We start from the raw sequence: 72089 nt of genomic DNA, 5'->3' as shown, positions 1-72089 counted from the left end.
TTGAGATTCTTGTTCTAGCTTGAGATTTCAAATCTCCTCAGCTTGTATTCTATTCTTTTCCATCAGATCTATAATTATTGCATCAAATTCATTGGAGTTTCCATTGGCAAATAGCTTGGTGGTGTTGGTCTCTTTGTATTGTGTGTTACTCTTTGCAATAACTATCTCTTTCATTCCCTTTAAGGACTTTCTTAGCTCTTCTCGAGCATCATCAAGTTGATGTAGAATGAGTTTTATTTCAATTCCTTGATTCTCAATAATCTTTCCTAGTTTGTAGACTTCCATTTCAAGATCTTTTATCTAAGATACAAAGCTTTTCCTTTTGAGAACATAGCTCTGATATCAATTGTTGGAATTACAAATGGAAAGGTAAACTTCTAAGGGGGGCCAGGTGTGGGAGTGAATTATAAGTTCAAACTTTAACATTTAAAACTTCACCATTCATTAGATGCATTTAATATATAAACTAAAATAACATGTAAGTAAATGCATCTAAAAACATGTAACCAAACATATACACTTGACACCAAATATGATCAGAAACCCTCTAAATGAGAAGGTAAAATTGGGGTGGGGATTACACCCACAAATCTTTACTCCTATAGAAATAAAGTGTAGCCAATTAAGGTTACAATAGTTTGACCATGAAACATGATCTACCCTATGAAAAGCTGATCCTGTTAAATGTTTATAGAGATTGTTAAGTCCTACCTTTTTAGAGGATTTTAACACCCTATTAGAAGTGTGCCTAGTCAAAGGACTTTAGGTCATTCACTTCAAATTCCTCCATGTTAAACGATTTTACTATAGCCTATTAGGAGTACTCCTGGTAGGAAATTTAACTAAAATCACCTGTTAAAATGTCTCGGCATAGATCTTATGAATGGCACTAAATTGCCTAATTAAAGATCAAATTTGCACGCTATCCTTCTTGAACCTTTACGAACTGATATATCAATGTTGTATCCTCTATCCTCTATTCTACACTTAACTAATTTTGCAATTCTTTCTCACTTGCTAAGTCACCTTGAATACTTTCTAAAAAATTTGACCATTCACCCATTTTTTATCTTGTTTCTCTCCTTTCTCATTACAAAAAGTTTAGGGCTTTGTCTTCGCTATAAAGATATTGGTGGCTTACGATTAGGTATGAATCTATGGCTAAGATTCATCCATATTTCCACTCAAACCTTCCTATTTTCTGATTGGTTGCATGCAATTGCATAGGGAATCTGCATGTAGATTAATCCTTATCTTTAAAAGATCAAGGTCTATCTTTAAGTTAGTTTGAAAATGGTTTACATAGTTATTTGTGCCATTATAAACAAATATGTCTAATCTATGTTACTCAGAATATGATATTACTAATGCTTGACATATACTAGATTTCTGCTTCTAACTCGGCATCTAAACTCATTAGCATCTACTGTCTTACTCAGCACTTGAATCACTCAACGTGGTCTGCTATTTACGTGTTGTACTCATCATGTATTACTAGTTTGGCATGAACTAAGTAAATGACTTAAGTGTGTTGACACTCACTTGTCAAAACCAATCTGAGATCAATAGTATATATACCAATCATGTTATTTAGGAATCAAGTCTAAAAAAGATAGCGATAGAAAAACTACTAACAACAAAAAGTGAAGAGGCACCATAGAGTTTTAGGCTCTAGTCTACATCGTATTGAAGAACACATTGAATAACCTAGGTATGGTAGAATACTTCTTATAGTTTTGTTCCTATGATTTAAGTCTAATCATCCTCATATGTAGAAATAAATTTGTAACATGCATCTGTTGTAATGTCCCTTATAGAATAACTAATTTTTTTCCCTTAATCTAAAAGATGTAAAAGGATCCAAGGTTGCAAGAAAAAAATAATTTCTAAAGGTTATATAAAATTATATATCCAAAATTTTCTATTTCACCCTTAATTTTTTTCAAAATTGAACTCCTTTACACTATAATTTATTAATGAGCACTTTATACATTGATAGAGGAAGGTCATAGATAATATTTTCCACATTTAAGTTTGCACCCTTGGTTTTATTCAAATTTGAACTCCTTTGCACTAGAATTTATTAATGAACACCTTTTATGTTGATAGATGAAGGTAATAAATAATATTATCCACACCCAAGTCTGATATGATTTAAGGTAATCTATTTTGAGAACTAGTTTGATATTGAGAGTTTATAAGGATATGAAGTTGTTCTTTTGGATATATTTTGATGTGTATAAGATAATACTTATCCAATTATTGTTTTCTAGTTAAACCTCTATATTCTGTGGTGGCCTACAGATGATTTTTTTGATATAATATCATAGTACTAGTGCATGCTTATTTTGGTCATAGATGGGTCATGTAAACTCTTCACTGAATGTGTCCTAGGTTATGAGGCCTTTCCTATTTGAATTTTCCAAATATGTAATTGATAATTCTTCTCCATCTACCAATGCACACACACACACACACACACACACACACACACACACACACACACACACACACACACACACACACACAATTTCTTATTATTTTCTCCTCAATATGTTGTAATAGATTCTTGCTTGATAATATCAGTGATCTAGAAAATGCGCAAGTAGTTGCATTTCATAAGATCACTGCCTTGTACATGTTATATTAACAGAAGTGCCAAAGGAACAAACATTGTAAACCTCTTTCAACAAAACATTGGTGGGTTCATATGAAACATTGGATTTAGCTTTATTGTTTTATCTTTAAGGGTCCAATCCAATGACATTGGAATACCTTCATTAGTGTACTTTATCTCATTCCAACGTCAAATGCTATTACCAATTGTATCTTAGCAAAAATTTCCAAAATTTTGCACATTATATCTCGCACCATTACTATACTATTGGAAACCCAAAAATGTTCTCCAAGACTCATCTCACTCGTAATCTAACACCAGTAACCTTCAGTACTTCTCAGCTTTCTAGTCCTAGTTACAAAATTCAGCATTCTTGTCATTGTATCTTCCTTACAAAATTTTGCAAAATCCATCTATTAAATGAGATCTTCATTCAATTTTCTAGGTGGCACTTCATCGTTTGTCTTATGATTCTTCTCGGCTTTGTCCTATTTAACATTCTATGTTTTCCTCTAGTACAATTCTTAAATCTTGATGTCAAACAAAAATTTCACAACTTCCTTCTAAAAATTCATGAATACAAACTAGTAATGATTGCTTTTTTATTACCAAACATACTGCATTAGTGCATTTACTCTCTTACACAAATTGAAACATAAAGCCTTTTTTTTATTGTAAAAAATCAACTGACTGTTAGAAGTAACTTTGTGCAATTATCATTGTGCCTTATAAAATATATTCAAACATTTAATCATTGTATTTGTTAGCGATAAAAATATGTTTCCCTCCACTCAATATGTCTTAGTCCTACAAATAAAAAACTATTTTTGATTTCATATCTATCACTATAGCAATGGTGACACTTCCATTGCTCATCAGTGATCACTATACCTCCGTTGCACAAAATGTGATCCAAAATCTATCTCAACTTATCATTATAACTCACAATGATGTGTTATTTATAATACATCCATCCATGACTATAAACTATAGTGATCATGAAGCTTCATCAGTTATCACTGGAACATATCTATTTACTCTTTGATCACAAATAATTACTACATATCATAGCGACAACTTCTAGCTCAACGATAATCAACAAAGTTGAAATCTTGTCATTTAGATGAGAAATAATCACTATATCTCATGGAAATCTCCTTACTTTATCATTGTTCCCTATATATTTTTTTCATTGCATATAATCATTACAACGATGAGTGATAGAGATGTTGTATTGCTATAAGTCATGCTGATGTGTATTTTTGGTGATTGAAAAGGAGGAGATATCACTATAGAATTTAGTAATCTCTTCTATCACTATATAGAGAAGGTCTAATCTTGACATGGTGATGAGTGATGAGGAAAGTATATTTCTATGAGATATAGTGATCCCTTTTATTGCTATGTGAGGGAATTGCAACAATAATATAGTGATGAGTGATAAAGGAGGCTTATCGCTATAACATATAGCTATCATCAGTGAATGAAAAAAAAATATAATCATTACATTGATGAACAATAGAGATGTTGTATCACTATAAGTCATGGCGATGAGTATTTTTTGTGATGGAAAAGGGGGATATATCACTATAGAATATAGCAAATTCTTCTATCTCTATATAGAGAAAGCCTAATCTTGACATAGTGATGAGTGATGAGGAGTATATTGCTATGACATATAGTGATCCCTTTTATGACTATGTAGAAAAACTACAAAACCAATATAGCAACAAGTGATAAATGAGGCTTATTTCTATATAACATATAGTGATCATTGACAAATAGGAAATAAATATAATCATTATAGCAATGAGTGATAGAGATTTTGTATTGCTATAAGTCATGGCGATGAGTATTTTTAGTGACTAAAAAGGAAGAGATATCACTATAGAATATAGTGAAGTCTTCTATCACTATACAGAGAAGGCCTAATTTTGACATAGCGATGAGAGATGAAGAAAGTGTATTGTTATGACATATAGAAATCCGTTTGATCATTAAAAATCCCTTGACATCACTTTTTCCAACTTAGACATGTCCATTTTATAATTGTTTAATGCTATTTAAAACTAAAGGTTGCGATGTGACAATTTTCTTCTATATCTACTTTGCAGTGATTTATCTTTTTTTTTTTAACTTTTGGCTGCAACCATGCAAAAAGGGCTATCTTCAATATTTTGTAGCTTCACTACCCTTTTTTTCTAACTTCTAGGCTAACCTTATGATGTCACAATTCATACCAATCACCACTTTGCAACTTTATTTCTTTGTTGACCATGCTGATCCACGAGACTGCAATCTCTCCATTCAAGATTTAATCTCTTCATCACAACCTTTTTCTTTCTACAATTTACTGACCACAGTGAAGTATTCATGACAACATCATTAACCATTTTTGCAAATCTCTCTTAGGAATTAAATGCATCCTAGCACTTGCGAAGGTGTGAAACCGCTCATCGCAACATCATTGTCTACATTCTTTACTATCACTTTCACCTACAAAGTAGTGAAACCTTTTAAACTGACCTTTTCACAACTTCTCTGTGGTTAAGGACTTAACATCTTCATATTTTGTGATATTACAATGACTCATACGCTAACCTTCTCCCCTCTTCAAAACAACTAGATATATAATATTTTATGTGATGATGCGATAGCTATTTTTTTAAACTGTTAGATGTTCTTCATGACTTCAAAACTCTAAATTTTAACTCATAGCTTATCCATGCAAAGCTATGACTATAAGCTTTCACCACTTTGCTACCTTGACCTTAAGTCAAACTTAATCTCTTGGGAAGCTGTGATGGCTTAAACATTAGTTGTCTTGACTCTTTGTCACTCCTTCACAACTTAAAATATCTTAATATATCATAAAGGAGGAGATATCTCTATAATTCATGGTGATGAGTGTTTTCATTGATAAAAAAGGAGGAGATATTGCTATTGATCAGTTATAGTGATGAGTGTTTTCAGTGATAAAAAAGGAGGAGATATCGCTATTGATCAGTTATAGCGATGAGTATTTTTAGTGATCAAAAAGGAGATTTCACTATAGAATATAGCAAACTCTTCTATCAAAAAGGAGGAGATATCGCCATAAGTTATGGTGATGAGTTTTTTCAATGATAAAAAAGGAGATTTCACTATAGAATAAAGCGAACTCTTCTATTCAAAAGGAGGGGATATCAATATAAGTCATGGCAATGAGTGTTTTCTATGATCAAATAGGAGAAGATATCACTATAGAATATAGCAAACTCTTCTATAAAAAATGATAAGATATTACTATAAGTCATGCTGATGAGTGTTTTCAATGATAAAAAAAGAGGAGATATTGCTATAGAATATAGTGAACTCTTCTATAAAAAAAAGGAGGAGTTATCACTATAAGTCATGGTGATGATTTTTTTCGATGATAGAAAAGGAGGAGATATTGCTATAGAATATAGTGAACTCTTCTATTAAAAAGGAGGAGATATCACTATAAGTCATGGTGATGAGTTTTTTTAGTGAGTGATAAAGGAGACTTATTTCTATAACCTATAGTGATCATTAGAAAATGGAAAACAAATATAATCATTACAAAAATGAATAATAGAGAGATTATATCACTATAAGTCATGAAGGTGAGTGTTTTTGGAGATAAAAAGGGAGGATATATTTCTATAGAATATATCAAACTCTTCTATAGAAAATGAGGAGATATTGCTACAAGTCATGGAAATGAGTGTTTTTAGTTATTGAAGAGGAGGAGATATCACTATAAGTCATGGCAATGAGTGTTTTCAATGATAGGAAAGGATGGGATATCACTATAGAATATAGAACTCTTCTATCAAAAAGTAGGAGATATCGCTATAATTCATGGCGATGAGTGTTTTTAGTGAGAGATAAAGGAGAAATATCACTATAACCTATAGTGATCATCATCAAATGGAAAACAAATATAATCATTACAATGATGAGTGATAGATCATGCCAATAGTGGCATGTTGTGATGGTTAAGTTGTTGAGTTGTTATCCTTGCCATCAAGGTTCAAATCTAATGGGGATGAGGTCCCCCATTTGTGGCCTCATTGGTTCATAGCTCCAGGTCAAAGCATTTACCCCTCTTTAAAAAAAAAAGATAGAGATGTTGTGTCACGATATGTCATGGCGATGAGTATTTTTGGTGATAAAAAAGGAGGAGATATAACTATAGAATATAGTGAACTCTTCTATCAAAAGGTAGAGATATTTCTATAAGTCATGGTGATGATTGTTTTCAATGATTGAAAAGGAGGCAACATATCACTATAACATATAGTGATCATCGACAATTTGGTTGAAATTTTTACCAAAGCAAATATTGATCAAATTCTTGATGACAAACATAGCCATAAAATAGTTTATCAAAACTTTGACCAACATAAGTGGAAAATTTGACCAATTTTCATAAAAAAAGAGTCAAAATGTATGAGTGATCATAGATGACACAACTAGTACCATAGTTTTCCAAATTCCTTTAGAAGTACTGACAAAATTTAATTCAAAGTACAAATTAGCTGGAGGTATTCACTTGACCTACTTCTCACACTCTTCTTTATAAATTGTACCAACTAATAACCTATAAAAATAAATTACAATTTTTTTCCAATTTTTAAGAACTAAATTATGCAAACAACATATACTATTGGTTGTTCTTTGAGACACAAAGTACCAAAAATGACTTATTTCTAAATATCCTTCTCTTGTTTTATCATTTTTCTCCACCAATGCCTTAGAAATTCCAAAATCTATAATCTAGTTTGACAAAAGCAATAAGAAACAATTTTTCCTTTATTTATTGGTTTTACATTTGATAGGCAGAAATGAAATATCTATCTTTAAAAAACTACAAATAATAGGCTATTTCTTGGAAAATTTTCACATTTTCTTGAGTTTCAAAGGTTGTAGGAGTTCCATGATTTTTTGTTGGGATATTTATGTTAGGTGTTCCAAAAGACCAAATGATGATGTATGCTAGTACATAGACTAAGTCTATGAGAGATGAATGATCATCCACATGTGTGACATCATAGATAAGAGGAATGAATATGACATTTAAATGAGGGGATGTTAGAATTATACAAATTCCTTTTTTGATGAATAGTCCTTTTCTATTAATAAATAGTATAATAAGATTACAATTCACAAAAAAGGGCCAAGGGATACAAGATCACCCAACGAATAAGTTTACATAGCCGCAGCCATAATCAACCACTACTCATAAAAGAAAACATATTATAAAGCAACCTCATGCAGCCAAAGCAATACCTGCCAAGGGTGGTGGTTCATCACGATCATGAAAGCCCCAATCATCTTTGGGATTGGGTGGTAGGCTAAGAACAGTCCAACCATCATCATTAGTAGTAGCAAGAGGATCAGTGGTAGCCTATGCATATTTTATCTCTGGCCATGGAGGAAAAATCCCCAGATCCAGGTGAGGCCATTTCCTAGAAAGTGCCCATCAAACGCCAAGAGGAGCCAGGGACTAGCCAAAGCCACCACGGAGCAGGGAAGTTGAGCGGTGCCTCCATCCACCATTACCACTGCTAGGAGAGTGGGGTGTGTCCAGCAACCTAAGGAATGTTGCCACTGACGGAAGCCACAAGGCATCAAAGTACCTATCGAGGCATCTGGAGGAACTCTGGAAATAGTGTAGGGGGCATTTTCCTAGTGATTCAATAGCTTCTATAGGTGAGCCACCTCTAGCGAAACTTTTTTTTCTTGCACCTAAATCTACATAATTACATTATTACAAATGCATGCCTTAGTATACATGGCAATATTTACATCTAGAAAACTATGTGTGAATAGAACAACATTCCTATCTTTCCATAGAGTAAAAAAAAATTCCATCCTGAAGGTATGCCAAATTTGGGTGAATTTAAGAGGGATTTTGGGGGAATCCCCCAGAATAACCATGTGCCAAGAAAAGGGTTCAGGCCTAAATGACTTGAAAAAATCATGAATCTAGTGCCAAAAATTTTGGGCATGCCTATAAAACTAGAAGATATGCATGAAAGACTCTGGTTACCCACAAAAAGGGCATCTAGGATCAAGAACCCCAATATGCTTGAGTCGAGCCCCTAAGGGAAGACCTTGGAAGGTAAGACACCAAGCAAAATGGACAATCTTGGGATCTATAATAGCACTCCAAATGGTATCAAAGCATTTTCCCCATTGAGAAAGAGAGAAGATTGTAAATGTCATCTCTGATTAAATGTATCCACCATCAAAAGATGGGGAAAATGCCATCTATATCCCAAACTTGGCTTATAATTGGAAAAAGGAGTGGCAGGAAACTACTTCCAATCATGCCACCAAGGTTGAACAGACTGAATATCCACTTTATGAATTAAGTGAATTGGAATTGAAGAGAGCAATAGGTCAAAAGTCTTTCGATCTGAACATATAAGGCAGTACTAGACTTGCATGTCTTCCCAACATTTGAAACTCATGGTAACCCTTGAGAAGAGATCCTTGGTAGTTTTGATGCCTCATTTGAAAAAATGCAGAGCACTAGTACCTTGAGTCTTGGCAAGGGGAGTACCTTGAATGGAAAATAGGGGAGACCACCAAATGTTCTATTGATTCAAGGAGAGGCCATTGCAAAACTCATCACTAGTCCATCAAAAGAAATTTGTTCAAACACAAACATAAATTATGGACTATGACATCCACTAGTATTAATCAATAAATTATAGAGGATAATGAGTGAGTTAGTAAGCCAGAGTTGGTGGTCTTTCAAATGTCCATGTCTTGGTTTCAGCATGGTTATAATCAATTATCATCCCAATTTCTTCATACATGGGTAGAAACTATAGCATCTCATAGCTACCTATGCAACCCTCTATCTCTCTAGACATTCAGTGTTGGTCCTAAAGCTCACAAATTAATTGCTTCATTTTTTAATTAAATTAATTTCACAAGGAATCATAATTTAAATCAATTTCAAAAGGAATCATAATTTGAATCATATTGATCATTCAAGCTGCCATCTTGTCTACTTCTGCATCCTGATACAATGTCGTAGGCAATTGCTCGAGAAGAGATGCAAATTGGGAAAAAGATAGAATGAAACTTAGAGATTCCTGGATGGGCTTTGGAAGCCCAACCAAGGGAGGAAAAGCAGAGAGATATACACAAAATCTCTAAATGTAATATTAATGATAAGAACTATTATTCATATGATACAAAAGTTCTAAATCATGTCCCTATCATTATTATGATACTCCCCCATAGAAATATCATCAACATTCATGCTAGGATTGATGTCTCATACGCTTCAATATATTGTAACACAATTTCAGTTGGTATAGGGGCACTTTTTTTTGAAGGACATTTCTTGACTCATCTTCCAATGTATCCACACAAAAAACCTACCACATGATAATAAAAACTATTTCCTTCTACACCACAACCCTAACATCTCCAATAGAATGTACTAAAAGAAAGACCCAACAACCATTTCACATGAAAATGAAACAATCCAAAAAAAAAAAAACATTAAAATTGAAGTGAAAATTTTCACTCTCTTTTGTTTCTTTTTATTTTACCATGCACCATTTAAGTAATAATGTGTTATTACCAGTTTGTTGGAAAATAAAATTTGGTGATGCAAAGTATCATACATCTTTGAATGAAGACACTTGCGAAATAAAAATCCACGTATCCCTTAGAATAAATATACTAATGGGAATCTTTATGTTTTTCTAATTCTACTCACCTCCATCGCAAGTGATGGTAGAGTCTTTTTCATTCATAGTTATAATACAAAGTACTGCTTAAAATTTGTGATTCAGACTAGATTGAATTTGAATTAGTTAAATATTTTTTCTATTTTGCAAAATAAATTTGTAGAAGGCTTTCATTTTGTTTGATTATTTTTTGAAGAAAGAGTACAAAGAATGTTTGACAAGTTTAATATTTGTTTTTCTATGAGAATTATTTATTATAATCTTTACATTATAAACACTAGAAAGTTTTAGGAATATTGAAGGGTCAATGTGGAAGATCTAGAAATGAGTCATTATTTACACCACTTGAGTGCAAAAACTTTAAAATTATCTAGTTAAGACATGGGTTAATTCCATGGTAAACAATACATTTTGTGAAGAAATACTATTTAATTAAATGATGATTATGTTAAAACGAGACTCATATTGAAATTTTTTTAGAAATAATTTTGGTTTTGGTAATTTGTAAAAATTGTTTAAAGTATTTTTTAATATGTGGAAAAACTAGTCATACAATTCAATAGTAAAAGTGATAGTTATGTTTTATTTATGATTTCCAATCATTATTTATCTATGAATTTAGGCATGAACATTAGGTGTAAGTGTGCATCTATGTGTCTAGGTAAATAGTTGTATCTTGTGGATTCATTGAATATCTCGAGATGATAAGTGTTTATGATTATTGAGATCATAAAGTATCAATGCATTTTTTAGATCACTAGTATTTTTATAATGTAACAATTATAATTTTGGAATGGGTTGGTACTCCATGTAGGTGTTGCTAAATAGATTGTAATGAGTTAGTGCTCAATTAATCAATAAATATGACTATTTTTCGAGTGGATTTTATCATTTTCACAAAACCTTATAGATTTTAAGGGTTTCCCACTCAACAAAAAAATATGTTATGGTCCTGCATCCTTTAATGTATTTTTACATTATTTACATGCTTTGAAACCTTAGAATATCTTTTTGTTTCAATTTCACAAAATTAAAGTCAACAAGATCCAATTTTCAAATATTTCAAACCATCAACATTATCTTTGAAATTTAAATCTATGATTTTTTTTTACTATCTGAATTGAATCACAATTTTGAAATTCAAAAAAGGGAAAATTATTTGACATTGTCATCTTAATTATTTTCCAATAACATGTATTCTAAATATAAGTTTCAAAATTTATCAAGGTTGTAAAGGACTTGTCCAATTTGGTTCACCTTGATGTCCAAGAGTGAATCCTCTTCTAGGAGTCGTTACATAGTTGATTAAATATATTACAAGAAAACTTAAAATGCTAGTGTAAGAATGGGTTGTTCATCACAATCTACTCCCTTGCACATTCTATCAATGTTCCACATTGAAGATAATTGATATCATCACCTCACAGGACTAGGTACATACAACACACATCCTAGCCACCTTATGATTGTCAGAAAACTCAAAATCAAAGTTCACAAAATTTAATTCAAAATCCCAATAGTTGAAAAAACTAACTTAAAAATAAATGTGAATAAAAACCATCATAGATAAACAAAATAAAACAAAAATGTAGCTAGATGGTCTAAAGAAAATATAATAGTTTCAAGATAATCCTTCATCCCACTAAAGGTCATCAAAGTTGAAAATAAAATAATTGGTTAAAAGCCAAGATACATTAACATAGTACCTAATACAAGCCACATGAAGGAAGCAGAAGCTACATGACACCTTGCATCCAATGAAGACACTTTATATGAAGTGAAAAACTACCTAGCCCAAAAAATAGATGGACCAATGTAAATATATATAGTTTCTAGTTCTATCATTCTCTATTACATGTAATTACCAAGTCCATGACATTCATAGTTAAGCCATCTACACCATTTTAAATAATTTTCTTAAATGTGAAGTATGCTAGTTTTAGGTAGCTTGGATAGCTATTCGTCCATATGTGATTAAATGGTAAATAATTGTTAGAGTTACGAAGAAAAAAAATTTAATTAATTGAAGATGCGGGACACCATTCTGAATATTTACCAGAATGCTATCACCAACTGGAAGATGATTCTTAGAGAGAGGTTGAAGAATACCCTGATGAACCATGGAGAAGATGTCACAAGTTACCTTACTAGGCTTAGACTTGTCAAGGACAAGTTAGTAGCTATTGGAGATAGCCCGAGTGATGATGAACTAGTGAGAATAGCCCTAAATGGGTTTTATAAATAGTGGAGTATCTTTGTTCAAGTTTTTAGTGGATGAGATACCTTACTGAGTAGGTATCAACTATGCACTAATTTCACTCAGGAGGATTTTAGACTAAGTCTTGTCAACAGGGTGAGCAAGAGTCAAAAAAGTGATGTGGAATAGGAGAATGTTACCCTAGCAATGAAAGGGATAGAAAAGAAGGGATCTAGCAAAGGATCAAATTTTCAAAACAAGAAGAAGAAAGACCTTTCTAGGGTCAAGTTCTTTGGATGTCAAGAGTATGGTCACTATGTCAATGATTTCCTAGAAAGGAAGAAGGGAAAGAAGCAGGTGGAAACTTATACAAGTGTAGAAGAACTTTCCAGTAAACTAGAAGATGAGTTTGCATTTATAGATTGTATGGTGAGCTCAACGTTACAGACTATCTAGAATATAGATAGTGGGGCATCATTTCATATGACATGAGTTACAGAGTACTTCTCTAGTTATAAGGAGTAGAACACTAATATCCAAATTTCTATGCAAAACTTGTCCAAACTCAACCTAGTCGTGAAAGGGACTGTTCAGTTTCAGAGGGAGAATGGAAAGAGAATTCTAGTTCATGATGTGTTACATTTGCCAAGATTAGGTATGAAGTTGATTTATGTATTTCTTCTTTAGGATAGGGGGTATAATATACTCTTTAGAGGGACACATGTGTTGATTAAGCACAAGGATTGGAAATCACCCATAACTTTTGGAGTTAGAAGTGGTCAACTTTATATGTTGTAGTTTGATACTCCTAATGCACTCATGAGAACTAGTAATCCTAGACATCTTAGAGAGCTATGGCATAGGAGGATAGGCCCTATTCATCATGAAGCACTCCAATTGCTTCATGAGATGGTGATAGGTATTCTAAAGGTAAGCATAGAGCATGATGATGTATGTAAAGGATGCATGTTGGGGAAGTTTGTGAAAGCATCTTTTCCAAGAAGTGACACCAGATCTAAAGGTGTTCTTGATCTAGTGCATTTAGATGTATGTGGACCAATGTCAACAAAGTCTATTAGAGGATATGAGCGTACTATGTTACTTTTATGGATGATTTCACTAGGAAGACCTAGATATAATTATTGAAGACCAAGGATGAGGTTTCCAGTCAGTTCCTAGAGTTCAAGGCTCTTGTAGAGAACTTGAAAGGAAGGAAGATAAAGGTTGTTCACTTAGAAAATGGAGGTGAGTACAAAATAAATTACTTCTAGGAGTTCTATATGAGAGAAGGAATCAAGAGAGTGGAATATCCCTTACAATCCATAGTAAAATGGAGTTGATGAGAGGAAGAATCATTCTATATTGAAGGTGGCAAGATCTGTGCTACATGAATAGGATATGCCTCGCTACTTATGGGCAGAGGCATGTACTACAAAAGTCTTCTTTTAGAATAGGGTTGCACACAAGGTGCTAGGGAAAATGACACCAAAGAAAGCTTTCACTAGTAAGAAGCCTAATGTTAGCCATTTTAGAGTATTTGGGAGTTTGGCATATAATCATATTCTAGGTGATACACATACCAAGTTAGATCTGACTATAGAGAGGGGGTACTTTTTTGGGTATAGTGAAACCTCAAAGTCATATAGGATTTTTATCCCCAGGATTAGAAGAATTATTGTCATACATGATGTTAAGTTCATGGAGGACAAGGCATTTAGAAGGTCTAGAGATTTGCCAGTAGATGATTAGAGTGAGCAAATAGTAGAAGTTCCAAGCTTAGTCAAGGGTAACAAAGCACAAGTATACTTATCAGTATGAGTGTAAGCTTAGGTTGTGAGGACTCACAGAGAATGGAGCAACATATGCAATAGGAAATACATCTAGAAGACTTGGATTTTGATATTTCATCCTCCATAGTTCATAGAAGGAACTAAAAGGTTCAAGAGATACTAAGCGATATTGAGGAGTTTGTGGAAGCTCCTAGGAAGAGTACTAGACAATAGAGACAACTAGCAAAGTTCAATGACTATATGGCATTAGTTAGTCAATTGGTAGATAATGAACCTTCTAGCTACAAGAGTTTGTATGACATCAGGTATGCCAGGATGCTATGGGTGACGAATATAACTCAATAATGTGTAATGATGTATGGGAGGTAATGCCTAGATCAATAGGTAGGGAAATTGTTGGATCACACTAGATCTATAAGGTAAAGCATGGTGCATATGGTAGCATCGAGAAAGACAAGGAAAAGTTCAAGGCCAAGGGGTTCTCTTAGAAGGAGGGAATAAACTATGGGGAGACATTTTTCTAGTGACCAGGTATAGTTCTACATGAGCTATGATCTCATTTCTAGCATAGATGAGATGGTAGATCCATCAAATGGATTTCAAGAAAACATTCCTTAATGGGGTAAGTGCAACAAGTTGGGTCTCACTTTTGTGCAAAAAGTGGAAGTGTTTTTCCTATTTTTGAAATTTCTCGTCAATTGATGTCAAAATTTGAGGCATTTAGATATTGAATATGAAAAAAAATTCAGTAGTAAAATTTTAGTGTTTAGAATCTACTTTTTGAATATGTAATTTTTTTGTATACCCAATTGAAAGATTTTGTTTTTTGTATGGATCTTTAAAAACTACTTTTTCAAAATGACTATTTCAGGACCATACCACACTCATGTACAAACATGATAATTTGACAAAAATAAATGAATTTTCATAAATACTTTTAAAGGGAGTTACCTAATACAACTAAGATTGATGAAAACATTTTTCCTTAATTTTTTATTGAATAATTCTTTTACTATTAATTATTAATTGGCTATAAATGTAAATTTTAAAACTCCTCATGTATGGACACCATAATTCGATTAAAATTTCATTTTAAAAAAAAAATTTAACCTCAAAAGAATTGTATGTAGATTGATGGAATATAAATTAATTTAAGAAAAATTATAAAATAAAAAAGTTATTAAAGTTTTGTTGAACTTCACTATTTTACATTTAGGTGTCGCCTCTCATTAAAAAAATAATACAAAAATAGTAAATAAAATCATAGCACTATAGAATTTATATTTATGAAATTAGGACAGTGAGATCTCTAATGGGTTTTTGTTTCATAAAATAATTTGATCGGGAAGACCCTCTACAAATTATAGCAAGGCATGAATTTGTTAGTTCAATGCCTTAGCCAAATCTTGAGAGGTCAAGGCACAGGCTTGGTCTCACAAAGCCTATCCCAAACCAAAATCTAAGGTAGGAGAAAAGGTCAGCCCAATGTTGTAAGAAATGGGTACCCATTATTTGAAATTAAAAAAATGGGTACCCATTTTGAAAAAGTCAAATCGGGATGTAAAATCCTCCCCAAAAAAGAAAAATTTAATTTTTTTAGAAACAGGTACCCATTTTTTAAAAGCAAAAAATGAGTATGCATTTCTAAAAAATACAAATTCTTTATGTTTTCAAAAATGGTTACCTATTTTTTGAAAATAAAAAATGGGTACCAAATTTTTAAAAAACTGGGTGCCCATTTTTAAAATTCTGGATTGGGCACCCGAACCTAAAATAGGTACCCATTTCTAGAAGAATGTGATCCTAATTCATGGACTTCTATGAAATTGAGACCCAACTCCTTGCTACTACCCAATGGTGAATTAAAGGAGGAGGTATACATAGAGCAACCAAAAGGCTTTGTAGCACACAACAAAGAGACTCACATGTGTAGATTGAAGAGAGCATTGTACTGACTCAAGTAGGATTCCAGAGCATGTTATGAGCACATTGATACATACTTGTAGGAAATGGGCTTTGTGAATAATGATGTGGAGGCTAACCTCTACTACTTGGTGGTTGGGGGTGAGATTCTCATTCTTGTTCTTTATATGGATGACTTGTTTCATATAGGTTCACTAGGGCTAATAGAAGAGTACAAGAGGGACATTGTAGAAGAGTTTGAGATGAAAGAATTAGTACTTATGCACTACTTTCTAGGCATGGAGGTGTGGCAAACAGATGGAGATATTTTTCTTGTTCAAGGGAAATATTGCATTGAAATCTTGAAGAGATTTGAGATGGAGGATTGCAAAGCCATGTCTACACCTAATCATGAATTGGAGGAAGGTAGATACATCTAAGGAGAAGCATGTAGATCCCACCTTATATAGACATTTGATTGTTTTTCTTATGTATTTGGTCAATACTAGGCTAGATATAGCATTTTCTATAAACTCTCTTAGCTAGTTCATGGTTGAACCAAAGAGAATGTATTGGACAGTGGCCAAGCATGTATGGTATTACTTGCATGATTAAATTGAGTATGGGATCATATTTGTTCAAGGTGAAGGTATCAAGTTGATGGGATATACTGATGTAGATTGGGTAGGAAGTAGAATAGACAATAGGAGCACTTCAGGGTGTTGTTTTAGTTTGGGATCAGGAGTTGTATCTTAGTTCAGTAGGAAGAAAATAATTGTGGTTCTGAGTTTAGTAGAAGTAGAATACATAGCAGCTATCATGGTGACATGTGAAGCTATATGGCTTTGGAAGTTGTTAGTAGCCTTATTTGGTCAGAAGGTTGAGACTAGTATAATACACTGCAATTATTAGAGTTGTATCAAATTGTTTGAGAAGCCAATATTTCATGATAGGTCTAAACATATAGACATAAAATATGACTTCATTAAAGATTGTGTACAATGGAGAGTTGTTTAGCTACAGTGCATACCTATGGAGAAGCAGATAGCAGACATTCTGACCAAGGCATTGGGTAAGGAAAAATTCATCTTCTTCAGAGATAAGTTGGGTATCATGCATAACAACTTCCTCTCTAAGAGGGAGTGTTAGTTTTAGGTAGCTTGGATAGTTGTTTGTCCATATGTGATTAATTCACAAATAATTGTTAGAGTTACAAAAAAATATTTGTTAATTAATGAACTCCTTCTAGAAGCCACTAGTAACCTATTGGTTAGGTTGTTTTAATCAAGAAGCAACTAGAAACTTCTTGGTTAGGTTTTCTTGATCAAGAAGCAACTAGAAACCTCTTGATTAAGTAGTATAAAAGGGGGTCAAGGGAGGCATTTGGAGAACAAAACATAATAGAGGAACACAAGAAGTTGTAGAAGCATTTGCAATGTTAGAAAATGACTTTCAAATGATAGAAAATAGTCTTTAAGTGTTAGCAAGGGTGTAGTGATAGCAGTTGGGATAGTAGTGGGGAATATTAGATAGAAAAATTAGGCGGTCATTTGAATTCCGTAAGTGAGAGGCAAGGAACTTTGTATCTCTTGATATGCTAAAGTTAATATATTTTCCATCTATAGAACTCATTTTCCCTTAGGGATTTTTCTAGGAACAATTTGTCCAAAAATATTGTGTTCTTTGTATTGTGAATTTCTTTCCATATTTTATTGGTGAAGTTGCAGTTGTGTTATTTTTCGATATTAGCTATGAATTTTTTTCCAGTAGTTTAATAATTATTTACAATAGGATATTAATAATCAGTGATTGCAATAGTATTAATTTTCAAAAAATATATTATCTTATTGATTTATAATCATTCCATTGAAAATTACATTTATGAAATGCTATTAATAAACATTTATTATTTTTGTTGTAATGAGGTAGAATAGAATTATTATTTTTCACATTTTCTGCTCTTTTTCACATGATATAGGTTTTTTTGAAAATATATCTTTATTTTACATATAATTATTTAATCATATGATCATCTAACCATTAATATTTATAATTTTATTTAACATTATATCTTAAAAATTGTCAAAGTGAAATTATATTTTATGAAAATTAGTCTTTCTTTCATAAAGGAAAATGATAAGATCTTATTTAAAAAACAATAGAAAATTGAAATATAACAATAATTAAATTTTTTTATTATAGATTATAGTAAGATAGACTGCCCTTGCAATTGTAAATATGAAAAATAAAGTGATGATGGTCTCAATTTCAGTTCAAACAAGCTTCTTTAGCATGTATCCAATGTGATTACTTTAATCATTTGCTTCAATACATACATATGATTGTTCTGACTTTTGCTTGCTTTGTTTTTCCTTTACCCCATAATTCTAAATCACTCATATTGGTTCCATCCATCTCCTCTCCCCCAATTTTGTCGGTGATTTATGTTAGGTGTTCCAAAAGACCTAACATGTTTTATACTAGTTTGTATCCAATTACTAAAGAAATAAAATTATTTCAGAAAACTGACATATCAATAAATCCTACTATTTTTATGATTTTTTAGTAACATATAAACACCATTTTATAGAGTTCAAAGTCAAGAGACATCCTTAAACATTTATTAGAGTGGTCAAAGATGAAGGTATCCTAGTACAAAGTAAAGTTATACAAGAATAATAGGCTCAAATTGTTTAACATTATTGTATAGTAAAAGAAATTGAGCCCAAAAATATTTTTAAAGATTTAAATGATGACTATAGGTTAAATGCAATGAAAGAAGAAAATATCCAAATAGAAAAGAATAAAACATAGGACCTTGTACCTAGACTTGATGAAAAAAGGTAATAGATGGGAAATAGGTATTTAGGAATAAACTTGATGAAACTAGAAAATTTGTGAGGAATAAATAAATTTTTGTGTGAAAAGGTTATGCACATCAAGAAAGTATTCACTTTGAGGAAACTTATGTATATATGGCTTGATTAGAATCAATTACAATGTTTCTAGATTATGCGTGTAAACAAAATCTTATTTTTATCAAATTGACATTAAAACTATATTTTTAATGGTCATCTAGAAGAAAATATTTTCTTGAAAGCTTGAAGGGTTTGAAGCACCAAAATAATAGATCATGTTTATAGGCTTAAAAAGGCTTGTTATGTCTTAAAACAAGTAGAACTCAATATTCAAGAATAGATTCTCACTTGATCACTAATGCATTATTTAGGGGTGGAGTAGACAACACCCTCTATAGAAAGACTATAAGATATAATTTTTAAATTAAAAAATATATATCGATTATATCATTATGGTCAAACTAATGATTTAGTACCTTAAAAAAATCATCCTTAACAAAATCTATGTTTGAAATGTGTTTACTAGGTGAATTAAATTTCTCTTGGACTACAAGTTGCACAACTTGAGAATGGTTTATTTTTCTTCAAGATCATGTTTTACAAGGAAACAACTAAGAAACTTTAGATAGATTATTGTAATCCAGTTAGTAGTCCAATGGTAAATGGATGCAAATTAGTTAAAGTTAAAGATTCAGCTATTTTGAACCAATCTGAATATAGATCCATGATTGGAACTCTTCTTTACCTCATGGCTTCAAGACCCAACCACATGCAGGTAGTTTCTTTAGTTTCATAATTTCAAGCTTCCCTTAGATAGTGACAATTAAATGTTCTTAAAAGAGTATTCAAATATATTAAAGGAACACTAGAATATGGTTCTTGTTATCCTTTGAGTAAAATTTTTTCTTTAGTTACTTTTACCAATGTTGGTATGTCTATCGATGAAAAAAAAGTACTAGTGATGTTGTATTTAGTTTAGGTGATTGTCCTATTGCCTAGAAAAATAAGAAATGAGAATGTGTGACATTATCTATATTAGAATCTAAATACATTGCATATACAAAATTTTGTATTCAATTAATTTGGATGACTTACCAACTTACATATATGGGTATTCAACTACCCAATTCTATCTTTATTTACTATGAGAGTAAAACTACAAACAATCATTTCTAATATCCTTTCACTTATTCATGTATAAATTATATTTCCATAAAGTTTCATTTATTTTTTAAATTACAATAAAAATAGGTTTTGAAGGGACCCAAAATCCCATATAAAAATATAAAATAGTAGATAATTGAGCTAAAAGTCCCACCAAACTTTACAAGGATCTGGAACCTACAAGTATGACAAAAAGCCAAGAAAATAGGTCCTACAAGACCTAAAACCTAGATATAGTCAAATATACAAATCAAAAGATGAAAAATAAAAAATGTGAAGTATCCAACAATAAAATAAAGGACCAAACATCCCGAAAAAATACAAAAAAAAGAGAAACCTTACACCAACTCCTTTGTTGTCTTAGCCAATTCTTTTCCATTATTAATAGCCCCATGAAGGAGGTCTTCAACAGTCAAACAAAAGGTATTTTCAATAGCCCTTTTTGAGCTCCACCCTGTCATCTTACTTGGTTCAAAAATCAACTAGTCATCCATAGGGAAAATGATTTCCTCATTTCTTCTCCTTCCAATACTAATCACCACCACACAAAGGATAGAGGTAATCATGTCCATTTAGTGTCCATTTTCCTTAACTAGTTGCCTCACCCCTACTTCCTAGGCCATGAGTTTCTCTGGGATGTTTACAACTTCACTCTTTAGCTTGATTCTTATGGTTTTCTCATTTTCCAAGTTGTCTTGGAAATCCCTAACATTTTTTTTAGGGAGATGATCTTGTTGTAAAGCCAAGAATTAGCCTGAAGAGAGGCATCCACCTTCAATGTGTCTTTGTGGAGGAACAAAATTACCCCACTGATCTTCACCTCCCATTATCCTTATCAATAGTGTTATCCTTGGGATAATAAATGTCCTCTTGGGAACCTTTAGGCATTAACTTTTTCTCCCCAGCTAAGGCCTCTTTCTCATCTTCAACATTCTTTTCTGAATGATCTATTTTTGTCTCATGGGTAATAGGAGAAGTTGTCATTTTTTTTTGGTCTATTATAGTGTCCATAGGATGCCCCTCCTAGTGACAAGATTTAGGGTTCAACAAGTTCTCTTTAACAGTCATGACTTTATCCATAGGGGGGATCAAAGATTGTCTATTCCTTCATCCCTAAATTTGGAAAACCCACATTTCTTTCTATGCCAAAAGATTTAATTGAGGAATCATCCTTGTTACTAGAATACCCTTGATTGTTTGAACTATAATTCACACTCTCCATCTCCCTATCCTATTCCTCATTAGTCTCCTTCTCCAAAGTACCCTTGTCATCCTCTGAGACTTCTTCAGGTCTGACATGCATCTTACTTATCTTAACTCTACCTTCCTTCTTACTCTTCTTATGTATCTTTTTTTCGATAGATTCCTTATCACTTTTTGAGTCTCTATTTGACTCTATTTCCATTCCCTCTCCACTTTTCTCCTAAATATTCACATTACGAGTCTTAATTTTTTTGGCACTAGACTTATCCAAAGTTTCCTTCCTCAAAATTTCCTTTCTTTTCCCCATCGAAGGAGATGACTCACAAAATTCTCTTTATATTATTCTTCAATTAATAGAATTAGACCTTCATGAAGGACATGCATACTCTTTTTTTCCTATGAACACTATGGTTGTTTAATAGGGAGTTCTTCAAATAAAAGGGAAAAGGAACCCTATCCCTGTATCTGAAGTGATTCAAAAAAATAAAGTGGAAATTATGCTGATGTTTTGATTGCCCTTTCCAAATGAAGTACTCAGAAGTGTATAATAACATATCTTTAAAAAATTCCTTAGTCTAGTCAAGATATAAGAAATCCCCCTCCTTTTTCATTTTTTATCTTCTTTAGGGGTTTTAAGGAGTTTCCTAAGGGCAACATTCAACATTTTAGTCTCTTTTCTAAATGTAATTCCCCCCACTAAGAAGCCCAATTATTTCATCTATGAACTATTTGGACAGAGACACAATAACCCCATGCAAGAACCTTTCTCCACTAACCAATTCTTGAAGAACTCCTCAGTTATATGAGGTTTAAAACCATGCACTTTCTAAAGGTAGATAGTAAAATAAAGTTTCATTTTTTAGAAGGTAAAGTTCTAGAAAATGATTGTAAGCTTGACATTGTACCTTCACAAGCTCAAGTATAGATGTTACTTTTACAAAATCACTACCTCATTAAACATTTGAAGACTTTCACAAATGATTGGGAATTATCTTGCAGACTTTACTCGGTTGATCTTCACATTTAATATTGGGGATTTTTCTCTGCATAAGTCTCAACTAAGTTTACTTCTCTTAGATGGAGACTTGCATGATTAATAATTTATAGAAAGACTATATGATATGATATTAAAAAAAATTGAATATATGGTGATTATATCATTATGGTCAAACTAATGATTTAGTACCTTAAAAAAATCAGCCATAATAGAATATGAGTTTGAAATGTGCTTACTATCTTAATTAAATTTCTGTTGGTGTAGAAGTTGCACAACTTGAAAATTGCTTATTTCTCTTTGAGATAATGTTTTCCTAGGAAATTTCTAAGAAAATTTAGACGGATTATTGTAATCCAATTAGTGCTCCAATAGGAAATGGATGTAAACTAGTTAAAGTTGCCAAGTCACCTATTTTAATCCAATCTAAATATAGATCCATGATTGGAAGTCTCCTTTATCTCATGGCTTCTAGACCCAACCACAAGCAAGTAGTTTTTTTGGTTTCATTATTTCAAGATTCCCTTAGATAGTCACATTTAAATGATGTTAAAAGGATATTCAAATATATTAAAGGAACAGTAGAATATGGTTTGTGGTATCATTTTAATAACAATTTTTCTTTAGTTGGTTTTACCAATGTTGATTGGGGTATGTCTATCTATGAAAAAAAAAGCTTACTACTAATGTTGCATTTATCTTAAGTGATTGTCTTGTTGCCTTAAAAAATAAGAAATGATAATGTGTCATGTTATCTATAGTGGAATTTAAATACATTGTAGATACAATATGTTCTACACAATTAATTTGGATGACCTACTGGCTTACATATATGGGCATTCAAGCACCCAATTCCATCCTTATTCACTATGGAAAAAAAGTGCAATAAATCATTCCTAAAATCCTTTCATGTTTTCATGTAAAAATATATTTCCATAAGTGAGATTTATTTTTTAGCATTACTGTAAAGATAGATTTTGAGGGGACCCAAAACACCATATAATAATTGAAAAAAAATGATAATTGAGCAAAAAGTTCCATCAAGTTTTATAAGGATTTGGAACCTAAAAGTATGGAAACAAGCCAAAAAATAGGTTTTATAAGAATTAAAACCCAAATATAGTCAAATATACAGATCAAACACTAGAAAATTAAACCTACTAAGCATCCAATATTAAGAGCAAGGACCTGACACCCCGACCAGCAACTAGAACCTCCAAAAAAAATAGCAACCTTACACTAGCTCCTTTTTTGTCTTAGCTAATTCTTTACCATTATTAACAACCTCTTGAAGGAGGTCTTTGACAATTGAACTAGAAGCAACTTCAATACGTTGTTTTGTACTTTTCCTTGTCCTTTTTCTTGGGCCACCAATCAACTGGGCATCTATAGGGGAAATCATTTCTTCATTGCTTCTTCTTCCAATACTCATCGCCGCCACACACAAGCTAGAGGTAACCATGTCCATTTGTTGTTTATTGTCTTTAACTAGTTAACACAACACTTCTTTATAGGCCACGAGATTCTCTAGGATGTTCCTAGATTTACTCTCCATCTTGTTTCTTTTGATTTTCTCGTTTTCCAAGTTGTGTCCTTCAAATCCCTAAAACAAAATTAAGGGAGATGATTTCATTGTAAAGTGAAGAATCAGCCTAAAGAGAGGCATCTACCTTTAGTTTGGATTTGTGGAGAAACACAATTCTCCTACTAATCTTCACCTCGCCATTATTCCCATCAATTTTATTGTCCTTGAGATAATCAATGTCCTCATGGGAACCTTCAGGCATTAACTTTCTCTCCCTAACTGAGCCCTCTTTATCATCTTCAACCTTATAATCCACATCATCAATTTTTGTCTCATTTTTTTTCATATCTTTTTTGTCATTTATAGTGTCCATGGGATGCCTCTTCTCATGACCAACTTTCTCTTTAATGTTGTTTTTTTGTCCATAGAGGGGTTTAAAGACCCAGTCTGTTCATTTGTCCCTAAATTTGGAGAACCCACAATGCTTTCCATTCCACAAATTTAACTAAGAAATCATCCTATTTATGAGAATATCATTCATTGTGTGAACAAAAATCCCTACTCTCTGTCACCCTCTCCTCTTCCTCATCATTCTCCTTCTCTGAAGTACACTTGTCATCCTTTGAGATTTCTTCAGGTCTAATATCCATCTCACTTCTTGACTCTACCTTCCTTCTTATTTTTCTTATTTTTCTTTCTCTTCACAAATTCCTCATCACCTTTTGAGTCACTATTTGACTTTTTTTTTTTAATTCCCTCTCCACTTATCTCCTAAATCTTTACATTATGAGTCTTTATTTTTTTCACAGTAGACTTTTTCAGATTATTCCCCAAAAATTTATTTATTTTCCCCCCTGAAGGAGATGACTCACAACATTCTCTTTATAGTATTCTTCAATTAACAGAATTAAGCCTTCCTAAAGGATGGGCCTACTATCTTTTCTCGTATGAGAACTAAGGTTGTTTAAGGAGGAATGGTTTAGATAAAAGGGAAAAGAAACCCTATCCTTGTATTTGAAGTGATTCAAAAAAATAAAGTGGAAATTATGCACAAATTTTGACCACCCATCTAGAATGAACTACTCACAAATTCATAATAAAAAATCTTGCCAAATTTCCTTAATCTAGTCATGATCTAAGAAATCCACGTCCTTTGCAAATTTATTTTCTTGTTTAGGGGTTTTTAGGCATTTCCTAAGTGCAACATTCAAAATGTTAGTCTCTTTTCTAAATTGAAGTCCTCCCATTGGAAGTTGATTTATTTCAGCTATAAACTCTTTGAAAAGAGACACAGTAACCCCATGCAAAGACACTTCGTTAGGCTTGACCAATTCTTGAAGAAATCCTTAGTGATTTGATTTTAAAACCATGCACTTTCTCAAGGTAAACAACAACATAATGTTTCATTTGTTACAAGAGAAAGTTGTAGAAAAGGAATCATAGATTGATATTGTACCTTCACAAGCTCAAGTAAAGATGTTATTTTTACAAAATCGCTACATCAAAAAACATTTGAACATTTTCACAAATTATTGGGATTTATCTCTCAAAATTTACTTGGTTGATCTATGCATTTAATATGGGGGAGCCTTCTCTCCACAAGTCTCAACTAAGTTTACTTCTCTTAGATGGAGACTTGCATGATTAATAATTTATTGGGTTAAACTATATTAGTCAGTGAAATGTTTACTCTTTAATGAGAAATAATGCTCTTTATCAGTAAGTACTAGGATATTGTTAAATAAGTTTTGTGTTTTGGAAAGGAAAGTTCGAAAAGGGTTCATTTAGTATGAATATTTTGTCATGAAAAAATATGAAAGCTTTTGAATAAGTCTAATATATGTTTTTCTATGAAAATAATTTTATTATTCAAGTTAAATTGTGGAAGATTTGGAAATGTGTCGTTATATACACCTTATCCCAATGCAAAAACAATAACATTGTCTAGTTTAAACATGGGTTCATTTTTCAGCAAACACAAATATTTTACGAAGAAAAACAATTTAAATAAATTATGGTTGACCTAACTCAAGGATTTCTTTTGAAGAATCTTCTTGAGATAACTTTTTCTTAAATGGTAGTTTGTTAAGATAGGTGTAAGCTATTTGGAATATGTGGAAAACCAAGTCGTAAAATTTAGATGTAAAAGTGACATTTTATTATTATTATGGTTTAATCACAATTTATCTGAGTATATGGATGAGAATTTGGTGTAAGTACTTTTTTATGTGTGTAGGTAAATAGTTCTGTCTATTGGATTGATTCAATATACCACAATGATATGTTTCCATTGGTCTTTTGATTGAAAAGTATAAATGGATTTGTGAAATTTGTAGTATTTTGATAGTTTAAAAAATTTAATCTTGGAAGTTATTTGTGCTTTTTATAGAATGAGTTCATAAATATATTGTAATGATTTGAAGCTCAGTGAATCAACAAAGATACTTTTTTTTCATTTTTTTTATCTTGATGACAAAACCTTATAGGCTTTGAGGGTTTCCCTCTTAGAACAAAGTTTGTATTATGTTTCTACATTCTTTAAATTGTATTTAAAGGTTATGTTCATGATATGATACTTTAGTTTATCTTGTTCATTCAATTTCATAATCTTCAAGTCAGCAAGATCCATTTCCAAAATATTCAAATTGCCAATATTTTCTTTTTCTTATTAAACTATGAATTCTTTTTTATTATCTACATTGAAATACATTACTAAAAATCATAAAGGGGAGATTATTTTTCACTATCAAGTTTACTATTTTACTATGTGCAAAACCAATAAAAATAAATGTGAACCAAAACTACATCCAACGGATCCAAACAAAAAGATTCTAGCTAGATGGTCTCAGGGTAAAAGTACAAAGTTGTGTGACCTTTCATGCTAACTTATCAAAACGACTAAATTTGAGTATTTCTATCCAAAAATTAATATTGTTCAAACATGTGATCTAGATAAATTCATTCTAGCTAAGCTATATATGGTCTCACACTTTTCTAATTGGAAATGTCTACTAAATAAATGTTATATACTAGTTTGTATCCAATTTCTAAAGAAATAAAATTATTTCAAAAAATTGACATTTTAATAACTCTTACTATTTTTTATGATATTTTTAGTAACATATAAACACCATTTTATAGATTTCAAAGTCAAAAATTTTCTAATATAGATTTTATAGTGTTTTAATTAGATATAGTATATTGTAATTAAAAAATTCTACAAGCTTTGAGAAAGAAAAAAATATTAAATCATATTAAAAAAATAAAAAATTATATGACGTTCTAGAGGAGAGAGTCATTTTTTAGAATTTATAAATTTTCTTCTACTTAGAATAGATTTGTTTTGAAAAATGTGGTGCGAGACAAGAGCTATTGATTTCAGGTGAGCTAAAATTTTCAAATCATTATAAAAGAGAAAATATAGGTCTAAAGTCAATTTTTATTTTTGATAGTTCTTAGCTATATATTTTATCTATAAAATAGTCTAAGTCCAAATGGAAATAGGTTTATTTCCATATAGTTTTATGGTGGGAACTAAAACCCTAATTTTTCAACATTTTTTAGAAACTAAAAAATTATCTATAAAAAATAGGAAAATATATCAATTCTTATTCAAAATAATTACTAAAAATTATAATCCTAAACTTCATCCATTTCTACACATTTCATTAGTTTACTTCATTTTTAAATTCTAGATAATAATACCTATTTTATGTCATTGAAAGTGAATAATTATACTTTGTTTAGCCTTTTCCTTTAGAAAAGGGTGAGACAGGTTTGTACTTTTACCTCTAAAAGAAACAAAAAAATTGTAAGCTATCCCTTCTCACTTTCAAGCTCATCAAATTATAAAATAACATAACTAATTGAAAAAAAGAAAGATATAAACATAGTGACTAAAACTAGCTGCATGAAGGGGGTAGATGCTACGTGAAACCTTTTGTCCAAGTTGCACTAACAAAATATGATAAAACTCTTAGTCAAATTACAAGTATACTTTCCCAAGGCTTAGTTGATCCAAACTAAGCATTCAATTTGTCTATTCTATTACTCAAATAAAGTAAACATGGAAACATGAATAGTTCATATACAAACAAATACACTAGACATATAAAATTTAATCTTTTTGAAATAAGAATTATCATACTATTTAAGATCTCATAATATGGTAGTCTATTAGAATAAAAACATAATATATTGATTTTGATAAAAAATAGGCAAAAACCTAATCTGTTAAATATATTTAAAAGTGGTAGATTATGTGATATACATTAAAATATGATAATTTAAAGTACATCTATTTATAAAGATAAGTAGGGAATGTCCATAAACCTTAAGATTGGGAATATAAACTTAAAAGAAAGCATAAAGAGAAATCCAACAACAATTTGATATGAAAATGTAAGAATTTGAAAAATGAACAACTATATGCACCAAACAAGGGGAAACAACTCTACACAACAATAAGGCAAGAAATTAGACATGTTAACATTGGAGTGATACTTTTCATTCTTTTATGTTTCTTTTTATTTAATCATGCAAAATTTAACCAATAGGATGTTTTGACTTTTGGAAAGGAAAATTAAAAATGTGATGCTACGTATACAAGACTTCAGTGCATCTTCCAATTTTTTTATTAAAAAAAATTGTAAAAATTGTAGTGCAAATTTTCACTCTCTTTTGTTTCATTTTATTCTACTATGCATCATTTCAGCTATATAGTGTTTTGACAAATGTGTAGGAAAAGCAAACAATGATGGAGAGGGTTAAACATCTTTGAATGAAGACACTTTTCACGAAAAAAAAACAACCTAACCCTTCAAATAAATATACTAGCGAGAATCTATGTAGTTTTCTAATTCTATTCAAGTTCAACACAAGTGATCATAGAGTCTTTTTCCTTCATAGTTATAAAAGAAAGTTTGATTAAAAATTGTGAAAACTGGACTACATTCAAGCTATGATAGATTAAAAGAATATAAATATTATGAAGGCAAACCACCAATGTCATTTTGACAAAGCATTTTGAAAAGATGCACTACATTATCTCTACTATTTTCTGCACATTCAATTGAATATTACACTTTGATGATCTATTTACTAAATATGTTTTTTCTTATTGTAATGAGGTAAAAATGAATTATTATTATTATTAATGAAAAAAATGTCATTTGTTATAATTATCTAATCATATGATCATCTAACCATCAATCTTTGTAGTTTAGTCTAATGTTAGATCATTGAATTGTCAAAGTAAAATTATATTTAAGGAAAATTGGTGAAATAATAAACAACCCTTGCAACAATGGTAAATATCCAAGCCAAAAGTGAGCATGGTCTAGATTTCAGTTCGCACAAGCTTCTTTAGTATGTATATTATGTGATTACTTTATTCATTTGTTTCAATATATATATGTATGAATCCTGACTTTTGCTTGCTTGGTTTTTCCTTCACCCCATAATTATAAATGGCTCATATTGGCTCGATCCATCTCCTCTCCCGGAGATTTATAGATGTTCCAAAAGACCAATCTACAAATTCTGACGGTAGAATAAGTCTACGAAAGACAAATGTGCCGCCCGTGCGAAGTCATAGAATAGAGTAATGGCTCAGACATTTATATGAGCAGATGTTAATCCACTCCGAAAGTATGCACTACGCCATCGACTGGTGTTAATCTGCGGATTGTGTAGGAGAACGAGTGAGTTGATAAGGGAAAGCTCATGGTGTTGTTTTGAAGGGACAAATATGAAGATGCCGCCTGTCAAATGTCCGCGTCTTGGTTGCGGCGTGGATATGATAATTTCTCCATACATTGTGGCGGCTCACTGCTATCTGTGCAGGCCTCTCTCTCTATATATATATACACCTGCTCACGCGAAACATGCTACGTCAGTCGTGAAGCTCCCTAATTACTTTCTTCGTCTTTTGAATTGAATCAATATTTTTCATAAGGCATCACATTTATTCATTCCAGCACACACTGTCAAACACTACAAATCATCTTCATGGACCAGAGATTCTGTATGGCTGCCTGCGTGATACTGGTGATCGTTCAGGCCGCCACCTTGTCTACATCCGCGCCCTGATACAATGTGGTAGACAATTGCTGGAGAAGAGATGCAAACTGGGCACAGAGCAGAATGAAGCTTGCAGATTGTGGCGTGGGCTTTGGAAGTGCAGCCAAGGGAGGCAAAGGAGGAGAGATGTACACGGTCACCACTCCAGACGACAACGCTGCAAGTCCCCAGCCCGGGACTCTCAGATACGGAGTTACGCACGACGGTCCTCTGTGGATAGTCTTCGCCAGTGATATGAACATAAAACTGGAGATGCCTCTGTTCGTGGCCAGCCACAAGACTATCGACGCAAGGGGCTCAATTGTCCACATCAGCAATGGGCCTTGCATGCGCCTCCTCAATGTCAGCAACATTATCATCCACGGTTTGAACATCCATGACTGCAAGCCAAGTGCCGCTGGAGTTGTTCTCCTCTCGCAATCCTTGAGCCATGAGACCATAGATACTCAAGATGGAGATGCAGTTTCGGTGGTTTCTTCGCGAGACATTTGGATCGATCATAACAACCTCTCCAGCTGCGCAGATGGGCTTGTAGATGTAACGCTCGCTTCCACCGCTGTTACCGTTTCTAACAACCGCTTCTCTCACCACGATAAGGTAAGATACAAGATTATATGTATATGTACAGGTGATGCACTTATTCACAGGGACGAATAACTAATCTATTATGTACTGCACAGGTGATGCTTCTGGGACATAGCGACGATTATACAGCTGATACAAACATGAGAGTGACTGTTGCCTTCAACAACTTTGGACCTGGCTTATTGGAGCGCATGCCCAGGTAATTGAATTGCTTTCAACTCCTCGTGTTTAACCAGCAAACTCCGATCTCCAACAGTCAAGTACCCAACTCATATAACTGATATGATTTGGTTTGTTTCTCTGTTCAGGTGCCGGCATGGGTATGCGCATGTTGCGAACAACAACTATGAGGCGTGGGGTATATACGCCATTGGAGGGAGTGCGAAGCCTGTCATCAGAAGCGAAGGCAATCGCTTTGTGGCCCCCAACGAGGAGTACAAGAAGCAGGTGACATGGCGCGAGAGCTCCGATGGGAAGTGTTGGCCGTGGAAGTCTATGAAGAACACATTTTTGAACGGAGCATACTTCGTTCCATCTGGGAAAGGAAAAGCGCTTCCCCTCTACCAGACAAGCCAACAATTTAAAATTTCCGATGGAAGATCAGTGACCATTTTGACCCAGAGTGCAGGAGTTCTATCCTGCACTACCTCAGGCCCTTGCCTCTAATTTAGTAGTTAAGTCTCGCCGCTGTTCTTGTACAGATTCTTTGATCATTCTTTCATTCAATTCTTCCACGCTTTAAAAATGAGATTCACTCATTCTCGCCATGTATTTAAGGTTTCGTTTGGTTGGGGAAGATAAATTTGTGCCATAACCAGGTTATCTTATAACCAGTTTTCGAAAACCTGGTTTTGTGGTTTGGAAAGCCAATGGTCCGTTTGGTTGACACGGAAGATGAGTATACTGTGGACCCCACAATATTACTAAAAAAACTGTCATAAAATTCAAAACCTGGTTTTAATTTCGAATTCAACCTTTTTGTTGGAAGAAACTTCTTCCAATTTTTTACCAAAATTGGAAGATGAAATTGAAAACCAGGTTATAATTTTAACCAACCAAACACCAAAGTTTTTTTGCAAAACCTGGTTTTACCCCTGATAACCCGGTATTGGCCCTCATCTTCCAGCAACCAAACGGGGCCTAAAAGATTAAAATTCATTCTTTGTTCATTCTTGCATTGTACTTTATGTAATGATAGCTAAACTAATGTATCATTTTTCTATATTTTCTAAGGAGAGACATGCTGCAATGTTGGGAAATTCAATTGTTAATTTTTTTTTTCCCAAATCAATTTCTAATTAGAATGATTTTAAGATTGATAAAAAGAAATGATCAAGGTTTCTTTATGTGCTATACAATCTCTTTATGTACTATAGAATCTAAAAATAGGGGCAAAACAGAGGAAAACAAAGAAAATAAACAACATAATATTTGACACACATACTTCAACTGTAATATTTTTCAACATTTGATAATCAACCTCAATATGTTTTATCCATTCGTGAATAGCAAGATATTTTTACAAGTTCTAATAAACCTTGATTATCAGAAAATAGAGTTGATGGTTGATCCTCTAAAATTTCTATATTGGATAGGATATGATGTAACCATATTGCCTCACATACCACTTCTCATGGAGCACAATAATCAGGTTCTATAGATGAAAGAGAAGTAATATTTAGGCTCTTACACATCTACATAAAGCCAGATCCAAGATGAAAGAATTACCATGATGTTTATTTGCGATCATCTAGAGATCCAACATAGTTCGAGTTTGCATAACCTTGCAAGAAAAATTTATCATTATATTTATATTCATAACCATGCTCAAGAGTACCTTTGACATATCTCAAAACAAAGTTGGCTGCCACCCAATGACATTGCTCTACCTCCTGCATAAAGTTGTCCATAGAGAATCGTATCTACATGAGGTGAATCCTAGAAGTGAGAGAGTTGTAATCAATGTTTCATTTGTGTAATCATAAGCTTACAATCTATCATGCCAAACATTTGTAGGGGTGCCTTGGCATATTTCATGTGAGAAATGAAAATATATTGCTTTCACTACAAGAACATTGAGCCAATACAATAATGTAGTAGCTCTGAGTGAGTCATATCAAAAGCTTTATTTATTTCATGCTTGAAAGTATCAAATAGGGTATCTAAACTCCTTGTAATGATAAGATCATCCACGTACAAAACAAGTATGAAAATCCCCATTCCAACCTTTTTTTATATACAAATTAGGATCAAAAGGGCTACGAATAGAGCCATGTAGCAAAAGGTGACCATCTATTTCAATGTACCAAGCCTGATGCACTAGTTTAAGCCAATATCAAGACTTTATTTGATAACATACCTTGGGAGGATTATGCTCATCAATGAAATCTTCAGGCTAGACCATGTAGATTTCTTCTATAAGAATACCATTCAGGAAAGTACTCTTGACATCCATATGGTGAAGCTTCCATCTTTTTTCTATAGCTAGAGAACACACAACTCTTATTGTTTTGAGATTTGTAGGGGGTGAAAAGGTTTCTTCATAATCTATCCCCTCATATTGGGCATATACCTTTACAAAAAAAATGCACCTTAAATACTTGTTAGTGGATCCATCAACCTTATATGTAGTTTTGAAAAACCACTTGTAATCAATGGGTTTCATTCCTACTTACAAATCAACAAGCTCCCATTTACATTTTTTTACTAGAGACTCATGCTCAACATTTGTGGTATGCTTCCAATGTGGTTGAATGAGAGCATCATGTAGTGTATCAGTTTTAACACTTTTCCCAATTGAACTCATTTCAAATAAATTAACCTCATTTCTTGTATATCTTTGTGTTCTTATACCTATAGAGATATCTAGAGGAATAATTAGATTAGAGTCACAAATTGTACTCTAAACCCATTTAGGATGAGAATGTTTTCTTCATTGACCAAAATCCTCCAAAATACCTAAATCAACATTTAGATCACCATATAACTCTTCTTCCCCACCCCCCACCCGCCCACCCCCCCCCCCCCCTTAGTTGAGAAGAGTTCTCAATCTCATCATTAGAGTGTGAGAGAGTCTTATGACAAGGTACAGGAGCATTATTGTGTAGTTGAGAATCAAAAGAAGATTTATCAAAGACCACAACTCTACTTATAACAATATTACACATTTTACGATCCATGAGACAATATACTTTGGAATCTAAACTGTAGCCCAATAATATACAAGTGAGTGACCTAGAATCAAACTTTGTTCATATCAGAGCTGGGACACGCATATATGATATAGAATGAAACATTCAAAAATGTGAAACTGATGATTTATGGTCACTCCATACCTCTTCTCATGTTTTATTTTTTAAACCTTAGTGGGAAATCTATTAATCAAGTATATTGTGTATAGACTTCTCCTACATTGAACTATTCACCCAACTTTATGGTAGCTAGCATACACTGAGTCATCTTAAATACAATCCACTTGTGTAGCTCTAAAGTACCATTCTACTGAGGTGTTTATGGAGTGGTGAAATGTTTCTTAATGCTAGAAGCCTTCAAAAAATCTAGAAACTCGGTAGTAGTAAACTCACTCCTATGATCTCAGGAGAGAATAATTAGAGGCTTCTAAGAATCTTGAGTCACCTGAGAATAGAAGACCACAAAAATGAGAAAAAAACCTTACTCTTTTTTTGAGCAAAAATAGATCCAATTCCATCAATAGAAATCATCTACAGATAACCTAAAATATCATAATCCTTGAAAAGGAGGAAGACATCCACAAAGATTGGTTGAAATAAGAGCAAGTGGTTTTGTAGAATGATACATTCTAGATTGCAAGAGTCTCAATGTTGTTTCCTTGTGAAATAATTAGAGCATGGAGGTAAAGAAGACAAGGATAATGAAGGAAGACCTCATACCATCATATGGGAGTTCATCTATGAAAGTGACTAAAAAAAAAGGTGTCCTTATCTATAATGCCAAAGATATGTAGATGCAAAAAAGGAAGAAAAAGGAGCAACACTAGATGAGGACGCAATAACAAGTGCAAAGATATGCCCCTATTTGAAACCTTGAGAAAGAACTATACCATATTTTAAAATAATACAAAGACTTATACACATCATAGACCTAATACTCTACCTTGAGCTTATGATTCAAAAGTAGACTAATAGGAAAAATATCTCTAGTGAAACTAGGAATTTAGAGAATATTTGTGATCGAAAACATTACTGAGGTAAAAGGTATGCTGACTATACTAATTCATTCTACTATATAATCCATATCATCAACAATATGGATGTGATCATTAGTTGGTGTAGGAATGAATGTATCAAACAAACCTTTATCAACATCCATGTGTTTATTGGTACCATTATCAATCGAAAAAACATCACGTACTGATGGAGATGTGTAGTAGACATACACAAAATTTTGATTAAGACTAGGAATAGGGGTAGAAGTGTCCTCACTAGAGAGCCAATCATATGTCTCTTCTTGCTGTGTTCAAAAATTTCCTCATTTTTAGCGTCTATCAAGGTTTGATACAAACATGCGAGTGAATTTTTCCTTCAACCACATTGGGCCTGCCTTACTAGAGTGCATGCACATGTAATTGAATTAATTTCAACTCCTTGTGTGTAACAAGCAAACTCCAATAGTTAAGTGCCCAACTCATGAGATTGTTAACTAATATGATTTGGTTTTTTGTCTATTCAGGTGTAGACATGGGTGTGCACATGTTTAGAATAACAACAATGAGTAGTAGGGAATATATGTCATTGGAAGGACTGTGAAGCCAATGATCAGAAGCAAAGGAAATCGCTTTATGGCCCTGTAATGAGGAGAAAGAACAAGGTGACATGGCATGAGATTTCTAGCAGGAAGAGTTGGTTGTGAAAGTTTGTCAAGGACACATTTTTTAATGGAGCATACTATTACTTTGATAGCTTTGGACAACTATTCTTTCACATGTGATTATTTAGAGAATATATTTTTTTCTAACTAGATAGTTATAGTTGGGAAAATATTTGTTAATTAATTGTGCCTTTTATAAGAAACTAAAAACCAAATTGTTTAGGGTTGTTAAGCTACTTTTAATCTTCATCATTGATTAAATATCAATCTTAACCATTAGTTTTCCAATAGGAGTAGTATATCAAGGGGTTAGGTGGTCATTTGGAGAACGTAAGTTGTAGAAGGATTTGTAATGTTAGAAAATGAATTTGTGGTGATAGTAAAGAGTCTTGCAATGTTAGCAAGGGTGCATTGATAGCATTGGGGATAGCAATGGAGGAATATTAGCAGGACAAATTGGGTGGTTGTCGGAGTTCTTCCAGTGAGAGTTAAGAAATTTTATACCTCCTGATCTATTGAAGTTAATTTAATTCCTCATTTATAGAGATGGTTTTCCCTAAGGGAGTTTTCAAAGAATGATTTGTCAAAAAATATTGTGTTTCTTATTTATTTCCACATTTTTATAAGTGAAGTTGTGGTTGTGTTACTTTACAATATTAGTTGTGAGTTTATTTTTGATAGTTAAATAATTATTTATGATAGGATATTAATAATCAATGACTACGATAGGAATTTTTGAATGGTATCAGAATAGTGTTGAGGGTAGAAAAGTTTTTCTTAGGAAATAAATTGAGGAATTATTAAACCTAGTTTGATCTCTTTAGACTTATTATTTCTTTAATCTCTTGAGATGGCTTCACTTGGTTTGTGAGATTGGGACAAATTGGATGGTTCCTTAAATTTTGGTGTTTGGAAGGCCATAATTTCTTTATTGTTGGAAGAAAATGGTATCAAGGATTGCGCTATCACTGTTGTACCTGTACCTACATATGCAACAAAAATTTTAACATACAAGAATTAATATGCAAAGGAAAGGAGGATAATGCTTGATGGTATCAAGGAACATACTATTCCACAAATCTCGGAGGTAGACACCAAAAAGAAGATATGGGATGTCATTTTAAATTTGTACTAGAATGCTACCACCAACTGGAAGATGATTCTCAGAGAGAAGTTGAAGAATACATGGATAAACTAGGAAGAGGACATCAAAAGCTACCTCACTAGGCTTAGACTTGTCAAGGACAAGTTAAAGTTGTTGGAGATAGTCCTAGTGATGACAAGCTAGTGAGAACAACCCTAAGTGAGTTTGCTAAGTAGTGGAGATCTTTGTTCAAGTTGTTAGTGAACATGACACTTTATCGAGTTGATATTGACTATGGACTAATTTTACTCAAAAGGATTTTAGACTAACAACAATCAATGGGGCCAACAAGAGCTAGAAAAGTGAGGTGGAACAAGAGAACATTTCCCTAGTAGGGAAAGGGAAAGAAAAGAAGGGATCTAGCAAATGATCAAATTCACAAAGTGAGAAGAAGATGAAGAAGAAGAAGAAGAAGAAGAAGGACCTTTCTAAGGTCAAGTTCTTTGGTTTTCAAGAGTATGGTCACTATGTCATTGATTTCTCAAAAAGAAAGAATGGAAAGAAGAAGGTGGAAGCTTCATCAAGTACAAAAGATCTCTCCAAAAGAATGGAAGATGAGTTTGCACTCATAGCTTGTATAGTTAGCTCAACCTCATAGTGTGTTTTGTATATAGATAGTGGGACATCATCGGAATTAGAGTGTACTTCTCTAATTATAAGGAGGAGAACACCAATATCCAAATCTCCATGGAGAATTGTCTAAACTCAACCTGGTTCTTATAGTATAAGCATTGATGTTCTCTAAAATATACTTTTCAATCTTCTTCTAGACCAAATGTACCATAAATGATCCATTTCTAGATATCCTTCTATTCCTCCCCTAAAAAATCAACCATACCATAGATGGTGGGGTGATCCTCTAAAAAACTTAATAAGAAAGTTCTCTTGTGAAGAAGATGTCATCACAATAGTAGATGAGATAATGATTTTGGAAAGGGGAAATATACCACGAGTTTACCTAATAATCTTAACCAATATCCATTAGTGAAGTCACAAGAATGTAGTGGATGCAAGTAATATTACTTTCCTTTTCCACACAAAATTGTTAGCAATACTTGATATAAAAGGCCTATTAGATGTAAGAATTTTGTTAATGTACAAGTTAAAATTGAATGAGATATTTATTTTTATGGTTTTAGTAAAATAGAGACATCCATATGGAAATAAAGACCATGATTTGATCAATTTTTTAAAAATAATTATTTATAATAACAACTTTAACAAATATTTTGTGAAAATCAAAGTCACAAATTCCTAATGGACTAAGAAAAGTAGAGAAGGATTGATTGGTATTGGAATTTAGTCATATTAATGATGAATGATTGTATTATGTGATCATGAAAATCTAATTTTCCCCCATATTAATCAACACCAAGCCTTACGAGTATATTTTCCATGGCTTAGTTGGTCATAATTGATCATTCAATTTAACTATATAATTACTCAATTAAAGTAGGCATTGCAATGTGAATATTAAAAAAAAATGTATTGGACATATATTCTTCAACCATTATGAAATAAGAATTATCATAACATTTAAGAGATTATAATATGGTAGTATATTACAATGAGAACATAATATAGTGTGAGTTATAAAATCTAGCGAAAATCTTGAACTAATATATATATATATATATATATATATATATATAAAGGTAGAAGATGATGTAGTAGGGTTTGAAAGATGATAATGTGATGTAAAATTTTTGATAAAAATGAGCACAAAATCTATATATCCATCAATAATATGAAAAAAAAACCCAAATGAATCAACGAAGAGAAAACGAATGACCATTTAATATTAAAATGTAACTATCAAAATAATATTTAAATTAAAATTAAGTGCAAATTTTCAGTCTCTTTTGTTCAATTATATTTTATCATGAACCTTTTAAACAATATGACATTTCTAATAACGTGTAGGGAATTAAAATAGCCATGAACAATATCCAAGATCTTTGAATGAAGAGACATTTTCTGAAGTGAAACAATACCTCACTCTTCAAATATATACACCATGGGGAATATTTTAAGTTTTATAATTACATTCTCCTCCAGTACAAGTGATCATCAATCCTTTCTCATTCATATTTTAAATAAATAATCTAATAAAAAATCATGACTATTGGACTACATTCACATTGAGATACATATAACAAATGAAAAATAAAAAGGTGAAGGAAAACCATCTACATCATTTTAAGGAGCTATCATAAAGATGCACTACATTATCTCTACTATTTCCTACACATTCAATGCAATTTTACACTCAAAAGATATATTCAGTAAAAAAAAAAAAAAATTATTATGATTAGGTAAAATAAGGTTTTTATTATAATGTTGAAGACTCAACTCAACCACACATGCATTTTGGATGATGCTTAAATGCCACTACCTAATTCTAAAATTCTAAAACTTGCATCATGAAAAAAAAATTGGCCAATGTTCAAACTATATGAAAAAATTAAAATTACCAAACATACAATCATTAGAAAAATAATCATAAGTCCATGAAATCCATTTATCCTATTATTCATTTATACGCTCTTCAAATCCAACCATGACCACATGGCCATGATGACCAACTTTTTCAAATTGATAAGAACTATCACACCATCTTTAGTCCTAGTATCGATTAATGAAATAAATAATTTGAATACCATGAAGTTGCATTGAATACTACTTAAATGATTTTGTTAAAATAATGAAAAACATAAAAATAGAACAATGCATAAGAATTGTCTATTGAGCTCATCTACTTGTTGCAAGTCTAAAAATGACTGTTGCATAATAGAAAGGAAAGAACAGAATATTTTCTAGGATTTGGCTCATCTTTTCTAGGATTTTCTTCACTATCATTAGAAATTGATAGGTGGTCTATGATTTTTCTTTGCATACAGAGTTAGTTTAATCATGGAAAAAAATATTATATTTGAGCATGTTCAAGCTGCGCTAATACTAGAATGGTTGACCTCCTAGGAATTCCTTGTGCTTCACATATGTGAGCATTATAGGTAGATCTAGTAAATTCTAAGTGTTCCATTTATTCTCATGGGAGATAGGTTCATGTGAGCCACTACTCATAAAATATGGGTCAAAGAGTTTAACTCAAAAAAGTACATAGTTAAATCCTGATAGAAATATTGCAAAACTATTTGGACTTTGAAAATTACATGAGAAATGAACCCTTTGGTTGAGATGTTAAATGGTCTATCTTTCTGGACTCCTTTTTTTTTTTTTTCATTTTTCTCCACCAATGCCTTAGAAATTCCAAAATCTATAATCTAGTTTGAAAAAAGCAACAAGAAACAATTTCTCCTTTATTTATTACTTTTACATTTGATAGGTAGAAATGAAATATTTATCTTTTAAAAACTACAAGAAATAGGATATTGCTTGGAAAATTTCCACACTTTCCTAAGTTTCAAACGTTGTAGGAGTTCCATGATTTTTCATTGGGAGATTTATGTCAGGTGTTCCAAAAGACCAAACTACAATGTATTCCAGTATGTAGACTAAGTCTACGAGAGATGAGTGATCATCCACATATGTGACATCATAGATAAGATTAATGGATATGACATTTAAATGAGGGGATGTTAGAATTATACAACAATTTGTCCAAACACAAACATAAATTATGGACTACGACATCCACTGGTATTAATAAATAAATTCTGGAGGAGAACAAGTGAGTTAATAAGAGAGATTTGGTGGCCTTTCAAATGTCCACCACATGGTTGCAACATGGTTATAGTCAATTATCATCACAAATTTCTTCATACATGGGCATACATTGTGGCACCTCATAGCTACCTATGCAACTCTCTACCTCTCTAGACATTTAGTGTTAGTCCTGAAGCTCAAAATTATTTGCTTCATTTTTTAGTTAAATCAATTTCACAAGGAATCATATTTTAAATCAATTTTACAAGGAATCATATTTTGAATCATATTGATCATTAAGGCCACCACCTTGTCTACTTCTACATCCTTCTACAATGCCATAGACAATTTCTTGAGAAGAGATGCAAATTAGGCAAAAGACAAAATGAAAGTCAAAGATTGCTACATGGGCTTTGGAAGCCTAGCCAAGGGAGGAAAAGGGGAGAGATATACACAAAATCTCTAAATGTAACATTAATGATAAGAACTATCATTAATATATTACAAAAGTTCTAAATCATTTCCCCACCATTGTTATGATAGTCTACCATAGAAATATCATCAACATTCATAATGTTCCACATATCTTGGAGCTAGATATAGTGAAGAAGATGTGGGACACCATTCTGATGAAGTAGGGAGAAGACATCACGAGTTCCCTCACAAGGTTTAGACTTGTGAAGGACGAGTTAGCAGTTGTTGGAGATAGCCCGAGTGATGATGAGCTAGTGAGAATAGCCATAAATGGGTTTTCTAAATAGTGCAGTATCTATTTTTAAGTTTTTAGTGGATGAGATACCATAGAGAGTATAGATTGACTATGGACTAATTTCACTTGAGAGGAGTTTAGACTAAGTCTTTTCAATGAGGTCAGCAAGAGTCAAAAAAGTGAGGTAGAATAGGAGAATATTTCCCTAGCAGCAAAAGGGATCTAGCAAAGGATCGAATTCAAAAAATGAGATGAAGAAGGACCTTTCTAAGGTCAAGTGCTTTGGATGTCATGAGTAAGGTCACTATTGTAGTGATTTCCTAGAAAGGAAGAAGGCAAAGAAGTAGGTGGCAACTTCAACAAGTGTAGAAGAACTCTTAGTAGACTCGAAGATGAGTTTGCACTTATAGCTTGTATGGTGAGCCCAACCTCATAGACTATCTGGCATATAGATAGTAGAGCATCATTTCATATGATAGGAGTTAGAGCATACTTCTCTGGTTATAAGGAGCATAACACCAATATCCAAATTTCTATGCGAAACTTGTCCAAATTCAACCTGGTTGGGAAAGTGATTGATCAGTTTTAGAGGGAGAATGGAAAGATAATTCTAGTTCATGATGTGTTACATGTGCCAAGATTAGGTATGAATTTGATTTCTATATCTATTCTTTAGGATAGGGGGTATAATGAACTCTACACATGTGTTGATTAAGCACAAGGATTAGAAATCACCCATAACTATTGGAGTTAGGAGTGGTCACCTTTATAGGTTGTAGTTTGATACTCGTAAGGCACTCATGAGAAGTAGTAATCCTAGACATCTTGGAGAGCTATAGCATAGGAGGATGGGCCATATTCATCATGGAGCACTCAAATTGTTTCATGATATGGTGACAGGTATTCTAGAGGTGAGCACAGAGCATGATGATGCATGTAAAGGATGCGTGTTAGGGAAGTTTGCGAAATCATCTTTTCCAAGGAGTGACACCAAATTTAAAGGTGTTCTTGATCTAGTACATTTAGATGTATGTGGACCAATGCCAATAAATTTTGTTAGAGGATATGAGTACTATGTTACTTTTATTGATGACTTCTCTAGGAAGACCTAGATATACTTCTTGAAGACCAAGGATGAGGTTTTTAGTCGGTTCCTAGAGTTCAAGGCTCTTCTAGAAAACTTGAAAGAAAGGAAGATAAAGGTTCTTCAGTCAGACAATTTAGGCGAGTACAAAGGAAATTACTTCTAGGAGTTTTGTACGAGAGAAGGAATGAAGAGAGTGGACTATCCTTACAATCCACAGTAGAATGGAATTGGTAAGAGGAAGAACCAATCTATATTGGAGGTGGCAATATCTATGCTACATGATTAGGATATTCCTTTCTACTTATGGGAAGAGGCGTGTAGCACAACAGTCTACATTCAGAATAGGGTTGCACACAAGGTGCTAGGGAGGATGACACCAAAGGAAGCTTTCATAGGTAAGAAGCCTAATTTAGCCATTTTAGAATATTTGGGAGTTTGGCATATTGTCATATTCTAGGTGATGCATGTACCAAGTTAGATTAGACTATAGAGAGGGTGTACTTTTTTGGGTATAGTGAAACCTTAATGTCATATAGGATTTTTATCCATTGGACTAGAAGAATTATTGTTAGACGTGATGTTACATTTAGGGAGGACAAGGCATTTAGAAGGTCTAGAGATTTTCCAGCAGATGATCAGAGTAAGCAACTAGTAGAAGCTCCAGGGCCTAGTCAATGGCAACAAAGAACAAGTACAATTATCAGTACAGGTGTAAGCTTAGGTCTTGAAGTTTCACAAAGAATGGAGCAATAGGTGCAATAGGAAATGCATCTAGAAGACTTGGATGTTGATATTCCATCCTCTATAGTTGGCAGCAAGAAACGCAAGGTTCAAGAGACACTAAGGGATACTCAGGAGTTTGTGGAAGCTCCTAGGAAGACTAATAGACAACAGAGACAACCAGCCAAGTTCAATGACTATGTCGCATTTGTTAGTCAGTTAGTAGATAGTGAACCTTTTAGCCACAAGAGGTTGTATAACATCATGTATGGTTGGATGCTATGGGTGAGGAATATAACTAAATAATGAAAAATGATGTATGGGAGATCGTGCCTAGACCAAAAGATAGGGTAGTTGATGGATCACACTAGATCTATAAGATAAAACATGGTGCAGATGGTAGCATCGAGAAATACAATGCGAATTTCATGGCCAAGGGGTTCTCTTAGAAGGAGGGAATAGACTATGAGGAGACATTTTTTCTAGTGACTGAATATAGTTCTATATGAGTTGTGATCTTGTTTGTAGCATAGATGGGATGGAATATCCATCAAATGGATTTCAAGAAAACATTCCTTAATGGGATAAGTGCAAGAAGTTGGGTCTTACTTTTGGGCAAAAAGTGGAAGTGTTTTTTCTATTTTTGAAATTTCTTGTCAATCAATGTCAAAATTTGAGGCATTTTGATATTGAATATAAAAAAACTTCAAAAACAAAAAAATTAGTGTTTAGAGTCTAGTTTTTGAATATGTAATTTATTTGTGTACCCATATGATATTTATTTTTTTTTTATAAATATTTGTTTAATGGATATTTAAAAACTACTTGTTGAAAAGGACCATACCACACACGTGTACAAACACCATAATTTGACACAAATAAATGAATCTTTGTAAATCCTTTTAAATGGAGTTACCTAGTACACCTAAGATTGATGACAATATTTTTCCTTAATTTTTTAAAAATATTTTTATTATTATTAATTATTACTTCAATATAAATATAAATTTTTAAACACCTCATGTATAGACACCATAATTTTATCAAAATTTCATTTTTTTTAAAAATTCTTTTTTTTTCAACTTCAAAAGAATTGTATGTAGATTGATGACATATAAATTAATTTAAGAAAAATTATAAAATAAAAGTCATTAAAGTTGTAGTGAATTTCACTTTTTTACATTTAGGTACCATCTTTTATTAAAAAATAAGGCAAAAATAGTAAATACAATCATAACACTATAAAATTTATAATTCTGAAATTAGGACAGCGAGATCTTAGGTGGGCTTTTGTTTCATAAAAAAATTTGATCGGGAAGACCCTCCAAAAATTATGGGAAGGCATGAATTTGTTAGTTCAATGCCTTAGCTGGGTGAACCCACAATAGTGGATTACACTTTTTTGGAGGAAGAAATTCATCCAAAAATGTGGAAGACAAATTTTTGGCCCTAAAACTTTCAATAGAAACTCCTCACATAGTTTCTATGAAAAATACTTTTGAAGGTAGTTTCGATCGAAAATAACTAAACAATTTTTTTTTGGCCTAAATAGTTTTGATAGAAACTAAGTAGTTTTGATAGAAACTAAGTAGTTTCTATAGAAACTATTTTTTAGTCACTCAAGGGAAATATTGCATTGAAATCTTGAAGAGATTCGAGATGGAGGATTGCAAATCCATGTCTACACCCATGATCATGAATTGGAGGAAGGTAGATACATTTAAGGAGAAGGATGTATATCCCAGCTTATATGGACATTTGATTGGTTTGATTATGTATTTGGTCAATACTAGTCCAGAAATAGGATTTGCAATCAACTCTCTTAGCCAGTTCATGGTTGAATCAAATAGAATGCTTTGGATAGTAGCGAAGAATGTATTCTGTTACTTGCATGATATAGTTGAGTATGGGATCAGATTTGTTTGAGGTGAAAGTATCAGTTTGATGGGCTATTCTAATGCAGATTGGGTAGGAAGTACAATAGACAAAAGGAACAATTTAGGGTGTTGTTTTAGTTTGGGATTAGGAGTTGTATCTTTGTTCAGTAGGAAGCAAATTTTTGTGGCTCTAAGTTTAGCAGAAGTAGAATACGTAGTAGCTAGCATGGCGACATGTGAAGCTATATGGCTTTGGAAGTTTTTAGTAGCCTTGTTTCATCAGAAGGTTGAGACTACTATAATACACTATGATAATCAGAGTTACATCAAGTTGTCTGAGAATCTAGTATTTCATGATAGGTCTAAACATATAGATATAAAATATCACTTCATCAGAGATTGTGTACAATGGGGGGTTGTTCAGCTACAATACATACCTATGGAGAAGTAGGTAGCAAACATTCTAACTAAGGCATTGGGGAAGGCATAATTCATCTTCTTCAGAGATAAGTTGGGTTTTCATGTAGAATAACTTCCTCTCTAGGACAGAGTGTTAGTTTTAGGTAGCTTGAATAGTTGTTTTTCCCTATGTGATTAATTCACAAATAATTGTTAGAGTTATGACAAATATTTGTTAATTAATCAACTCCTTCTAGAAGCCACTAGCAACCTATTGTTTAGGTTGTTTTAATCACGAAGCAACTAGAAACTTCTTGGTTAGGTTTTTTTGATCAAGAAGCAACTAGAAACCTCTTGGTTAAGTAATATAAAAGGGGGTCAAGAGAGGTATTTGGAGAATGGAATAGAATAGAGGAAAAAAAGAATTTTTAGAAGCATTTTTAGTGTTAGCAAATAAGTTGGCAGTGATAGCAAATAGTCTTGTGTGTAGTGATAGTGATGCAGGAGCATCCAGAGGTATAAGGGCAATCTTGTGTCACCCAAAAAAATATACTTAGACTTAGTTTCTGTTTCATGTGTTTTCATTTTTGGATACCCATTTGGGTCAAATAAAGGTTCCAACTCTCACAGTTCCACTATCAGTGTTCGTGTAAATCTTGAAAAAATAGGAGTATGTAATTGAGCCATAATTTTGGTGAACTAGGAGGTGTAAATGACCTAGATGAATGTAATTATAATTTAGAGCATTCTCAAAAAAGAATCAAGTCAAAAGGCCCCACGGTTTGAAAGTTATTGCAATTTTTTGAGTTGTGGAGACCTCCTAAGAATGCTTCAAAGTCAGGTTAGGGGCATTAAATGACCCTGAAAAGGGCCAAAAAATGGGGGACGAGTGAAGCTGGTCCATAGGGCTATAGAGCACTTCGAAAGCTTTTCGAAAATGTAAATGATTCATCAATCAGAGCTACGGTTCAAAAGTTATGCCTCCCAGAAGTTCGGTTACCATTTCTGGATTCTTCTAGATTTGCGCCGACTTCTAACACAACTTTTGGATCCTTCTATTTGGCTGGTGGATTCCTACTAGCACTTTCTAGAATGTATTCCTAGTCCTTAACCCTCTGAGGTCTATTTAAGGAGATTCCTAGCATTGTAGAAGGCAGTTCAGAGTGGAGTTTGAGAGGAGGTACTGAAAGGAGAAATTATCTCCACATTTATGCTATTGTAAGCCCTTAGGGCATGTTTTGAAGTTTATTTTCTCTATACTAAATGTACTAGCTTATTATTCAGTTAATACAATTTCCCTTTTCTATTGTGTCCATTTTGTTCTTGGGTTGTGTCCCCATCAGATAGTAGTGGGGATAGTAGCAGGAAATATCAGACGAAGAAATTCAGAGGTTGTTTGAATTCTGCAATTGAGAGGCAAGGAGTTTTGCATCTCTTGATATGCTGAAGTTAATATATTTTTGATCTGCAGAACTAGTTTTCCCTTAGGGTTTTTTCCAACGACAATTTGTCCAAAAATATTGTGTTATTTGTGTTATGAATTTCTTTCCATATTTTATTGGTGAGTTGTAGTTGTGTTATTTTTTGATATTAGCTGTGAATTTGTTTTTAGTAGTTTAATGATAATTTATGATAGGATATTAATATTCAATGATTGCAATAGTGTTAATTTTCACAAAATATATTATCTTATTGATTTATAACATTCTATTGAATATTACATTTATAAAATTCTTTTAATAAACATTTTTTTTTTTTTTGTAATGAGGTAGAATAGATATATTATTTTTCACATTTTCTACTCTTTTTCACATGATGTAGGTTTTTTCAAAAAAAATCTTCATTTTACATATAATTATTTAATCATATGATCATCTACCCATTAATATTTGTAATTTTATTTAACATTATATCTTCAAGATTGTCAAAGTGAAATTATATTTCACAAAAAATAGTCCTTCTTTCATAAAAGTAAATGAAAAGATCTTATATAAAAAAACAACAAAAAATTGAAATATAACAATAATTAAAAAGATTGATTATAGATTATAGTAAGATAGATTGCCCTTGCAATTGTAAATATGAAAGATAAAGTGAAGATGGTCTCGATTTCAGTTTAAAAAATCTTGTTTAGCATGTATCCAATGTGATTACTTTATTCATTTGCTTCAATACATACATATGAGTGTTCTAAGTTTTCCTTGCTTAGTTTTTCCTTCACCCCATAATTCTAAATCACTCATATTGGTTCCACCCATCTCCTCTTCCCCAATTTTGTCAGAGATTTATGTTAGGTGTTCCAAAAGACCTAACATGTTTTATGCTAGTTTGTATCCAATTACTAAAGAAATAAAATTATTTCAGAAAGCTGACATTTCAATAACTCTTACTATTTTTTATGATATTTTTATTATCATATAAACAACATTTTATAGAGTTCAAAATCAAGAGGCATCCTTAAATGTTTACTATAGTAGTAAAAAATGAAGGTATCCCAATCCAAAGTAGAGTTATACAAGAATACTAGGCTCAAATATTGAACATTATTGTGTAGTAATAGAAATTGAGCCCAAAAATATTTTTAAATATTTAAATGATGACTATAGGTTAAATGCGATGAAAGAAGAAAATATCCAAATAGAAAAGAATAAAACACATGAACTTGTACCTAGACTTGATGAAAAAAGGTAACAGGTGGAAAATAGGTATTTAGGAATAAACTTGATGAATCTAGAAAAATTGTAAGGAATAAATAACTTTTTGTGTGTAAAGGTTATGCACATCAAGAAAGTATTCACTTTGATGAAACTTATGTACATATGACTTGATTAGAATCAATTACAATGTTTCTAGATTATGCTTGTAAAAAAAATCTTATTTTCATCAAATTGATGTTAAAACTATATTTTTTAATGCTTATCTAGAAGAAAATATTTTCTTGAAAACTTGAAGGCTTCACCAAAATAATAGATCATGTTTATAGGCTTAAAAAGGCTTTGTATGTCTTAAAAAAGCATGTAGAGCTATATATTCAAGAATAGATTCTCACTTGAACACTAATGCATTATTTACGGGTGGAGTAGACAACACCCTCTATGGAAAGACTATAAGATATACTATTTCTTTTTTAAAAAAATATGTTGATTATATCATTATGGTCAAACTGATGATTTAGTACCTAAAACAAATCATCCATAATAAAATCTAATTTTGAAATGTGTTTACTGGGTGAAATAAATTTCCACAAGTTGCACAACTTGAAAATGGTTAATTTTTCTTCTAGATGATATTATAGTGGGAAATGGCTAAGAAACTTTAGATGGATTATTGTAATCTGGTTAGTCGTCCAATGGGCAATGAATGTAAATTTGTTAAAATTGATGATTCACCTATTTTGAATCAATCTAAATATGGATCCATGATTGAAACTCTCCCTTACCTCATGGCTTCAAGACCCACCCACATGCAGGTAGTTTCTTTAGTTTCATAATTTCAACCTTCCCTTAGATAGTGACATTTAAATGTTCTTAAAATTGTATACAAATATATTAAAGGAACACTAGAATGTGGTTTTTGTTATGCTTTGAGTAACAATTTTTCTTTTGTTAGGTTTACCAATGTTGGTATGTCTATCGATGAAAAAAAAGTACTAGTGATGTTGAATTTATCTTAGGTGATTTTCTTGTTGCCTAGAAAAACAAGAAACAAGAATGTGTGACATTATCTATATTATAATCTAAATACATTGCATATACAAAATTTTGTATTCAATTAATTTGGATTACTTACCAACTTACATATATGGGTATTGAACTACCCAATTGTAAAACTACAAACAATCATTCCTAATATCCTTTCGCTTATTCATGTATAAACTATATTTCCATAGAGTTTCATTTATTTTTTAAATTATGATAAAAATAGGTTTTGAGGGGACCCAAAACCCCATATAAACATTTAAAATAGTAGACGATCGAGCTAAAAGTCCCGCCAAACTTTACAAGGATCTCGAACCAACAAGTATGACAAAAAGCCAATAAAATAGGTTCTACAAGACCTAAAACCTAGATATAGTCAAATATACAAATCAAAAGATGAAAATAAAAAAATGTGAAGCATCTATGAGTAAGAGAAAGGACCAAACATCTCGATGAGCAACCAAAAAATATGAAAAAAGAGAAACCTTACACCAGCTCCTTTTTTATCTTAGCCAATTCTTTACCATTTTCAATAGCCTCATGAAGGAGGTCTTCAACAATCAAACCAAGAGTAGCTTCAATAGCCCTTTTTGTGCTCTACCTTGTCACCTTACTTGGTTCACCAATCAACTAGGCATCCATATTTGAAATGATTTCCTAATTTCTTCTCCTTCCAATACTCATCACCACCACATAAAGGATAGAGGTAATCATGTCCATTTAGTGTCTTTTTTCCTTAACTATTTGCCTCACCCATGCTTCCTAGGCCATGAGTTTCTTTGGGATGTTCACAACTTCTCTCTCCAGCTTGATTCTTTTGGTTTTCTCATTTTCTAGGTTGTCTTTCAAATCCCTAACAATTTTTTTAGGGAGATGATAATGTTGTAAAGACAAGAATTAGCCTGAAGAAAAGTATCCACCTTCAATTTTTCTTTGTGGAGCAACAAAATTCTCCCACTGATCTTCACCTCCCCATTATCCCCATCAATAGTATTATCCTTGGAATAATCAATGTCATCTTGGGAATATTTAGGCATTAAATTTTTCTCCCCAGCTGAGGCCTCTTTCTCATCTTCAATCTTCTTTCCTACATGATCAATTTTTGTCTCATGGGTAATAGGAGAAGTTGCCATATCTATTTTTTTAGTTATAATTTCCATAGGATGCCCCTCCTAATGAAAAGATTTAGGGTTCAATAGGTTCTCTTTAACAGTCATGTCTTTATCCATAGAGGTGATCAATGACTTTGTCTATTCCTTCATCGATAAATTGTGAGAAGCCAAAGTTCTTTCTATGCCAAAAGATTTAATTGAGGAATCATCTTTGTTACTAGAATACCCTTCATTGTTTGAACTATAATTCACACTCTCCATATCCCTCTCTTCTTCCTCATCATTCTCATTCTCCAAAGTACCCTTGTCATCCTTTGAGACTTCTTCAGGTTTGACATCCATCTTACTTATGTTAACTCTACCTTCCTTCTTAATTTTCTTATTTATCTTTTATTTCATAGATTCCTCATCACCTTTTGAGTCTCTATTTGACTCTATTTCCAGTCCCTTTCCACTTTTCTCCTAAATATTCACATTATGATTCTTAATTTTTTTGCCACTAGACTTATCCAAAGTTCCCTTCCCCAAAATTTCATTTCTTTTCCCCATTGAGGGCGATGACTCACAGCATTCTCTTTATATTATTGTTCAATTAATAGAATTAGACCTTAAGGAAGGACATGCCTACTCCTTTTTTTCTATGAGCACTATGGTTGTTTAACATAGAATTCTTTAGATAAAAAGGAAAAGGAACCCTATCCTTGTATTTGAAGTGAATCAAAAAAACAAAGTGGAAATTATGTGGATGTTTTGACTGCCTATCCTAAACGAAGTACTCACGAATGTATAATAACACATCTTTAAAAAATTCCTTAATCTTTTCAATATCTAAAAAATTGTAATACCCCAAATTGGCTCATTGCCATCTTAACCAATTCTAGTCTATTTCTGATCAATCCTAAGACCTATTTTAATGGGTAGTTCTCATTCTGCTACTCGCTACTCAACTTAATTGTCAAATGCAGAAAACCTAAATCTGCATTCATCATGCTTATTATTTAATTCCTATAGTATTTACTCATATTAGTCAGATTAAACCTATTGGTTAATATTTAATTTAATTGCTAAGTATTTATACTTTAATTAAATTAAATTATATCTTAAGGTTAATGTACTATGGAATTAAATTTGTTTAATTTAATAAATACGCCTATCTTGATTAATTAAATGTAATTATTTAATTAAATGGAGTACTTACTTCTAAATAATTAAACAAAGTTATTTAATTAAATGGGAAGCCATTCCTAATTAATTAAATGAAGTTATTTAATTAAATAAGAAGTGTCTCTAATTAATTAAAGGATTATTTAATTAAATAGAAAAGGTAATTATGAGAGCATATCTCATTTTATTAAATTAAATATTTCACCAAAATCTCTCTTCAGTTCGAAAAAAGGAAATTTCTAGTTTAGTATTGATCAAAAATGAGTTAAATCAGTTAACTCCTATTTCTACTTAAATTGAATCAATTAACTCCTTATTTTACTCAAATTAAATCAGTTAACTCCCTTTAATTTGGGAATCTTCCTTTATGACTGAACTTCACCTTTAATTCTAACTGTTGATTGAAATCAATCTCAATTGTTGATGGATTCTAGGAAAGTCTATTTAAGAGACCCTCATCTCTTCATTTTGGAAGAGGTTGAATGAAAATTTGCATCCAATTGCTATTGGATTGTGCATTCATTTGAGCTCCCTACTTTCATATTCATTTTCTAGTTTAATTCTCATAAAGATTTAATATGCATACATTTAGTATAATTTCTTTTACATGTTCTTAGATTAAACATGCATACTCCATTCTAGATTAATCTGTATTCTCATATAGATTAGTCACATTTTCTTTCAAATCCTTCATTCCTACAGGGTCTGGTTGCTTTAAAACCTCGAATCTGAGGATATCTGACAAGCAATTCCCTCTAGATAGAAGGCAACAGGTCGCTTTGCAAGCTGATTTTTGGATGAACAATCCAATGTTCATTTCGGGATGAATCCACATACAATGACTATGTTGAAGTGTGTATGTTAGCAGAGGCCGCATTTTCACATATACAAAAACCACCCTTCTTTTCCAATTTCTTTCTTCTTTAGGGGTTTTTCAGGAGTTTCTTAAGGGCAACATTCAAAATTTTAATCTATTTTCTAAATGTAATTCCCCCAACTGGAAGCTCAATTATTTCAACTATGAACTATTTGGATAGAGACATAGTAACCCCATGCAAAGAAACTTTCTGCCCTAACCAATTCTTGAAGAACTCTTTAGTGATATGAGGCTTAGAACCATGCACTTTCTCAAGGTAGATAGTAAAATAAATTTTCATTTGTTAGAAGGTAAAGTTCTAGAAAATGATTTTAAGCTTGACATTGTACCTTCAAAAGCTCAAGTATAGATGTTATTTTTTAAAAATCACTACCTCAAAAAACATTTGAAGATTTTCACAAATGATTGAGATTTATCTTGCAAACTTTACTTAGTTGATCTCTGCATTTAATATTGGGGAGTTTTCTCTCCATAAGTGTCGACTAAGTTTACTTCTCTTAGATGGAGACTTGCATGATTAATAATTTATAGAAAGACTATAGGATATGATATTAAAAAATATTAAATATATGTTGATTATATCATTATGGTCAAATTAATGATTTAGTACCTTTAAAAAAATTAGCTATAATAAAATATGAGTTTGAAATGTGCTTACTGTGTGAATTAAATTTCTCTTGGTGTAGAAGTTGCACAACTTGAAAATGGCTTATTTCTCCTTGAGATCATGCTTTCCTAGGAAATTTCTAAGAAAATTTAGATGGATTATTGTAATCCGATTAGTGCTACAATGGAAAATGGATGTAAACAGGTTAAATTTGGCAATTCACCTATTTTAAACCAATCTAAATATAGATCCATGATTGGAAGTCTCCTTTATCTCATGGTTTCAAGACCCAACCACATGCAAGTAGTTTGTTTGGTTACATTATTTCAAGATTCCCTTAGATAGTCACATTTAAATGTTGTTAAAATGATAGTTAGATATATTAAAGGAACTCTAGAATATGGTTTGTACTATCCTTTTAATAATAATTTATCTTTAGTTGGTTTTACCGATGTTGATTGCGGTATGTCTATCTATGAAAAAAAAACTTACTACTAATGTTGCATTTATCTTAAGTGATTGTCTTGTTTCCTTAAAAAATAAGAAATGAGAATGTCTCATGTTATCTATAGTAGAATTTAAATACATTGTATATACAGTATGTTGTACACAATTAATTGGATGACTTATTTTTGAGCTATCATTTTACACGATGCTAAATGGCAGGAATCTTGCAAATTCCTCTCTTGAAAATTTGATTTTGTAAAATCAACTCCAAGATTTCAAGTGATCTTGCGACCTACTGGAACCCACCCAGTTGAAGATAAATGTGAATGTTCACAACGTGGCCTTTGCTAGTTTGTTTTGATTTCGGATGGAATGTAGAATCTGTACACTATTTCAAAAATAGCACACACGGAACTATATTTTTGTATTTTATGTTTTTTATGAATGCAATCTAACAATGCAACTAATATGAGCTCCTATTCTAACAAGGGGTTAGCAAAGAAAATAGAAAAACTTGAAAGAAAATAATGTGAAACTGAAATCCTAATGAACATAAACTATAGAAAACAACACACTGTGAGTTAAGCCTTCAAAGAAATCAGTGGGTAACCAATGAAAATAGGAGCAATGCTTCCTAGATTCCATTGATGCAATCATTGATAGGAAATTTCAATAACCAAATGCTATTTCACTCTTCATCAAGTTATAAGGCCAAGGAAAGTCCACTCATGCGAGACAAAGAGTTATGCACACACAATTTGGTGATTTCTTCTCGAGCTCAATACGTCAGTGGAATTCATAAATCTATAGAAAACATTAGAACTAAAAGATCACACAACTAGAAACAACATAATAAACCTGTGGCTGAATCACATTCTCATGAACAAAATTCACAAAACAATGACACATTCAGGAAAGATCACTACACTCCAAATGCAAGCACCAAAAACATAATTTTATTGCATAATAATGACAGCCTTTGTTACATATTACAATGGGGTATTTATAAGAAATCATCTCCTCAATTTGTGTTGAGAGAGAGATATTCTTCATGCCATAAAATGCTTTTAAACAATAAAACAAACTAAACATATACAATCTAACAATCTAACTAGTGCTTAGTAGGACTCAATCCATATTTTATTAATTAATTGGATGCATGAGCCTTCTAAATTGTTGAAAAAAAGAAAATATGAGAGAGGAATGAGGAGGAAAGCCTTCATTTGAAGTATGCCAAAAATAAAAGCTAGTCCTTTACTAGGCATGTGTCGATGTTAAACTACCATCAGAATGAGTTTTCGATGCATGGAAAACACTACTTTTGGAACAAGAAATTAACTATCGGTGCACCTCTAAATTTTGGAACTATAGACCTACGTACCTATACACCTACAGAGCTATAGACCTCGACAGTGTCAAAATCTCAAAATTTTACCAAGTGTCAAAATTGAAATTCTGGCATCTGGGTTTTTTCTTTCTTCATCCCAAAGCTATGTTTGGATGTTTGCCCTTGAATTTCTCTATCATCTTAGTATTTTTAGTTGCATCTAGTAGATCTAAAACCTCATATTTATCCTTAAATTTTTGTCTATAATTGTCTACCTCAATTTGGGAATCTACAAAATCCATGTCTTTGGTATCCAATTCTAATAGGGCTTCTTCTATCCTAAAGGCTTGTCCGAAGTCCTCATCATCAGAAACCTACACAAAATCTTCCTAAAATTCTCCATTAATGTCTTTGTAGGTAAAAAATTTTCTTGTTCCTCATCTTCAAAAATATTCAAGCATGCATCACTATAGTGTCTCTCTACTTCCAAAATTTGTTTACGAGCTTGGTCCTTGAGCTGATGAATCTCCTCATGTAATGTTCCCATTACTTTATTGTTATCCACTATCTTTTCTATCTAGTCATCAATCATATCTAATCCTTCTGTGGTATATACATCAATCAAAACCTAGTATCTTTGGCCCTTTATGGCTTGTAGAGTTTGCAAATCCTTACTCCAGGATCATACTTCATCCATAACACTAAAGTGCTACTTCAAAATTGCTACAATTTTATTCACATTCCCCTACATAGCATGCAATAACTTCAAATTCTCTATGATGATCAAGATACCTTTCTCCTCAAAAATTTCTTGCCATTGTTGACAAGCTTTCAAAAATGGATCAATGTGCACCGCTCACCCTTCTCTGAGAATAGTACTCAAATTCTGCTTGGGGCATTCAGGATCCAGAGGACCAACTACTTCGGCTAGATATCCTTTTAGGATCTCAACCTACCTTCAAAGTGTTTGGAGTTCAGCGTCATCTACTCCATGTTCTTGAGGACCTCTTTGATCCCCATGGTCATTATCAAATAGGTTGAATCTCCTATAGGCTTCCCCAACATAACATCTTTCAATTCATAATCCTCAAGACCAAGACCTTCCACATCTATTTCTTCTAGAGGGATAGCCACTTGTGTAAACAATTCTTGGCTCCGTGTACTAGTGACAAATGCCAATGGCATTACCTTATGTGATGGAGACTTAGGTTTATGCAATGTCACAAACATCTTCTTATAAAGCACGAAAAATAGGCTTAGTACTCATCATTATTTCCTTCTAGACCCACCTAGGGGTGTGTACTATTGAGGACGTATCTCTTGATGACAAAGGGGTATGTTCTACAACTTCCTTCCCTTCATCGCTCTTGGTCAGAGTTGTCTTCTGTTGGGAGGGCTCCTCTTTTGTAGGCTCAGTCTCAGTAGACCATGTAGCCTAAATATTAGTGTCTTGGGAAGGTGACTAAGAATATTCCACCATTCTCTCTCATTTGATAATTTATTAGTTTCCATCTATTCTCATCTCTCCTCCTATGATGGTTCCTTCTAAACCTACTCTTCTTTCGAACTTTGAGGTGGAGGAGTTACTGAGCCTTATTCTACCAGTGTAACTCATGGTGGAGATGGAGGAGTAAGATCAAGACCCTGTGTATCTGGCAACATTTGCGTCCAATCTTCCTATTGAGGTTCACTTGTAGGGGTGTCCCTAATCTTATCCCTAATCAACTATGTACCCATGGGCATAAAATCAAAATGTAACATTGAAAAAATGTCATCGCCTTCTTCACTTTTCTCATCCACACACTACTATACTTCATCTTATAAGGAAGAGAGTTCTAAGGGTTCTTCTTGGGTGGATGTTGAGGTACCCATGGCACTCTTTCTCCTTTGTAATTTTGTGGCTCTTACTAGTTGAGTTCCTCCTGGTAGGGGCACTTGTTCCTCCTCCTCTTCTGATTCTTCTTCTTCTTCCTCTCTATCTCCCTCTAGAATTCTTTTAGGAATAGATGGGGAAGGCACCAATCTTCTTTTTATCCTTTGCCTCTTTTTCATCCAGATCTTAATCCTCTTCTTTTGTTTCTTGGAGGTAGAAGGAGAAGTTTGTTCTTCTTGCATAGGAGGAATGGAGGCCTATGGAATCTTTCCCTCTTTTGGTTGGCTAAGTACAATGGTAGGCAATTTAGGTTCACCCTCAACTTTAGTAGCTCTAGTGTCTTCAAATGCTTGTGCACTCTATTCTTGCTATTGGGGAGGCACCTATTCTTTAGCCTATTCTATCTAAATCCTCTAAGGGGAGATCCTCTTTCTTTTTTTATTTCTCTTCTTCTTTGGAGGGTGATAATATCCAACCGGGCGATCAAGCTAGTACTCTATTTCTAGCCTAATAGGAGACTAGGCCACAAAGGTAGGAAGTGTTACCTTCTTCCCTCTACCTCTTTCTGGGCAGGCATGTGCATGGAAGATTACTGTATCAAGAATTGGATCAAGTTGAAAGGGTTTCTTGATCCAATCCTTCATCATTTTGATGACATACCTCACCCAATGATTAATATCATCTACCTCCTCCCTATCAACCTTAGCATTCTTAATGGGTCTTTCTCCTATCTTGTCTAAGTTGAACAGGGGGTCCAGTTGCTCCTTAGAATCTTTTTGCCTTATCTCCTCTGGTATATTCAACTAGATAGCCTTTTCTACTAGATACAAAGTCATCCTACAATAATCCCTTATGCCAACATCATAGTCATTTGTAGCATTCATCCAGTGATCTTCAATAACATCCTCATGATGCAAGTCTTTTCCTGCCAGACTCTCCACTCTCCCAACATTCTCAAAGTAGGGCTAGGGAGGGTTGTATTCTTCAAGAGGATAATTCACCCACTCCCACTTGAATGATGGAATATCTTGCTTCCACTTCACTTGATATGATCCTACAACCAATGACAATGCCCAACAAGGTTCCATTGTCTCTTTATCTTCTCATAGGCTAACTCAATTTGTCAGGAAATCTCCAATAGTACCAGTTTGTCACTTGGATATCTTGGGAGCTTCTTAGGATTGATAGAGGCACTAGCTACCCACAAAAATTTGAACGTCTTTAACTAGATGAAGTAGGCTTTGAGAACTATAATTTGTGCTTTGGCTTCATCGGATAACCTCTTTCCATAATCCCCCTCAATGAATTGAATGATTGTAAAGATGAATGTATCATTGATGATTTTGTACTCCTTCCTCTATGTCGAGAGCTTCTTCTTCACTAGCTAAGGGTAGACTATGTATGACTAGGCACTAGGATCCTACATACTACCCCTATTGTACAAATTAGGGTAGTTTGTTGCCCTCACTGCAATTACGTATATCATGTAAGAAGTCATGTAAAACTTCTTCTTTTCCTTTACCATCCTCAATTTCTCACACAAGTTTTCACTTAGTGTGGTGGCCTAGTCCAGTAGTATCTTCACTACTCTAATGGTCTCAATGAAGTTGACCATGAAGGTGTTCAGGTGGCTTGCTGCGGGTAGACCCATGACTCTACTTAAAAGAATGATAAAGTATTCAATGTCCTCCTTCATGTATCCCTGAGTGATGTCAACTTTGCCTATTATCCTTCCCTAAGGAGGCTTCTCAATGAGGTAAGAAGATTGTATGATGTCAATTGCCTCCTGTTGGTGCTCCTTATACCATCTTTCAGCTATTTCATATGAAAGCCTAGTGAACTGGTCTACTCTTGGAAGACGGAAGATCCTCTCAATGTTATCAGGTTGTAGATCCAACACGACCTTTCTAGTGACCCTCTTGACCACTCTTTCCTTAGATATAAAGTGTTGTGCCGAGGCCATAATTAATTTTGATGATTGTACTAACATGGGATGTGACATTGTGTTCACCAACATAGAATGGCTCAATGAGGATACTAATACAGATCTTTCAATTGGTTTGTTACAAATTTTAAGGAATTCTCCTAGATCTATGTGTCCTAAATCAGTATCCCTAATTTCTGCATGGTCATCATGAAATCTTGACTTCGAGGGAATGCCTTGAAATTTGAAAACTATGGTCTTCGGTCCTACTCTAGATGTGGATGCCATTTGATCACCTGCACGTCATAAAAAAAAAATGCTTGTTAGGTCAATGACAAAATTAGAAATAGAATGTAAAAGCTTTGAATTTTAAATAAACAAAAATGAAATGTCCAATTTGGGCATTTTATTTATTATTATTATTATTATTATTACTATTATTATATCTTTTATATTTTTTATTATTTTTTAATATTTAATAGTTTTTCATTTTATCATTTTAGAAAATAGTGTGTGTGGGGCAAGAGCACGTATGGAGGAGAGCACACATGCAATGGGTATGAGGTGCCATAGGTGCGAAGCGTGGGTGTAGGAAGCACCATGTTGGAAGTGGGCATGTGCTAGCCAAAGGGTGCACACGAGTGACCTATGGAACGCAACGCCAAGGCGTGCAGGCAGCAGTGCATGGCCTATGGTGTGCAGTGCCAAGGGGTGTGTGACCCACAATGTGGGGCTAAAAGGCACTCGGCTTGTGGCATGTGGCACCAAAGGTGCATAGATTACAACATTTGCGCGGCTTGGAGGTACCAACAAGGAGCACAACGCCCACATGTTACACAGCATGGTAGTGCCAAAAGCGCATAGACCGGAGGATATGCAGGCGCAAGGCACTGAAAAATTGAGTGCATACACTGTGTCAAAGTGAATGGTTTTTTGGGGTATTGCATGGGCAAACAATGCTGGTTCAAAGTGCGGGGTGCCAAAAAAAGACTCACCTTGCGTGTGCCAAAAGCTCCCCAAAATTAGTCCATAAAAAAGAAACATTGAAGTATGAGTGGGGAGAGGGGGGGTAAGGGGGTTTTATAATCCCCCCGGATGTGTGGCCTTGAGTGGGTGCATAAATGCACGGCATGCACTTGCATACGCATGCACAACAATTATTTTATCTTAATTTTTTGAATTATTTTTTAAATTGTTTTTTATTATTATTTTTTAATATTTTTTCAGTTTTTCAATTTTTTTGTCTTTTTCAATTTTTCCAAATTTTCAATTTTTTTAAATTTTTTTTTGTGTTTTTATTTTTTATTTTTATTTTTTTAATAATTCCTAACTCTAACACTTTTTCCCAATCTCAAAGTGTGTGTTTAGGAGTTCAAAAAAAGTAGGGGGTCCCCATTCCTAGCAAGGAATGGGGTGTGTGTTCTAGGACCACAGCAAATAGCTTCAAAAAAAAGAAGAAATGACGAAGGCATTTCTTCATCAAAAAATATTCTTCCAATGTGTGCCAAATGCCAACTGAACTTTGAACACCTCAAGTGAATTTTGGATGACTTTTGCAATCAAAATCCTAGAATTTGAAACCTTGAAGCTGAGTGTGTGATTTGTATATTCATTCCCTTTGATATCTCAGGATGTAGTTTGTCAAAGTTTTCTAACAACCCAGAAACAATCTTCCACTCCTCCTAGCTCATTCATTCAGAATTTCCACAAAGGCTATTCATCGATCATTTGCTTGACTAGATGAGAGAATCAGTTTGAGGGCTCTTGATAGGGTGTCACACTCTTTTAGCTCTTTGGAAAATTTGAATAATCGCTCCATGTCATTTAGAATGTTACTTTTGATGAAGCAATATTTTGGATACAAGATACTTTGTTTTGAAAACGTATCTTTTGCCTTTTCAGATCTTTAGAATCCTTTAGTCTTAACACCATATTTTTCTTTTTAATTTCTTTCTCTTTCTTTTTCTTTTTTACTCTTCTATATGTTGACTATGCTTAGACTATGTAGTCAAGACATTAGTGTCATTCTTGGATTCGATCTCTTGCAAACATCCTGTGCATTTCTCTTTTAGAACATTTTAGGAACTCTCTTGCCAAACAATATCTTAGAAACCTTTCGAAAAGACCCCTCCTATTTGAACCATTTGGAGTTTGGATCACTTTCATCATCTTTGACTTCAATTTAACAACACCATAAACAAATCAAATTTTAAATTTGCAAAGTGTTGAGAACTTGTTGATCTAGATTTCTTGTTTCTAGACTGAAAATCCCTTATTTTTGCAAGGAATATCCATTGCTTGGTTGGTATAAGACACACAATCATCTAGATGTTTTGACAAAGAAATATCTCTTCCTAAAATTAGAACCAAAGAGTGGTTAGTAAAATCTTAAGAGAAAATCTCAAGTACACCTTACCCCCAGGATTGACACAACTTTGAAAGGAAACAAATGACTAAGAGCAAAGATGCAACATGAAAGCAAATACACTTGCAGAAATTAAAATTTAAGCTAAATGTAGAAATAAAATCTAACTAATTTCGTTTTGTTTTGTGTCTTTTAGGCTTCAAAATAATGCTTCAGAAACTGCTCATTTACAAGCAAGGGAAGAAATTCCCCCTATAAGGAACTGAGCCTAAAAGTGTTTTCTTCAAGAATTTACATGATCTGATAAGGGCCTATCCACAAGAATTGTAACTTGGTATGGTTGCCCAACTTTTCTTTCACCTTATCCTAGAGTAAAACAAGGTCAAAAATCTTGAACAATTTAATTGTGGCTCTCTTGTCAAACCATCTTTTCACAACTGCTTGATGTTTAGCCATGTTCTCAAATGTAGCTATCTGTTTCTTTTCTATCTCTAAAAGATTCATCAATCTAATTTGTACTTTGTTAGCATGTTTGGCATACCCACTCATGAATTTCAAAATACGAATCTTAAGATTAAGTGGGAACACTAGTTCTTGTCCATAGACAAGAAAATATGGAGAAGTCCCTAAAGCATTTTTGACTCTCACTCGATCTGTCTATAAGGTGTATTTGAGTTGTGTATGCCAATCCCTAGGATTCTCCTTCAACAATCTTATTATTATTATGATCAAGTTCTTGTTTTTAGATTCAGCTAACCCATTTCCTTGTAGGAAATAATTTGAAGAGAACTTGATAATGACTTTATTTTCAAATGCCCACTGGGTCAAGAATGCTTCAATGCAAAAGTAGACCTGTTATCACACATAAGAGTGGATGGAATTCTAAACTTGGTAACAATGTGTTCTTCCAAGAAGTCTATTACCACCTTAGTGGTGCAATTTTTGAATGTTTTTGCTTTTGTCCATCATGTGCAGTAATCTATAGCTATGAGAATAAAAGCATGTCCCAATTATGATGGTGGATTGACTAGACCAATGAAATCTAGCCCCCACTTTGTGAAGGGGCATATCTCATGCATAGAATGTAAAGGCATCCCCAGATTCCTTTCTCTATTGGCACTGGCTTGACAGTTATGGCAAGAGTGTACATGTTTGAAAGTGTCTTTGAATATCGAGGGCCAAAAATAAGCTAATCTTAGAATCATGTTGTTAGATTGTGGTGACTGATCAGGAAAGTACTGTACATACTTCATAAATAGTGGGGTTTGGGGCATCGCCCCGAATTTTTTTTTTGGGAAGTAGCCGACATGGTAGCCGACATATTACGGCCGACATATGGCCGACATGTTATAACCCTAAAGTGGTTTAATACTTGTATAAAAAGGGCTTAGGGTTGGGTATTTTTTATGTGTGTGGTGATATGAAATTGGTTCTTGCGGCGGTATTGAGCTGTAAGGGATTACGGATTGTAATCAGGTTGTAATCACTGGATTATAATAAGATCGAACTTGCTGTTTGGTGGACGTAGCCCAGGGATTGGGTGAACCACGTTAAATCTTGGTGTCTTGTGTTCATTTCTGTGTGTTCTATTATTTTTTGTTATTGGTTATATTTGCATGTAGTTTTTATTTCTATTTGTGGTTTATCCTAACAAGTGGTATCAGAGCAAGGTTGTCTTTCAATTATCCACTGCAGGAAAGTCTCACGGTTAAGTGGGAGTCTCACAGTTTAGTGGGAGCAATGGAAGATGAGGGTAAGTTGAGGGTTGACAGGTTTAATGGGCAGAACTTCCAGTTATGGAAGATGCAAATGGAAGACTATTTATATCAAAAGGATTTATGGAAGCCGTTGGAAGGAAAAGCCAAGAATTAGGGAACTATGTTAGAGGCTGAATGGGATCTTTTGGACAGAAAGGCACTCGGAAGCATTCAGTTATGCTTGGCACCATCAGTGGCATTTAATATTACAAAAGCAAAGACGACAGAATATTTGATGAAAACCCTAGCGACACTGTATGAAAAGCCCTCCGCTTCAAATAAGGTATTTCTCATCAAGCGTTTATTTAATATGAAAATGGCAGAAGGTGGATCTGTTTTAGATCATTTAAATGAGTTTAATACTATTACTAGTCAATTATCTTCTATGGGTATCAATTTTGATGAAGAAATTAGGGCTCTCTTGATTTTGTGTTCTTTTCCTGAAAGCTGGAATGGCTTGGTAATGGCGGTGAGTAATTTTGTTCCTGGATCTAGTACCCTAAAATATGATGATGTGATTGATGTTATTTTAAGTGAAGAAACTCGTAGAAAATCCTCAGGTGGATCTACATCAGGAAGTGCTTTAAATGCACAAAGCAGGGGCAGAACGATTGAAAGAGGAAGTAACTCTGGAAATCATGGGAAATCAAGAGGAAAGTCAAAGGGGAGGAGGTCTCAATCGAGAGGACCAAATGATTGCTGGTACTGTGGGAAACTAGGGCACAAAAAGAAAGATTGCTGGACTCGAAAGAAAAATGAAGGAGATAAATTAGATGGAGACAAAGAGGTAAATGTGGTAAGTAACAAATCCGAAGAGGATGCTTTGCTTCTGTCTTTAGAGAGTGTTGATGATTCATGGGTTTTAGATTCTGGTGCTTCTTTTCATGCTACACCTCATAGAGGTTATTTCATTGATTATGTCCAAGGGGATTTTGGGCTTGTTTATTTGGGGGATAATGAACCCTGTCAGATTGTTGGAAAGGGAAAAATTAAGATTAAGTTGCAGAATGGGAATCATTGGCTACTACATGAGGTAAGACATGTTCCAAAGCTGAGTAGGAATTTAATTTCAGTAGGGCAACTCGGTGATGAGGGTTGTGTAGTTACTTTTAATGATAAAATTTGGAAGGTTTCAAAAGGTTCCCTTGTACTAGAAAAAGGTGTGAAAGTAGGCACCTTATATATTTGTACAGGTCATATTGTTCCTTCTACTTTGATTATTTCAGAGAAAAATGAATATTCAGGAACAATTACTATAGTTGAGCAGGGAGAACAAATAGCTGCTGTAGATTCTGATACAGCGTTGTGGCACAATAGAATTGGGCACATGAGTAAGAAAGGTATGAAAGTACTTCATTCAAGGAAAGTTTTACCAGGTCTAAAATGTGTGAATATGGATTTCTGTGAAAGTTGTGTGTATGGAAAACAAAAGAGAGTGAGGTTTGTAAAGACTGGGAAGGAAAACAAAAAGGAGAAATTAGAGCTTGTGCATACAGATGTATGGGGACTGGCTCAGGTATCTTCTCTTAGTGGCTCTCATTATTATGTTACATTTATTGATGATGCAACTAGAAAAGTATGGTTTTATTTCCTTAGACAGAAATCTAATGTATTTCAAACTTTTAATAAATGGAAATGCTTGGTTGAAAATGAGACTAGTAAGAAATTAAAATGTCTCAGATCTGATAATGGTGGTGAGTATTGCAGTCATGAATTTGAAGATTATTGCTCCACTAATGGTATTCATAGACAAAAAATTGTTCCAAGGACTCCACAGGAAAATGGAGTGGCTGAACGCATAAACAGGACTATAATGGAGCACGCAAGGAGCATGAGGTTGCATGCTGGGTTTCCCTTAAACATGTGGGCGGAGGTTGTCAATACTGTAGTATATTTGATTAATAGAGGACCCTCTACTCCTTTGGGCTGTGGTATTCCAGAGGAAGCATGGACTGGTAAGAAGGTGAGTTATTCTTTTCTCAAGACCTTCGGTTGTGAAGCTTTTGCTCATATAGATTCTGAAAATAGAACCAAGCTAGAAGCTAAATCAAAGAAATGTGTCTTTGTTGGATATGGCATTAATGAATTTGGCTATAGGCTTTGGGATTTTGAAAATCATAAAATTATAAGAAGTCGGGATGTCATATTCAATGAAAAAGTGTTGTACAAAGATCTGTTGCAGCAACATGAGAAGAAAGAAGATGATTATGTAGTGCTGGATGATACTCCAAAAGCTGATGTTCCAGCCATTCCTCATGATGTGCAACAACTGCAACAACAAATACCACACACACCAGTGAATGTTGGACGGTCAACAAGGCCAATTAGACCTCCACAAAGGTTTTCTCCCTCTTTGTATTCTATTTTAATTACTGATGTTGGTGAACCTGAAATTTATGATGAAGTTGTGTAGGTGGATACTAAGATTCAGTGGGAGTCTGCAATGAAAGATGAAATGGACTCTTTGCTGAAAAATAAGACATGGGATTTGTGCAAGTTGCCTGCAGGTAAAAAGGCTTTACAGAATAAATGGGTTTATAGGTTGAAAGAAGAGGAAGGAGGTAAGAAAAGATTTAAGGCTAGGTTAGTTGTAAAAGGATTTGCACAGAAAAAGGGAATTGATTTTGATGAGATATTTTCTCCTGTTGTTAAAATGACTTCTATTCGTACTGTTTTAAGTCTTGTGGCTACTAAAGATTTGCATATAGAGAAGATGGATGTTAAAATTGCCTTTCTTCATGGTGATTTGGATGAAGAAATATATATGGCTCAGCCACAGGGTTTTGAGGTCAAAGGTAAGGAGAACTTAGTGTGCAAATTGAAGAAAAGTTTAAATGGTTTGAAGCAAGCACCTCGGCAATGGTACCTAAAATTTGACAGTTTTATGCATGAGCATGGATATAATAGGTGTCATTCAGATTACTGTGTTTATTTTAAGAGGTTGGATGATGATAGCTACATTATTTTATGTTTATATGTTGATGATATGCTTATAGCTGGGTCTAACATGGATCATATTAAGGGGCTGAAATGCCAATTAGCACATGCATTTGCTATGAAGGATTTGGGGGCAGCAAAACAAATCCTTGGTATGAAGATTTGCAGAGATAGGAAGAATAGAACACTGACACTATCTCAACTTGATTATGTTGAGAAGGTGTTGCAACATTTCTCTATCGAGAATGCTAAAGCTGTTAGCACACCTTTACCTGGTCATTTGAAATTGACTAAGGAGATGTGTCCCAAGACACAGGAAGAGTAGGATAAGATGTCCAAGGTACCCTATGCTTCTGCTGTAGGAAGTTTGATGTATGCTATGGTATGCACTAGGCCAGATATTGCACATGCAATGGGAGTCATTAGCAGGTATATGAGTCATCCAGGATTTGAGCATTGGAATGTTGTCAAGTGGATTCTCAGATATTTGAGAGGAACATCCAATAAGTGTTTACACTTTGGGGGCTCTACTACTGATTTAGAGGGCTATGTTGACTCAGATTTGGCTGGGGATATTGATACCAGGCAGAGTACTACAGGTTTTGTCTTTACTGTTGGTGGGGCAACCTTGAGCTGGGTTTCTAGGCTACAGAAGATTAATGCTCTCTCCACTACAGAGGCAGAGTATGTTGCTACTACAGAGGCAGCCAAAGAGATGATATGGCTTCAGTTCTTCTTGGAAGAATTGGGACATCCTCAGAAGGATAATTATTTGTTCATAGATAGTTAGAGTGTCATTCATCTTGCTAAGAATTCAGCTTTGCATTCTAAGACCAAACACATACAATTGCGGTACCATTTCATTCGGTCAGTTTTGGAGGATGGATAGTTAAAGCTAAAGAAGATACATACCAATGAAAATCCAGCAAACATGTTGACAAAGGTTGTAACAAGGGAGAAGCTGAACTCCTCTTCAGCTTCAGTTGGTCTTTTAGACTAAATGTGAATAAAAGAACAGCAGATTCCAGGGTGGTTTGATCCAGTGGGAGCCCCATGCGGTAGTTGTATTGCTATAGGATCAGTCTCCAAGTGGGAGATTGTTGTTTAGTGTGGAGCCTGATCAGTCCCCAAGTGGGAGATTGTTAGATTGTGGTGACTGATTAGGGAAGTATTGTACATGGTAGCTGACATATTATGGCCGACATATGGCCGACATGTTATAACCCTAAAGTGGTTTAATACTTGTATAAAAAGGGCTTAGGGTTGGGTATTTTTTATGTGTATGGTGATACGAAATTGGTTCTTGCAGCACTATTGAGCTGTAAGGGATTACGGATTGTAATCAGGTTGTAATCACTGGATTGTAATAAGATCAGACTTGCTATTTGGTGGACGTAGCCCAGGGATTGGGTGAACCATGTTAAATCTTGGTGCCTTGTGTTCATTTCTGTGTGTTCTATTATTTTCTGTTATTGGTTATATTTGCATGTAGTTTTTTATTTCTGTCCATGGTTTATCCTAACACATGTGATTTGTTGCTTTTGCTGAACCATGTCCTATACCATACTTGTCATGAAAGTGCTCCAAGACTTCCTTTTCTTCCTCATGGCCTAAACATTTTGGATAAATCCCTTCATATTTTCTCTTGTACAATTTTTTTTCACATAGGATCTAGGATTCACACTTCATTTTAACTACCCTATGTTGTGAGTTATTCATCCAACTAGGGCATTGGTCCTACATAAAATAATAAACAATGTCTTGATACCAAACATTTGTCACCACCCTTGATAAATGTCAACTTGAGACACAATCCTCTTATCTTGATCATCTTCATTATTTTCATGTCAAACTTGAACTCCTTTTCATCTTCATCTTGGTTGTCAGCTATCTGTAGGTGCTCTTTCAGTACAACATTTTAAAACTTCCGAATCAGCCCCATCTTGTAAATCTTCGGTTGGTCTATTTTTCTGATTATGATGTTGTAGAATTTGAATTGTAAGGAGGAATTTAGAGAATGTACTGAACTTGAACCTTGACCTATAAAGTTTAGAAGGTCAAGTTCAAGTGATCAAAGGTTGAGATATAATTCAAGTATCATGGCACTTCATTCAAAATAAAATTTAAAGTTCAAATTCTGACTTACAATTTCAAAGATCATCCTCCAAGCCCAACATCATGAGCACGAGTTGTTGATTCAGATAATGAGATCATCAGTGTAGAGGTTTGTGTAGAAGTAGTGATTCAAGGAGGCCCTCTTTTAAAAGATAAATTGAGTTTGCTCTTAATATCACAACCAATCCTTATGATGTTACGTAGATTCTTTTTGAACCATGCACACAAACTGTTGTGTAGAATGCCAAATATAAAGGAGGATCTCAATAATGAAATGGGATATAAATATTTGAATAATGGAGCTATGTTTAGTCTTATGCTCTTGTTTAAAGAGATACAGTCATGGTCAGTGAAGACATGGAAGCCACAGAGAAAGATGTAGGAAGTTCCATGAACCTGATACATGCTCATTAGCACAAGACACATACCAGTTTGAAAGATGTTGGAATGTTTACAAGGCCGAAATGAAGATCATGGAATGAACTTCACGTGATGAGTACCTAGCGGTAGAAGTAAGACTTACTTTTCTAACCATTTGGCAAAATGGAAAGAATGTCCTAAAGGTAGATTTCAAAGTGAAAGGGTTTCGTAGCTAGATAAGGCATGGCCACAAATTGTTTAATGGAAAGACCATATTTTGAAATGGAAATTAGTGGTTCATTATAATTGACATTATGAGCATCAATAATAAAGATATAATGAAGTTGCAAGAGGATAAATTTGGTGATAGATATAATGCAATGTCGAGCCTTTCTTGTTGGTCAATATGTGGATTCAATTCCACATCTAGTTTCTCTTTGATTATCATGACATGAGCCTATGGATGCTAAATGAAATGTCATGTAATCCATTCATGAAATCCTACTAGTGGAGATGTAGAAGTCTGAATTTATGCCAAACATATTGGTAGGGTCATCAAGCTAGTTTCACTGGAAATGTGGATGCAGGTGTTGCTAACTCTGCAGATGGGACTTCTAAAGGTGGTTATATGGGTTCCCATCATGGAATGGTGCCAGGTTATGCTCAATCAAGGCCAAAGCCTTTACACCATGGATAGAACTCTCCAAGTCATCTGGGGTAGTAGTCATCATAGACTTTCCAACAATATTTTCAATAGTATCATCCTCTATCAATGTTGAATCCCAATTAGTGGTTGTTTCCTAATGTGTTAAGATTCTTCAATCAAGTAATGTGGATGATTGAATATAGATATTGAAATGTCTAAGGGTCTCTATGGTGTCATGGCACTTGCAGGAAAACCAATATGCTCTTTCACTAGAATTGATGATCTTGGAGGATTAGGTCTATGCATGGATGTTGTACTAAATGGATTTGGTTATGCAGTTCCACCAATGATGTGTCTTCTCTTCATAATGGATGATGAAGTTGTGAAATTTTCTCCTTATGCCTGGGTTATTAGAGATATTGAAGATGAGTAATTTGTGAATTTTTTCATTGGAATGTTGTCGTGGCAGTTTATGCTCATTGTAATAGAAAGCTCCATCGGGGAGGAGTTATTTTACCGCAATGCAGTGCAGGGTGGACTTGCACATGTGTTCTTGAGTGATACATGGAACAGTAAGGATACTTATGGGATTGTAGCATTGACTAGCATACTCTCCTTTTTTGTTCCATTTGCACAAGCATTTGTAGCTATGCTAACTGTTGCCCTCACTAGGTCATTGTATTTTCTGGTTGCTTCTCCATGAGATCCCACTTATGTTGGGGCTCAAGTTCCTCCTAGTACTGGAGCATGTGAAGATATGAAAAAGTGCTTTGCAGAATAGCCTAGTACGAGAGAAGGCAAACGAAGAAGATTTACTCACCTTTGTTGGAGTCTCCTCTTGCACTCTACTTGGGGTTTGAGTGGTTTCAGAAAGACAACCTTCTTGCTCCCATGTTCACACATAAAATCTACTCTGGTGTTGTATTAGGACATGGTCTTTGGCAGATCCATGAACAAAGAGAGAAGCTGAGAAAGAGGATCAACAGTGTAAGGTAGAAAGATGGAACAAAATTGGAAGGTTAGAACACCACACTATGCATAATGGACATTACCTACCCCCCAAGTTATGTCTGTTGGAATCCATCTTGTCCTCCACAAATACTGATAAAATGAGTCTAGGACATCATTAGCAAGGAATTCTAGTTGCAGTATATACATTTTCTGTTAATATATAATAATATAAAATGGCAAAACCCTTGTGGATTGTGTGTGTGTGTTTTTGGATACTGATGATTTAATATATAATTCCTCTTGTTAGAAAACTAAAATATAAATCATGAATTAAGGAAGAAATAAAGGAGTTCGACCAGTACATAGGGAAGTGAAAAGATGGGAAAACCAAATGTCAAGGAAAAGAAGAAACTAATCACCTTCCCAAGATTTAGTTATAGAACCAAAAGGACACTGTGGAGAAATGAAAGGTTTGTGAAGGGGATTATTTATGTAAAAGTTTTTCCAATCGCCAAGGGGGGTTCAGCCTTTTCTAGATACAGTCAGAGAGCTAGAATAGGAGGGGGAAAGAATTGTTAATGTATCAAACTTAATATTGCAGAGCCAATAAAGAGGATTTTATGTCAATGGTTTTTTGTTCCATTTAATTAGTCATTGCTTCTATGTGTCTTTCTTTTTCTGAATTACAGAAGGAGAGAAAAGGTTTTTTATTCTTTTGTCATGAGGATATGAATTGACCACAGTAAGAAATGCTTTGGGGTATTCAGAGAAAGATTCATTAGAATTCTTTAATCATCTCATTTATTTATTTTTTAGTGTTTGATGTAGGTTAATTAAATGCTAAGTATATGGATTCATAAGAATTGTGAATTCTATTGCTTGGTTTATAGATTATAAAGTTTTTCTTGCCTGGATTAAGTCCTGTTTAGGCTTAATTTAGTTTGCCTCTTTTGCTCTCAGGTTAAGAGCATACCCTGTGTTAGTTTAGGAGAGAAACATTATTCACATAGGGAGCTATACCTTAATTCAGAGGGAAACTAGTTATTCTTAGAAATAGTTTCCCAATTGTTGTGTAATGTTGTTCTTCATTACAAATTGGGCGAATTAAAAGGAGAATTGGAAGAAGAACAATCTATTTACCCATAGATTTTTTGTGACTCTACTGGGGAAACAGAAAAGAAGATCAGTGTTGGAGATTATTTTCTTAGTCTTATTATTGTTATCTTTGCTAGAGATTGGCAACTCTATATTTTAAAGAACCCTCTTCCATATCAAAGTTTGAAGAATTTAAGAGGAATCAGGCTTCCAGTCCCAACCAGTTGAAGAAAGAATTAATTCAAATTTGATGGTAAGAAGTTTTTACTGAAGAAAAATAGAGGAGAAAATTTGTGCTGATGTTTGCTTCCTTAGTGGTTATAGATATCTCTTCTATCTAGAGATTGATGACTCCATTCTAGTTCTCACAATTTTGAGTAAGAGGTCCAATGTCTACATTTTCAAATTTTATTATCTCTAACTTGCAGAGATTGGTGACTCTGTTGATTAAAAAGGGCCGTGCCTATTAAATTGGTGAAAAGAGGGAGACTAGATCCTTCCCTTATAGAGCTTCATCACACTACTAATTCTGTATTGTACGACATGTTTGAAGCTTGGAGAGAAAACATCAGTAATAGAGTAAGGATGAACCTGAGTATCAAAGAAGATCATGCAACCGTGTTGTTATGGAGAAGTATATGTGCAAGATATCACCTATTGAAAGAGGTGGAAGAGAAAACAAAGTTGTTGCAGAAGTTAAAAAAAGAACTACATGCAAATGATGGTAAGATTTCAGAAGCCCTTCCAGATTGCATCTCTTTAAATTTTTCAGTTTTGAGTGAACAAGAAGTCAAACTAGAGGTTCTTGATAAAAAACCAATAAATGAAGAGCCCATATCAACCAATAGTTTGACTTTTGGAGAACAAAAAATGTCTAGGTTCCTAGAAGCAAAACTTTTAGTGGATGAGGTCATCCCCTACAGTGATAAAGAATTGGCTTCTAGAAAGAAAAGCTCAGATGCAACTAAAGTATCAAAGAAGCATGAAGAAAATGATTAGTATGAAGACCATTTCCAGCCCGAACCATCACAAGAAGAAGAAAAGTTTGTTATTATTCCTTGCTTCACAATAGTATTTCCTATGAAGTCATTAGTTACACCTTTAGATCCATCATTTAAGGTTGGAAATGAGACTTCTTCTCCTAATACTGATCCTGATGCAGTAAGTATGAATCTAGAACCACTCTCAGAACTGCAAACAAAAGAATCAGTTTTGGTCCGGCATGCTAAAATCATTGAAGTTGTAGAAAGCATTCCTAAGGTGGATAGAATCAATGAGCAAAATGAAGAGATCATATCAACCAATGGTTTGAGTTCTAAATAGGAAGAGAAGCCTGGTTTCCCAGAAGCACAACTTTTAGCAAATGAAGACATCCTTCTCAATGATGAAGAATTGGTAAGAACAGTTGAAAAAGAATTTTCTTTCATACCTTCATTTACCTCTAATTTAAAAAGTTTCAGATTTGAAGAAAATAAAGATAAACCTTTGCATGAAGTCTTTGATGAGAATAATCAGATAGTTAATGCAAAACATGAAGAGTTGAATTCCATTGAAAATTTTTGTGAAACTAATTTTCAAGTTGCAAAGGTTTGTGATGATACTATATTAGAATCTATGTGTCTTGAAGAAAAAGTGGAAACATATTTTGTCAAATTAGAAAATATGATTGAAGAAATGATCAGCAAAATTGAAAGAGAAATTAATGGGGATTATATTTTAAATTATTGTCTTCCTGAAAACTATCCTA

At 33.4% G+C, this 72089-nt stretch overlaps 1 protein-coding gene and 1 pseudogene across 1 annotated transcript; both read left to right on the top strand.

Moving 5' to 3' along the window:
* Nucleotides 1–30061: 30061 nt before the first annotated feature.
* On the top strand, nucleotides 30062–68347 carry LOC149559158 (pectate lyase 1-like; the record flags this gene model as incomplete). The annotated part of the gene is made up of 4 exons (XM_089831273.1): nucleotides 30062–30649; nucleotides 30733–30836; nucleotides 30946–31240; nucleotides 68201–68347. Coding segments are annotated over 4 exons (1134 nt in total), but the record flags the coding sequence as incomplete, so codon positions are not given.
* A 160-nt stretch (nucleotides 68348–68507) lies between these two features.
* LOC149559157 (uncharacterized) lies at nucleotides 68508–69412 on the top strand (annotated as a pseudogene).
* The last annotated feature ends 2677 nt before the right edge of the window (nucleotides 69413–72089 follow it).

This window comes from Cupressus sempervirens, chromosome 5, assembly GCF_028749045.1.
Source record: "Cupressus sempervirens isolate cs-2001-9-10 chromosome 5, ASM2874904v1, whole genome shotgun sequence".
NCBI lineage: Eukaryota > Viridiplantae > Streptophyta > Pinopsida > Cupressales > Cupressaceae > Cupressus > Cupressus sempervirens.
This window is presented reverse-complemented; position numbering and strand designations above follow the sequence as displayed.